Source organism: Anopheles coustani, chromosome 2, assembly GCF_943734705.1.
Source record: "Anopheles coustani chromosome 2, idAnoCousDA_361_x.2, whole genome shotgun sequence".
Classification (NCBI taxonomy): domain Eukaryota; kingdom Metazoa; phylum Arthropoda; class Insecta; order Diptera; family Culicidae; genus Anopheles; species Anopheles coustani.
Genome location: NC_071289.1, coordinates 11,096,646 through 11,168,734, shown reverse-complemented (window position 1 = coordinate 11,168,734; position 72,089 = coordinate 11,096,646). Strand labels below are relative to the sequence as shown.

Below are 72,089 nucleotides of genomic sequence, written 5' to 3'. Positions count from 1 at the left end.
TTGATGTTTTTCCAATATCCGTTACTTCGCCTTGTTTGACATGTCACCTACTGACTTTGAAGCTTTTTGATAGATCTCCAGCTCATCTGCTGGGTGGATTTTGTGCTGCCATCTCGACACGGAAAGGCGTACTGTGTTCGCTTTGTAGTTCTACCCAGGAATAATGCAGTCGCTATTATTCTGTGACAGCTAAAGACAAGAGAAAATGCACAGCCATCATGAGCTTGTTATTTTTTGTGCGGTTTTTCTTTTATTCGGAGAAGGAAAATATTAATATTTTTCGATAAATGAAAGCTCGCATTTCGGTAAAAATAGCTTGACAGAGGGCTTAGATAAAAGTGGAATGAAAAGAATCATGTCCTTTTCTTTGAAAATTAACAGTTATGAGAAGTCAATTATGCAAACATATTTACCCTTAAGAAACGTTGATTTCCCTTCCTCAAAAAAAAAAAAGAAGCTTAACAAATGTCTCTGTTTCATTGGATTGGAAAATGCTAATCTTATGCCACTAATTTGCATTCAAGATTCGCAAAAAAATCCCACCCACTGAAAAATACAAACCAAATCCAAAGAACAAAACTCATGCCCTTGGCTAATCCTAATCTGGAAACACAAAACTCGAGGAAATTTGCTGCCGAACGACAACACATCACCGAGCACGGCTTAAATAATCCCTCAAGAAGAACAACTCCTTTCCATGTCCGCTTTCCCGGAAAATTTGGTCACACATTGGGTGGAGGCAAGGTGCCCATTTATGCTCCTGAACAGGCATTACCAATTTCCTGCTTCCTCTCACGGTTGAAAAAATACGATCTACTACTCGACAGGCGCAGCAAGAAGTACGCCCTGACCCGGACCGATGCTCCTTACCGGTTTGCTGCAGGATGAACATAAGTTTCCCTCCTCCCGAACCGACACAAAAGTCTCAACAGAGCCTGCTGCTTCATCAAGAAAAGCAGTAGCACACAACAAATCTTATCTTCATCAAAGCAAATGCTCTTAATTCGATCGGACGATCTAATACGTTTTCAATCCGTTAGGTTTGATTTCTACATACGCGTGGCGAGTGCGATGGGAGCCAGCAAAGGGGTGTGAAGAAGGCAAAGGGTGTTTTGTACTTTCTTCCGTTTGCAGAGCTACCACAACATCGAGTCGGTTGTTCGAGACGGGAGTACGGATGGAGAGAGAGTTGCGAAACTCAAGGCCTTCAAGTATCAGATTCTGACAGGACAATTCAGAGGAGTGCAGAGTGTATGGTGCAGGAAACAGTAGCATGTCTCTGATGGATAATCTTTCCTACACTGGATGCCATCGTTGTGTCTCGACTCTAGCTGAAGTAGACGATATCCTTGAATAACGAATATTGGAAAACTTGTCATTTCTGTTTTATAGTGCATATACACTGGGCCCAAAGTTAATCCGGACGCTCAAAAAATGAGCATGCGTCCGACTTTGTGGTCGATTTTAGAGTACTTAGAATTGATAACAATGATTTTTGTTCATTGCATCTTCTTGGTGCACCTTCCTACGAAGTACGTGCAAAAAGAACGGTGAAAAAAATCGTACCCAAACGGCGCAATAAACAATAGAGTGGAAAAAGTCAGAATTTTGACGGCCAATCGCAAAGTCGGACAGTTATATTTCATCGTATTTTTGTTAGCTAAAGTGGTGTGTAAGTTAGTTTCGACACTTGATATGTGTTAATATCGATGCAGAAGACTCTTGGGCATCGTTAGAAGCACTCGGATAATTCGATTTATTATATTATTGAAGTTTTTATTGAAATATGCGTCACACTACTTTGTTGGAACGAAACGTCATCATTTATCCCTCATAACGATGGAAAAAGATTTCAAAGCATATGAAATTAGACTTACAATAACAAACTAACAGATTCAGACATCATTAAAAAGTATAACACTTCAAAAAGTATCCTAAAATCACCAAAGAACTGCTCTTTGCAGCACACAATTCGGGAAAGGGGAGGAAGAACCAATCGATTCATCCCTTTTACTACTTTACTACTTAAAAGAAACTTTACTAAAAGTGTTTGTTAAGTGCTCTAACTATTAGGAACTATTTACACTGGAATGGGCTGCATGCCAGAACCCCGGGAAAGAAATTATTAATATCGGAGAAAAATTGAAAACTACGATTCTGTTGCTAGAACTGATATCGATAAATATAATGATTTTAGGAACAAATTATATCATTCTACGTCGAAAAGATAGTTAAAGTTAAACAATCATGATATTTTGTGCATGTCCTGTTTACAGTTGACACAAAAATTCGCATTTTTTTCTCAGATAGAAGGCGATACATACGGTGCGTTCGAGGGAAAGGGTTTCACCAAAACTGTCCGAGTTTTTGAAGGTTCCTAAATAATTTGAGAGTGCATGTAAGCTAAAGGAGTTGGAAAATTACATAATATTAGGGGAGTAGTTGAGAGTTAGTAGACGGGCAATAGTAACTGGGTTACATCAAATGGTTTTTTGAATCATTCTACCTCCCTTTTCCCGAATTGTGTACTGCAAAGAGCATTTCTTTGGTGATTTTAGGATACTTTTTGAAGTGTAATACTTTTTAATGATGTCTGAATCTGTTAGTTTGCCAATGTAAGTCTAATTTCATATGTTTTGAAATCTTTTTCCATCGTTATGAGGGATAAATGATGACGTTTCGTTCCAACAAAGTAGTGTGACGCATATTTCAATAAAAACTTCAATAATATAATAAATCGAATTATCCGAGTGCTTCTAACGATGCCCAAGAGTCTTCTGCATCGATATTAACACATATCAAGTGTCGAAACTAACTTACACACCACTTTAGCTAACAAAAATACTATGAAATATAACTGTCCGACTTTGCGATTGGCCGTCAAAATTCTGACTTTTTCCACTCTATTGTTTATTGCGCCGTTTGGGTACGATTTTTTTCACCGTTCTTTTTGCACGTACTTCGTAGGAAGGTGCACCAAGAAGATGCAATGAACAAAAATCATTGTTATCAATTCTAAGTACTCTAAAATCGACCACAAAGTCGGACGCATGCTCATTTTTTGAGCGTCCGGATTAACTTTGGGCCCAGTGTAATTATGTTTATAAAAAAAATGTATTCAAACGAATGTATCCAAATTGCAAACAACAAAAGTTGAAACCATTTCGTAAATATAAACAAATACTTTTCTGAAATAAAAACTAATAAACATGTACCACTACTGTTATCAATTTCCATCTGACAAATAAAAACTAACATCAAATACCACAAGCACAACGGAGGCTCAGGTGAGTTGTAGAATTATTGCCAGATCAATAAACACGCAGTCGAGGGCGGGATGAACCAAGAAAGCCGGCCCAGCAAAATGTATCCATCCAGCCCAGGACATCACAACACATCCATACGCAAACCGATCGGAAGGATAATTTTCCGCTAGAACCGGTCGATGGGTGCGTGCGGTACGGCAACCTCCGGTGCACGTCTGCATGACGTTTGTTTGTTGTTGTTCATTTGTTTTGCAGGAAGCGCCGGCCCGATATGGATTGACCTGTCCGGTGTCCTTCCGCATAGAGAAAGTGCGAGGCCCCGCATCGTAATCTTCCTTCCTAGCTAGCAGACAATTATCTAGATGTGTTTGTTTATCTGTCGCAGTACGGAAGCATCGCTCTGCTGCAACGTTGGATTTAGTTCGGACATGAAGTTTCAGCAAACCGGGCGGAGGAGTGGGTGGTGGAAAAGTTGGAAAAGGTCGTCTCTGATGATTTTTCAATACAGCACTCTGCCCCATCCAATGGGTTGTCTGTTATCCTTTTACGGAGAAAAGTTTTCCAATCCATTCGTCGCTGCTTTATTCGTCGATCATTTGAGCAGAAAATTAACGCAAATCCAAACAGCTGCAATAATCAATAGTTTCGTTGTGCAGGAAAATATATTTTATTCTATTTGCCCCAAAACTTGAACATGCTTTTAGAAGTGATTACTGCCCGAGATAAAGTTTGATTTTATAAAAGACTTAATATTTTTTTTTCATAACATCAACAGAAAGAATCAACACTTTTTCTCGTTACAAACAATTTTAAATGATAAAATAATTACACTTGGATCATCAATTTCATTACTTTTTGTTTTTACTTACCTCAATTTAACATAATCGATCCTTGTCACCCCGAATACATCTGCAATAAAGAAAATATTAAAACAAAATTAATTTCTTGAAACCAGCCGTTTTAATCTATTTCGATTACTTCGCTACAAAGTAAAGGAAACATAATTCACATAGCGGCGCTCGATGCATTTGATTGTATCTAATTAGTTTGTACCCTATGAAATTAATAAATTCGCAACCATACGCCCGGAGCAGTTTCTAGCAGTTTCGAGCGACAGAAAGCAGGGACGAAAAAATCATAAAACTCCCCGGCGAAAGATAATCGAACTGATACGATTCGGAAGTGTTAACACTCATCTATCCAGCATTAAAAATTTTACTGCCGCAACATGAAGCGATAAAATCGAGCAACAAAAGAGGTAAAAAACCGCCCGATCCACGATCCTCGCATAAAACGCGATCGTATCCTATGACCCGCTGCCATCGGCACCGCCGCCACCACCACCGGACGGGCGACAAGTGGCACTCGGTCGAAGTCAACGGACGCGGGATATGCCCATTAGCATGCAAAGTGGAAAACATCGACATCGCCACCGACCATAAAAGCTGAAGCCTACCGGGTCCGCGAGCGGTACCTGGGCGCGTCGTAAAAGTTAGATTTGAAAAACAAAACAGAACTACCTAATGGACCTGATTGGAGGCATGCTGGGGCAGGTGAAGAAGAGGTGCCAAGACGTTTGATCGTAGGTCAAATGATGGGCTTTTTGAGTGGAAACAGTGACAGCATTCTTGTCTGATAGATTTAATAAATAAAGCCTGCTGCGATGTGGTGTTTTTCATATTGAATTCTTTGCTTTTCTGCCATCAAGTTAAGTTAAAAAAGAGTTATAAGCTAGAAGAAATTACAAATTTGTTTTGCAAAATCTTTAATCCAACAAAAAGAATAACAATAAAAATAGTTTTTGGCTTGAAAACCCTTGAAGTAAAGAAAATAATTCAATGAAGTATAAATTTAAAACGAAGAAATATCCAGGTTCTCTGCATTGGCGATAATTGGTTTAACAGAACGTCTTTTATTTATGGCGGCTAATAAAAAGCCAAGCAAAAATCCTGCATCATCCAAAAAACCATGCCCCACTCCCCTCTCTGTCAATCCCACTTCCCTCCTGCACCTGCACCTCACCAGCCGACAATCAACGAAGGAAGTTAATATTTTCCCACACTTTACGACGCCCGGGTTCAGCGTGCGGGACTAATATACACTTTTATGCACACATTTTTAATTGCACCCTGCCTTGCAGCGACGGGACTGGGCGCGTTCCGAACGCAAAACGACTTCGCACTCGCGGGCCAAGAAATCAATTGCTTGCCCAACCAAGAAAACCACCTTCAGGAGGATACTGTTTGCGAAGCATAGCGGGAAAAAACGGGGTGAAAATAAAAAATCCTGGTTGGTGTACATCAAAAAACGAATCCAGCTGCTGATCTGGCTATGGAAACGGAGAAAATTCTGAATCTCTCCTTCTCTCTGTCCTGTCCTCTTGTGTTTCCTGTCCGAACGATGGTCACATCAGGAGTTTATGTTTTTTAATGATAGTTTGATTGAAAAATTCATCCCAGCCAAGGCCGCGCGGCCAAGATGATGTTTCCGATCGGTTATCCCTCCCTTCCCCTGCGGCACTTTTCATCCCTTCCTTCCCTGCTCTACCCCTTTCGGCCAGTCGTAAAGCAGCACCGTCACAAAAGCACCGACAAAATGATAAAAATGATGTTTCTTAAGTCCACAATTTATGTCACCCGCCGCCCGCGGATCGGCGCGCCCCGGACTCATCACCTTTATCTCTCTTCCTCTCTTCTTTTCTCTCTCTTTCTCTCTACTCTGCGATCCAGTGGCATTAAAACCGGCGGCCCCGCTCGGATTCGCGGTGTACGCGGTGGACATTAATGTTAATCAACATTTCATTGACCCATGCCTCCACGTCGGCCGCGTCCACCTCCAGGTTGCAGGTTTACGATCACTGGACTCCACCCCCTCCTCCTGTCCTCCTGGCCGGTTTGATATGTCCCATCCATCGCCCAGCGTGGCATAAAGCGACCAAAGACCTACACACTCTCTCGGGAACCAATGGGAACAACACCTTTCCGTATGGCGGGACACGGGCCGGGTCCGGCGCCGGGTGCCGATTCGAAGGGATGCGTTTCCGATCGAAGCCGTGATCACAAATTAAGAGCCCATCTCATCTCGCGATCGTCGTCGATCGCCGTCGTTGGCGGGTTGATGGCGAACCAATCAGAACCGGACGGACGGAGCCTTGGATGTGGAAGGAAGGACCACGATGGGACGTCGCGAGGCCCCCGCGCTGGATTTATTGTTATTGAACCGGTGTCGTTCCCGATATCTTAGCCATTACCCTCGGGTGCTACCATCGGTCCGATGATCGAATGATCCGCGGTGAGATTGAACCGGCCTGGCCCCGGTTTGGCAGCTCGACCGGTTGGGGTTGGGAAAACAAAACCACGGCCACGTCGAGTCCTGGCCCGCGGGTGACCAACGATTTTCGTTTTGTTTTTCTTCGCGCCCTCGATGTAAATTATGTTCCGCGAAGTGTGAGAAGCTCAAACTTCTCGCTTCGGCGGCATCACTGTGGTTGTGTCTCCAGGTACCATCAATCTTAAATCTTCTTCGACGTATTCGATCCTCGAACCTTGCTCTAGACAACACACACACACACACACGCACGAAGGCCTTTTCCAAAGCGCAACGAATCGAAACGTTGATAACCGAATTTATGGACGTGTTCAACCAGAAACCCTTTTATCAATGCCGACCATCACCATCAACATCGTCGCCGGGATCTTCGAGTGACTTATTTGAAATTTCATCGAGACAGTTCCAACTCCACGCCAGCGACATTCCATCGGGTGTTTATTTCGGTGTTCCCACACACGAAAGTGCCCGGACGCTCCATCATATTTGATGCGGTTTGGAGTATATTTATATTTGCCGCTGGGAGGATTATTGTTGTATGCCTTGCATCAAACGGACCGCCGCTCGGAGTGGTGAGGTACTAAAAACCGTTTATTACAAGTGATCAAAAATCAATCAACGGTCATAAAGCCGAGCGGAATGGGATTAGTTTCGTCAGGTGCAGGTGGAGCTTGTTTGGTAAAAGAATTCGAATAAAGTTTTTCAAAGATAAACGAAACCATAAAACGTCACCGGAAATTTAAAATTTCACCAGCATCAAGCTTTAAAGTTATCTAAAGTGATGAATCACTTTTGAACAAAAGGTTCCAGGCAGCATTTCTACTAGTGGCGTCTTTCCGAGTCTTCGCCAGGCGCTCAAAATAATGCCGATGAGTTGCACTAATTTCTGAATATGTCATAAATTTCCCGATAACCAACGACGATGGAGGGAAAATTTGAATCCTTCCAATTGTCCTCGAGAGGGTGGAGGTGTGACATGTGATTTAAACCCACATCCGAACGCGCCATCGGACGGAGGGCTCAGACGAGCGGACGAAGATAAGGCGAGTGCAACCGGAACGTCACAAGGACACGGGGCACTGATTTATAGTTGACAGTAATGTCCTGCGAAACGTGACGTTCCATTGATTAAACGGTTTCGGTTCCATCGCCGTTTGGTGGTGGCAGTTCCGGAGGGGGAGGGGGGGAGGGTGGTCGGATTTCGGGTCGGCATTCACTCAAACTCATCATCCGCGCACGGTACCGTTTCATGGCCATTCGTCATTCGTTATCGGGATACTTTGCACGCCCACCCCATTTCCCGCCCACGTTATTCCCCCCTCCGGCGATTCCCAAAGTCTGGCGTAGATTAGTTGATGCATTAAAAATTGAAGACACATGAAACGTTTTCGTGTGTAAATTGGAACCATATGAAGGCACTTTGTCACAGGCGAATGAACGAGAGAGAGAGAGACCAAATTGAAACAATTTTATTTCAATCATCTCTGTAATCAGAAGAGAGTGAAAAAAACATTTATAATTGATACTATGCATGCATGCATTTTTATTGCAATCATAAAACTATAATTAATACTGCAACCCGGCCCAGATTGAAACGTAATGGAGGCGCACGGTGACCAATTGGAGAAACACAGTTAAAAGACGAAAAATAAAATCCGATACGAAACCTTTCGGTAAAATTGAGGAAAAAACTTCTTCGGACATATGTAAGCAAGGTTATGTGCGCACGGTTAAATGCTACAGTAAAATACCCACTGAACTGTCGAACAAATGAACAAAAGGGCACAAACAAATGAGAATACAAGTGGACAGAGTGTATCGTTCCGTTACTCACTGGTTACTTTTTTTTCGTTCACACTGGAGCATTCAAAACACGGAGAAAACAAACATGGATGCATAAATAGTAATTTAATTATCTTAAATATATTTTAATTGCAAAGTAAATTATTATTGCCTTCCCATTTCATTTCGAGCGCATTTTGGTGGACTGTCCGTTTTACACCGTTGTGTCCTGTTGCCGGCAATAACGACACGAACATCCTATCGTAGAGGACATTTAAGCAAACGTAAATGGAAGTGTGGGAATTTTTGTAACTGAATCAGAAAAAGTTGACATACATTGAGAGACTACAAAAATTTCTATCCATTTTCTATATACGTCCGAGCAATTTGTTGTTCATGAAGCCTGTAATTAATTCCTCACTATTGTGCACATATGGACTCCCTTTTTTCACACGTTTCCAGGTCATATCAGCTACAATTGAATCAAAGGTTTATGAAAGCGCATCCGAAAAAAAAGAAATCCGTTCAGTCTCGTTGCAGTTCCGTTGTGAACATATTAAGCAATCTGGAAACGGGGCATGATATAATTAAAATTTAATAATCTGATCCAGACCGAAATTGGTCCCCCAAGAGTCCTGAGCGCTGGACGCTGTTGGCTGCCCGGCTCGTTCTTTTCGTGGCCAAATCAATCCATATTTACTTCAGCCTGTCTGTGTGTATGTGTGCGAGTGGCACTAGTGGACGGCCCACTTGGAATAATTCCCGTGAACTGATTAACTCAGACACTTTTACTTCATTATGCAGCCATCATAATTACTGCCCCCAAAGGGGTCGCTTCTCCGGGACGCCGGACGCACGACACAGGGGGTCCGAATAATTCCGAGCGGAAGTACCCGGCCCGAAAGGACGCGGCCGAAACCCAGGGGTGGAAAAGTCTGGAGGTCGTTCATCCGGCCGGCTCGGAAACCATCACCCCACACCAAGGGCCAGGGGGAAGGGCACGACGGCACCCGGGGCAGGCCAGGAAACGTTTGGAGGGTGGTCGTATTTTTCAACACTTTACAGTCACTCACAGGCAAATACGCAGAAAAAGGGAAAAACCAACAAATGCCCGCCCGGACACCGGGGGCCACCGCCTCGTTTGGGGCCCGCAAATGGGAAATATTCGTGATCAGCGCGAATAAAGTGTGTTGATAAATTAATTTCGTCCGCTTTCGGACTTCGGCGAGTTTGCGTGCGTTGCCGACAGGAGAGAGTGGGCCACAGGAGAGCAGGGAAAGGGGAGTCCAAAAATTGTTACCTTCTCGGTGGCGTATCATCCACCACAAGGTGTCGAATTCGGTGCGGAATACCGTTGCGATACACCTTGAGAACTTCAATGCCCGGGAAGGAGCAGATCAGACGAAGCAGGCCCTCTGGTCGTTACTGTCAGTCACAATAGGATATATTCAGTTCAAGCCAGGACTCCCTTCGCCAGCAGTATAGTTGAATTTATTGCACTAATTAAAGCAATAAATGCGTGAAGTTTAAACTAACAGAATGCTGTATTTGATATCACATTCTATCGAGTGCAAAAGTTTTATTTTAAGTACTTTTAAGGGAGTTGAAACAAACAAGTTTTTATAAAAGTTGGAAGGCAGAAGTAAGCTCAATAGAAAATACAACTATATGATACATAAAACACATATCTAGCAAAAAAGAATCATTACAACATTTTTCCATTAAAATATAAGTCAAATTGAGTTCAGTTTTCCCCAAAAATATGATATGTGTTTAGTTTTTCTGAAAAACATATCAGGAGTGATCCAACGTGAAAGAACCAAGAAACAAAAAAAATTCGTAAATCCCTAAAATACTCCCTGTATTTATCTCTTTATCAAAATTTTGAAAGCTTTCGTCAATCAATCTGCTCCAAATAAACGTTCCCCAAACTCAGCGGAGTTCCCCAACGAACGAAACAATCGAAACGAACGGATCGAAATAGTTCTCCCCGTAACCTAAAGGCCACCCGGTCAGGCGCGGGCTGCGTGGGCTTGCTCCCATAAACTTGAGGCTCAAAATCTCCTCCCAGCGAAAAGTTGTTGCTCGAGAGCGATGATGGCCAAAGCGGAAGGGGGAGGCCAGCGGAAAAGCACATACATCGCGCACATGCAAGGCTCCTCCAATACGTTCGGTTCCGAGTCCAACTCCGACTCGTCGAAGGCCGATGCAAAAGGACATAAATTAGGAAAATCGTTGTAATAACTCCCCGGTTAATCTGGTTTTCCTCATTTGATTTCCTTTCTCGTTCTTCCCCTTGGATGTTCATTCTCGCTTTGGCAACGCGCCCTTTGCCCGTGTTCGCTGAAGGTTGCTTATGCTTCACTCAATCGGATTTATGCTTCCCTTTGTCCGCCTCCGCACGCCCCACGATCAGCTTCCTTCCCCTCCGTCTCCTGTCCTGCTCGTTTCTCTTCCGTTCTGGATGTTTGCTGAATGGCAGCTTTCTTTCTGACGCGCACCGTTTGCCCCGTGTTTCCGCATCATCCCCCGTCCCGCGAGCGGCGTCTCCCAAAGGCCAATCATGTCGTCAAGTTTGACCGCAAGAAATATTCATAAATTCATAACCGAAGTCGAAGTCTGGGCCGCCACCAATTTCCACCATCCGCTGCAACGCCCTTTGGTGGTGGTGTGGGCGGCGGAAAACGTGCGACCCTCCCGGGTTCGGCGTAACCGAGGAGAAGGAATCGCCACCGGCCGTGGAAAGCACGGAACATTCTTTCCAATCTCCTCCGACCCTTCGCGTTGGCCTGCAAAATCCACTCATTTCGACCCGAAAGGGGTTCCGAGTTTGATGCTCGTAAAGTTACGTAAAATTATGTGAACCGTCATTGACGAGCTTTCTGGAGCGGTCGCGCCCTCCACGTCGCCGACGCCGGTGAGTTGTGGCGGTAGAAAGCGCAGGTATTTCCTGAGCGCCAGAAATTCTTGCCCACGCCACCTTTCGAAGCCACCCCGGGCCGGTGTTGGGTTTAATGTTTGAAGGCCGTTTGAAGGCGACAGCTCGTGACTCGGTGGATGGGGGGTAAAGTATCGCACTGCGAAAACTGACACGTTTCGACAAAAGTATCACTAACATTTGTGACTGGTTGGGAAAGACGATGGCAAACGATGTGGCTAACTTGGAGTCAGTTTAAATCAACATGTTGGAAATGAATTGTAGTTCACCATTGACATTTTAAACAGCCCTTTTCGGGCCTCATTATTTTATTTTGAGTGAACAGTATTATAGTTTAAAAATAGTAGCTAATAGTTTTAAAGAAGCAGCACGTAGAATTGATGGCCCTTAACCTATGATAAACAAAACTAAAAATGTCCATACACAAACAACCTACATTTTCCCATTTTATTAAGATAGGAAAGTGGAAAACATAAGCAGTTAAATTACAATATTCATCGCCAGATTATAAAACTCGATTTAATCAATTCAATGAAACCATAGTTAATCAATTAATTATACTTTAAAACTCTTAACTTGAAACTATCCATCATTTCCTCTCAATTTCAATTTACATTGCGTTAGTACTCCTTCCCTGTGCTGCCATCTGTTGACCGGGATTGCAAACCTAACGCACGGTCCTAACGTATCCTTTCCACTTCCCTTGCAAAATGTTTTTTCCCCTTCCCTTCAAACGTAGGCCGCGTAGATTGATCCTTGCACTAGCACTAGCTATTATCCTGTCGCGGTTATAATCCCTTGCGTTATAAAAACCACCACCGGGGTAGGAATAAAAAGGATATCGGGGTTTACGCTTTCGTACCACAAACACCGCAAACAACAAACCGACCATTGATAAACGACACAGATGGGGAGAGGGAGAGAGAGAGTGTGAGAAGTGCGTAAAACAGGGGGATGAGGAGGGGCTGTCAGACACACACGCATGTGTGTGTCCTACGGACGACAACACACCGTCACAATACGCGTTTTTTGACCTGCCGGCATTTTTCCGCGTGCACCATGTGTTGTTCCGGGCAACGCAAGACGGGGGCAACATAAAAGAAAGAAAAAAAAAAACAAATCCGACGTAAACATAAATTCACGCGTACCGATCAACTGCAAGCCAACATTTTCCACCCATTTCCCGCGAATGAAGAAAAAAAAACTACAAGCACGAGAAGGAGGCTGTGGAGGTTGAATACTCACACACCACCGTGAACCGGCAAACGCACACCCCGTTGTCTGTTGCGTTGTTGTTGACGACGACGACGACGATGATGATGATGATGATGATGATGATGACGACTACGACAACGACCTTCCGCTCTTCACTTCGCTAATCCGCCTGCTGCGGCTTTGAACCACCGGCTAACTTGATGGTTTATTTTTTATACCGTGCATATTCTCCACCCTTCCTTCGTTTCCCTTTGCCTGTTCTCTTCCCCATCCAAGCAGGCATCCTCTTTCTTTCTCTTACCTTTTCTTTCCTAACGCGAAAAACGCGTCGAATTCGCGTTTTATTGCACGCTGCTGATTCGGTAAAGATGCTGTCGCTTTTCTCGTCCGCAACTCAAACTTCTTTCTCCTCCCCCCGAGGCGAGGACGAGGGCGAGGGTGAGGAGGAGGCAAATCAGACACTTTGTACCACCACCAACATGCCAGAACGGTATGATTTACTCCCGGGAGTTCGGTGGGAGGCTTGTACTGCCTATTAAAGATTCTTTTTTCTTCACCCTCTTGTTGCTTCTCGCACTCACTGTGGCGGATTTGTTTTCTTCCTGTTCACTTTTCTCTCGTACTTTCTCTCTCTTTCTCTCTCTATCTTTCTGTTGCTCACATCAAACGCACTTTGCAGATTTGAGTTTTCTTCGGCTTTCTTTCTATTTCCTCCTATTTCTCGCACATTCCATATGGATGGAAATAAAACGCAACCGGGGGCGGATGGGAGTCGCGGGGTGCCGGAATGGTTTAAAAACATGTGATTTTATGTTTTCATTTTACCGCACCGACCGGCCGGGGTAGAATTGCCGCCAAAGGAAACACCAACGGATTTAATGGTGGGTGCCAAATGTTGAAAAGAAAATTATTTGAAAAAAAAACAACGACCAAGTGTGTCTCTTGGATAGGGATAGTTTTTTTCAATTAGTCACTAATTTTCAGCAGAAATTATTTCATCAGCGCTTGCGAAACCTTAAACGATACGAAACCCGTGACAAGTGGTCCAAAATTAATTGCAGATGAACACACTTAGCCAGCACAATACAACGGCACCCTCGAACGGAAACTGAAAACTGTCGCTCCGAAAAAGGCAACTCACACCAACACAAACCACCCTCGGGAAAACTGCAAACACAAAAGGACACCGAATGACAACTGTCCATCATTTGTCCATCAAAATCATCAACCCCGAGGGAGGGGGACGCTAAATGGTCCGCCACCGGTGGGATGGGTCGGAAAATGAGTGAAAATGAGGGTAGAACGTTCGTCATTTACCATTCCTCGTGCTTCCTGTCCTCCTGTTGGCTGTTGGGGGGAAGTGGGAAATGGATCGATCCTTGGAGTTACCGGCGGAGGGTATGAACGGAGGCACGTACTGTTTCCCTTTTCCGCCCTCTCTCTCTTTCTCACACTCACACACAGACACACAGACACGAGCCGACAGAACACGCACTAAGGGCAGAGACGATGGGGTGCTTTCTTGGGCGAGGACGAAGACGTAACGGTACGACATAAATCATGTGTTTCTTTTTATGACTTTTCCTTCGTTCCTTCGACGCCCACCCTTCGGCCGGCGCGCGAGAAAATCCGAACCGGAGCAAACCACGCGAAAACTCCGAGTCCGCAACTAGCAGCAACTTTCCTTGCCGCGACACGGCACGGTCGAAAGCATAACCGCGCGAACACACATACGGAGATCGTGTCCGAAAACGACTGAATTCCGCCGGACAATGTGGGTTTGTTGTTTGTGCGAAATGGTCTTCGATGGCACCGTGCATTTTACAGTCATTTTGTGCTACCGCCAGCCCACCGTTTCGCGCGCCCCAAGCCAACCCCCTCTCCCACCCCCTTGCGCCCCAAGAGCTGGTTTGGTACGGTTGACCAGTTCGATCGGATTTGGAATTTGTCGGTTTTCGGCCTTCCGATGCGCGGCGGGAGCGAGAAAGCAAGCGCACCCAGACGGGAAGAAGATCGCTCGTATGGCACCGTCTTGGGAAAAGCGCGACGGCAGCGCAAAACATCGCGCCACGGTGGCCCCGACGGATAGATATGGCCACCTGTGTGCACGACGGCGTTGCATGCGGCAATGCGTGTGGTGCATCCTCGCGTTTCTTCGAAGATGGGGCACTCACTGAGCGACGGAGGGGAATCGAAACCAAACACCAACACCAAGGTACACCACCATTTCCCCTTCGACACGAACTTCACCCCTTTAGTTAGGGGAAGTTCGTTGGAAACGCTCTACTTCACGCACACCAAAGCGTTTGTTTCTCCTCTCCGAGGAGGGGAAGAAGCCGCAATCAAAACATACGAACGGATGGACGATGGACAGACGGATGGATGGATGATTTGGACCAAACATGGCGGTGGCGGACATGGATGGAGGCGCCTTGCGAGGTGGAATGTTCGCTGAGCACACAACAGCTTTCGTCCCGGTTTGGACGCGAGCAAAAGTGTCACCGACATCAATGACGATCGAAACATGTCGTCCGAAATGACACGAACAACGATCATAAAGCTACCGAAAAGCCTTGGTTCCTTGGTTTTTGGACACTTTTCGGTGAAAGGTGATATTTTCGAAGCACACAATTGTCGGACTCTGAAAAACCTTCCGAATCGGTTTGGAAAAAGGAATTTTACGTAACCATACACTGCCACTCCGGGAACATGGTCCATTCTAATTTCGAATTCGTATTTCATCCAAATCTTGATGAGCACACTCGCGTTGAAGTCTGACAGCAATCCCCTTCCGTTTTCCCTCTCCCTCCCCCTCGACCAGCGGACACAAACAAATATATCCGTGGCGGATTCCACATTATGTACCAACGCATACCACCGCACACCGTACGGTCCTCGGTGGTGTGCGAACCGAATCACACTTCTGTATTGGTCCGACGGCGGTGGGACTTCCTGCTTCCTAACGCGACTTCAAACACACTGGCAACGTCCCGGCATCGTATCCTTGGCACGCACATTAGCTCGCACGCTCACACCACGGTGTGGAAAAAAGTGGAGCGTGCGCTCTAAGTGACGGTTGTAAAAATGAATGAATTATGGTTACTCCACCCCGTCCGCCGTCCGGCAGGTCCGTTTTCCGCCCTTCCCTACCCCACCGCTCCCGGTCACTGTACCAACATTCAACCACCTGAAGGAAGAATTTCTTCTGTTTTGGTTGTTCTGGATGAGGTTCGCTCGGAAAAAAGAAAGCAAAATGTTTTTACGACCCGCACCATACCGATGGCGTCGAATAAATGTTGCAAATAAGGGTGCAAAGGACGACGGTGAAGTAAAGGTGGGGTGGTTTTTTCTATGCACCGAAAAAGTTTACTTTTTTATACAACTAGAAAGAGCGTAAAGTTCTTATTCGTTTGAAAAGTTCTCGAAATCAACAAAACGTATGAAACGGACCCGAAACGTTGGATGTGGAAAACCAAAACCGATTTGCCGACGGCATTTTGAAGTGAATATTTCGTTGGTGTACGTTTTATCTAGATAATATTCAAATGTTTTTAAAGGTTTTATAATGGAAAAAACCCCTTACGACGGACATCAGTAATATGTTTTTTACATTTTTTTAAATCATTTGGAAACATTTGTAACATTATTAGCATAGCTTCTTTAACTGAATTTTTCCTTTAATATTCTTTATCCTTAAGAGAAACTAATATATTAACGACCTGGAAAAGAAAAACTAATATTATGATAAAAGGTCAGGTAATTTTGGCAGACAGAAATACTAATGCTTTATTTGGAACAATAAACATTTTAAAGTTGACCGATGCGAATTAAAATTGTTCGTATATACTTTCTATGCGATTACCAATTATGTGCATTTACAGAATCTTCTTGAAATTTTATTTGCACAGTTAGTATTGACAATCAGTTGTTCTCTATTTCGGTTATTTCAAAATACTTTAGATTTTATTTGGATCGAATGCTTGATTTCTGCCATATTTCTAAAATATCTGTTACAATTCATTATTTCAATTCTATGAGATAAATTATAACATCGTATCTAATACACATTTCACCAGGTAGCGAGAACCTACTTGCTCGTCATCTCCTCATTAAATACTGCGGACATTATTTCATTTCTAATTGGTACTATCGAAGGATTTATGTTCTATATCCCCATTCAATTTTTCCACCAATTGACAAGCATGACCAATTATTCTGAATAAATTCGATACAAAATCATCCGCACGAAGTATAAAACGACCTTTGCGAGCCATTTTGTTTTGTTTTCCTCCTCATTATCCGTTTCCTGCGGAATCGGAAATAGAAATAAACGCAATCACGTAGTTGTTTGATAGCAAAGCAAGAGTGGGCGGGGAGGGAGGGAAAAAACGAGCCAGAAACAACTGTACTCGCAGTGTTTAGTCAATCAACTCGCGTCCACTCACCCGTGGCTTGTACCACCGGGGGCTTATCTCGTGGGGTCAATCTTTCTCCCGTAAACACGTCAATAAACACAACTGCATAAAACCGCGCGAAGCCCCGCGTACAATATCATAATCATCAGGTGTAGGTTTACGCGGGCCATAAATTCCACGGTGGTAGGTCGCACCACCCATCCACCTAGTTGATCATGCACGGGCTACACGAACTAATCGCGAACAGTCAACAATTAGGTGTCTTCTCTTCGCTACACTTCACACTATTAATATTCATGCCGGGTGGCGAAGGGGGTGGGTGGGCGTGTGGTGTGTGGGTAGAGATTTGGGTAGGGTCTTCTAGCCGGCGACCCACAAGCTTCCATCATCTTAAACCGGCCGTCACTAAGGAGCCCGGCGCTAATTAAGCCACTGGTACAGGTTGAGCGATGCTTATTAGATTTTATGATAAAATTATTACGACGTGCAGTGGTCAGCGAAGGGAATCCAATGGAGGTAAGACAAAAAAACCAAAACGAAATGGATCATTTACAGCGGAACGCACACCGGGAACACATAAAATGCGTCACCAGGGAAGCCACCGGCAGCACATTCCAACACGAACGGGGAACGGAAGGCCTATGTTTTAACGCGCGGGTGAAAAAGTGAACCTGGTGAGGGGTTTGGCCTCGTAATGGGCCGGGTGTGGTTACCCGGCAGGTAGACGGAAGGATGATTAAAGCTCTCACGGAAGGCCATCGATGAATTTACAACCTCTGTGAAGAAGTGTATTTGAAGGAAAAAAAAAGAGTATCACATGTGAGTGGGATGAACGATCATGGAACGGAATAGTAAAGTGATCTACTCTCAACGCCTTCGGTACGACGTTTCGGGTCGATTTCAGGGCCGGTTTCAATCGGGGGAACACTGGAAGCATCCAGTGGGGGTCATAAAAGTGCGGTAACTGCCACAAACGGGAAAAAATGGAAGGAAAACAAAACAGAAGGAAGGAAGGGCAAAAGGAAATGCAGAAACATAAAGCAACAGGAAGGGGAACGCACACAGAAAACACAAACGGGAAAGAAAACAAACGAACGGCAAGGAGATAGAAAACGGCAAAGGCAAAGCCGAGACACGACAAACTAGACTTACGAACAGGAATGCTAAAGAGCCGGAGGAGAAGAGTATGAAAACACAACGGCCATCCAGGAACATAGACGCGACGAGCTGAAAGGAGCGAAAACAGAAACACAAACAAAACGGTAGAGGGCGCAAACTTTGACGGTTTCATTCCGGGCAATTATGTTATTATTTTTATGACCAATTTGGACCTATTAGGCGGTTCTTTGGCTCGTCCGTCTCAGATGAAAACCTCCCCCCGGTCTCCACGACAGGTCCGATCGCAAGCTGATGCGTCTTGAGTCGATCTCCTCTCCCCGGACTTCAAACACTCGCCCTCGGGGAACGATTTGGGTGATGCGCCCATTTTCGCACCCATCACGCCATGGCCGGAACGCACCGGAGGGCATTTCGCCAGCGGGACTTTGGCACCTTTGGGGGCGCCGCGCATAAAAACGCCATCCAAGATGGACCCGCTTTCAACGCCACCACGGTGAAACTAGCCATCAGCGGATAAACGGTTAACGCTACCGGAGCCCGCGAATGGGCACCATGGTTTGGGGCAAAGGAGTGGATGGAAATTCAGAGAAAATGATGCCCGGAGGCCCCAGGTCGTTTATCGTGGCCCAAATCATCGAGAATGATCGTCCGAAAAAAATACACTCGGTGGTAGAGTGTAAATACCTCACAAATCCTGTGACCGCCGCCTTTGAGCCAATAAAAAGAAAATTCTAGAATTTCATAATTCTCACTCCCGTCGCACCAGAGAGACAATTTCGGCCGTTTTTTTGCTTTAGCCTTAAGCTAGAAAATTCACTTCATTGCGTCACGCCATCATGATTAGCTGCGCCCGCCGCCCGGGAACCATTCCCCTGGCCCACCATTTTCCATCAGCACGCAAAAACCAGACCCGTACCCGACTCCCAAAGACTCCCAGCGAAGCCCGCTGCTGATGGACGGCAGATTGATGGGGGACACGATTTTCCAGACATTTTCGGAGGTGATTTATGACAATGGAGCAAAGTATGCGGCATGCGACCGGACCGTATCCGTTTGCTGGTGCACGGTGGGTTGGGGGGGCTTTGGGAGTGCCCGGTGTTTTTTGATGGAGTTGGACGAAATTTATGGCATGGGTTGAGAAAACTCTATAAAATGGAGACGATGATTTACGGGATGGGGAAATCATCATATCGTAAAACAACACGGGGTACGATTATTCGAGCGGGAGGAAAGGGCAGGGAGGGTGATCGCCGCAGGTCTATTCGCTTTTCGGACCCGATATGAAATATTGGTGCAATAAAGCGACGCTAGTGATGAGTGTATCTAATGCTAGGGAAAATAACACTAATCGTTGTGAAACAAATATGAAGCATAGCGTTTTGATTCTTATTATAATTTCGTTTTTTCGGAAGATAATATTAAAGGCAATTGATGGCAAATGCTTGAGAAAAGAATAGAATACAAAAAGATGTTTAAAATACGTACAAAACCTCGGTTCACATTTCTAGAAATGATTAACTGCTAAAACTCCCTAAAAAAATGTAACTTTTAAAAATTTAAGTAGACAAATTGAACAAAGTTTTACATAAAATTAACTATTCTACGACCCGTTTTTCAAATGCTCAAACAATTTCCGCACAGATTTGCAATTAAATGTGCTACAATTATGGTACACTATTTAGAACCTCCAAAAATATGTTTATATAATTGTATTTATAAAACAAATTTGGGAGACTTCATCGTCTGTTTATCTTCAGTTGACTTGAAAATATCGGGTTTTGTTTTCATATTCATGCAAAGTATGAGCAAAAATGTTTAAAAATAACTGCATGTGAAATAAAACTAATTTGCAACGTAAAAATTGTTCAGTTCCACTCCCAACAATTGAGTTGTATATTATACCATGTTTATTTTTGCTTTCTTGGGTTATTATAGCTAATAGCTATTTTGAGACTTTTTTATTTTTCTACACCTTATTTCCTTCATTTGTATGTTCTATTGCTGAAATCTATTTATAGAGCTACACATCGATCCATCATCCGTTTAACCTATTACCGTCTCATAACGCAATTTTACTGCTTGTTTTATTTTCGTTGCATTAATTTACTGTCAAATTTGTTATGGAAAAATAACCATCTGCCATAAAACCCACACAAAACCATTGTCAACAAACGTTCATGGTTTCGTTCACCAAAACGATCATAACTTCGACGCAATTATGCTGTGGCCCTGCTGCTGCCCGGTGCACCATTTTTTAATTCACGGATGATGAACGAAGATCTTGAGACTAGTTTCTAGCTACAAAGTATCCCCCGCCCTGGCCGCACCAGCCCCACCACGGCGCCACTCAACCGCATCCACAAACAAATTAATCGCCCACAATTTATCACTTCCGCAAGTGGTTCCTTCCGTGCAGCGTGCGGAGTCGCATCTGCCGCTGAGAGCGGGACCTAATTTCACTTTTCCAACCTTGAAACCACCCTTCGGACCCGGTGCTCGTAGGTGTCCACTACGAAAGACACGTGAACAGTAGATGTGTGTGTGTCACCGTTTCGTGAAACGCGAACGATTTAGTCGAATCGCTCGAGATCGTAACTTAACGCAAAACGGATCCTCACACGATCGTCATTGGGGGATGGGGCATATTTTTCCAAAAACCCCCGTCTCCCAACGCGGGCGGGAACCCCCCGCCGGTCGCTCGCAACTCGGGAAAACGGTGCGCAGTTTCCGTGCGTCTGGTGCACTAATAATTTTGCGTTTGTTTGCCCACTGTCGATGCCGATGTATAAATATTTAACTCATCAACTAATTCAATTTCGCCCGTTCGCGCGGACTTTTGGCCCAAGCGTTGGGGGAGACCTTGCAGGGGGGGGGAAGGACGTACGGATCTGTTCGCTTCACAGGTACCATACACCGTGCAGCGCGAACCGAGACATGGGACGGTGTGTGTACTTAAAGATCGTTCTGCAGACGATTAAGACACGCGGATGATGCTTATTTTTGAGCCATAAATCAAACCGCTCTCCAAACGGGACGATGCTGCGCCACGGATGGTTTGTATCGTCTCATTCGATACCTTTCCTTCTCTATCACGCTGCGGATAGTGTTTTTTTTTTTCTCTTATTCTTACGACCACCTTTCCGCAAGATTAGCAGAAGGAATTAGCGTTCGTTCTATGAAGCGTCCGTTGGAGCGATCGAGAACGAACCAAGGGCAATTTCTTGATTGAACACACTTTGTGAATTGCACTCATTAACACCGGCAAACCTCCCTCCTCACATTTCCTTGTCTATTTTCCTACCAACGTCTGTTGGACGCAATCGTAACCGCTTGCGGGAGAGTAAACCTCATTGCATCATCATCGTCATCAGTCCACCCGTCGATGCAGGCAATCGCACCCACCCGTGAACGAGAGCATTCGGTTTTCCGCCGGGAAAATCGTTCGCCCGGGTCTGGACGAGTGTGTGTGTGTGCACGTGTAAATAATATTTTAATGAGTCCACCATTGCCGCGGCGGGCGACGCCACTTGCCTCGATCGAAACCACGCTGTGGCGTGTTTTATTTACGTCTGGCGCGACGACGAACGTTGGTGTGTCTCCGAGACGAAGACAGGTTTCGCTGCAATGCAGAACGGCGTCACCCGGGGGGGGGTGGGAGGAAAACTTTTCCCCACAAGAACACACTGCTGACCGATTGAACAGTGCTTGTGTGTGTGTCGAATGAACGGACGTGCGAAAGATGATGGCGAGATGGTGTCAAAACAAAACAATGCGATCGAATAGTTTTTGGGTGCCTTGGTGGGGGAGGAAGGAAGGTGGAAATATATTAAGTGGTGAGTAACATGGAACATCTTGGGGATGATGATAATGATGATGATACGTGTTTAGGTTGTTGGGCGTACGGAATTAAAGTGAAGTACTTCGAGCTCGTGGGAAATAATTTAAACACCTAAAGTACCTTTACCAGAGGAAATGCAAGGTCATTTTTAGTTATTTGCTTTACGCAAAGCTTGACATTGAGAGGTGATGATATTTTAATTTTTACATTCATTGACAGATACAATGAATAGATAGAAATTGTTTTAATACAACGTTTTCGAGTAAGAGAATATGAAGCAAGAATTCTTGATCAACCACGACAATTAATAATTCGATTGAAAGAATCTAACCAGCTTTTGTGTAAACTTCTGCTAAATTAAAACTGCCCAATTTTGCAAAAAAAAATCCGTATCACCGACCTCTTCTCTTATTGTAGATCGCTTACTCAACTGCTAGGTGTATATTAATTAACCCTCAACGCAAGCCAAAGCATGTTCGACAGATCGAAAAGATAAAGTATCATTTCCGTCACGGAGACAAAGGGGTGAAACACCCGGCCGGAGGGAGGGAGACAGGGTGTGTATGGAAGCAACAAATCCCCCAACGAATACACAAATGCTTCCACTAATCAACGGCTTGTTCACCGGGTGGTAGTACGAGCGGTTTGATACATCGCGCGATCCAGTGGCCTTCCTCCCGGAGGGAAATCCATCTTGACAAAACCACCGGCTCGAGTCCGAAGGGGTCCGAAGCCAAACGGGGTCATTTTTCACTGTCCAGCTTCCACCGGAAATCACCTTTCAACGGTAGCTCTGGTCAGGTCTGGTGCGGTTCGGACTACCGGGCGCCACCTCGTTCGTTGCGTCTAATTTGAATTTTATGCATAAACATCTAATTCCGTGAGGGACCCTCCGTGAGACCGCCGCGTCGTTCAGCATCGCCGTTGTTGTCGTCGTCGTCGTCGTCGTGAAGTGTAATGTCTTCACTTTGTGCCCCCTTGAGAGTCCATTTTCGTAGGTTTGGGTGAGAATGTAGAGCTATTCTTAGGCTCTTTTTGGTCCGCTTTTCTTCCGAATGGCTTACAAAACGTGCGGGCTTGAACTTGTACTGTATTTTGTCGCAATCGCTAAGGTTCACATAAGAAATGGTCATAAACAAATCACACCACCAACAACCAGCGTCAGACCAGTGGACGTAATAAATCGATTGAATTAGTCTCACCCGAGGTGCATTTTCCTAATCATTAAAATTATTAATGCACGATAAAGATGACAGGCGCGCTGGAAGCTGACGTTCACGGACGACGAAGACGAGATGCTATTGTGCCGCAGAACCGTATATCTCCGGGTAACAATCGTTCACTACCGGTTCGAGACGAACCGGGACGAGGCTGCGGATTGGCGGCGTGTCAAACTGTGGCGAAGGAAGGCAAAACGTGTGCAGCAAAACCGCAATACAGCGCCGCAGTTGCACCGAGTCGTTTGTGTGGGATGATGGGCACACGGAATGCAGACCTTGCCACCTCGAAACGAACGCACATAAATCAATCAAACTAATATGCGTACGGTTATTAATTGTACGTAATCGATGTGGCAAAGTATAAATATTGATTTAATGGTCGGCGGCAGGCGATGGAGCTCGTTTTGCCGCGGGAAACGCTAGTTGGCTTCTTCGGTTGGTTCGATTGATCGAAGCTGACATGCGATCGGACGCCGCTGCAGTTGTGCCTGATGAATATGATCGGCCCTGAAAGCAGGTTGAATTGAAGGAATTTCATGCGAAGGAATAGACACTTCTGAGAAACACTTATGAGGAATTGAAAATAATGTATGATTCGAGATAAGCAAAGATAAATCATAAAAAATGTTTATGAAATATGACCTATTCTGATAAACAAACTCCAAAGGTAAAAGACGGAACGAAACATGATAAAATTGTTAGAAAATAACCAAAACTTCTATTATCGCGATGTAATAAGTTTACAGTATGATATTATCCTTTTAATCCTGATTTAAAATACTTGCAAAACTGATAGTTTATCTTTTTCATCCAGCTCTACTCTTAAAGAACATTATTCACTTAAAGAGCAGTACAACGGTGTGAGATAAAATGGTAATATCAAACAAGAAAAGTCATTGCCCCAAAAATACTTTCAACTTCAGCCATCATAAAACAAAGCACAACGGAGAAAGTTTCTAGACTGTCGATACAGAAAAATGTTGATTCCGCGGAGCGAACCCAAAAAAGCAACCACCAGATCGTGGTAGAAAATGAAAATGAAAATGAAAATTTTCTTGAAAACCGTCCGCCACGGGCAAACGGCCGAAGATTCCTTAAAACGGAATCCCAGGTACCCGGTGGCATTTTATCTTATGTAAAACAAGGCAAGGAGGAAAAAATGAGCGAAAAAAATGTGAATAACAATTCCTGACAATCTTCCAAATCGTAACCATTCTGCCACTCATCCACGCTGCGCCGCCACTAATACGCTTTAACTGGCAAATGACAGCAAAGTGTGTGCGCCACCGAAGGATGATTTCCTTTCGGTTTTCTCTGGTGTATTTTTTTTTTTCATGGGTTCTTCTTCCTAGCCTGGAGCACTGCGGCGTGTGATCTTAAGTGGTTGTTGCCCCACCACCAGGACGAGGCATCAGAACGCTACCGAAGCCGATTCCCGTATCGCCAAGGTGTACGAAAACTTTTCGTGCCCCAAAAATGATTCCCCATTTTTCCGTTTGATCATCTCGAGTTCCATCGCGAACGTTCCTTGGCGGAGGCAGGTTTTCCGAGCGGCGCACATTTCCACTGAAATAATAATTTCTTTTCGCTACCGGCTGACGTCAGCTGCAGCGATTGTTTTATGGAAAACTTTTACACGAGTAATAGCGCGCGGGCGTTGCGTCTCGCTCCCGTTTGATGTCCCGCCGATTCGCGTTGCGTATGACAGGCGATGAACTAATTGTGGATTTTTGTAGGACGGTCCAAAAAGTTGATGATTCAATTAAAATGAAAGCAGGGAAAGAGGGAAGAAAAATGTCTATCTTATTAATGATTCTTCAGCAGAGTTTAGGTGGCGGAGTTCTACAAATTATTAGTTGAAAATTTATAATTTCTTAAAATTTTCAGAATCTCTTTAACAAATAGGAACAAATTTATTCACGATCAACTTGGTTCTCTTCAAAAATATTATAAGTTTGGTTTTATTGCAATTGAAAGTGGATTTCAATTTAACTTCTTCCTACAGATCATATCATTTGGTTGCAAAATGAAATAGTTCTAAATAACCCAAGTAAATAAATAACAAACAAAGTCTAAAATGTGACTTTTCCTTGTCGTTTGGATTGCACGAAAAGTGTCCTCGCACCCTGGGGACGTCCCGGTCCGCAAAAGGACACACTCAAATGCGCCTGTGGGACCGTTGAATGTATAAATATATTACAACCACATCGCCAACGGAATCGCGCCAGAGCATTCCGGCCGAGCGTTGGTGTTGAATGCCTCGTGCCGGAATTCTATTTCACTCGGGATCACACAAAAAACAAACTGTCCCAATCCGAGCGAAAACGCTGATGATGCTTCCTGAAATAAACTCCATCTCCGGTCGCAAAGCGGATCACATTCTAAGCGCCCCATGGTCCGGGGCCATCCTTCAGCCTCATCATGCCCGGTTCATGAAGCACCGAAGGCCGGGAAAGATGGAAAAATCACCAGCACCAACTGCCGGCAGAATCCTTCCCAAGGGGCAAGGGCGGCTGCAGGAATGACGCGGCAGCAAGGATGCAGAAAAAATGCACCACCGCTTTCAACGATGTCAATAAATCCTGAACCCATAGACAATCTCACACTCTTTCGCTGCGCATCTCTCTCTCTCTCTTTCTCTCTCTTTCCCTCGTTCTGCCGTCCTTCCTTTGCCTGGTTTCGCGTCTCACTCTCATTTCACAACACTTCCACCGACGGAAGGCAGTAAATGTCAGAAAATCCAAATATATTGTGTATATAAGAATTTCTTCTCCAGCATGTCCGGAGAATGTCCTGTTCTGTCGATCTGTGCCTTTCACATTCACCCCTGGTTTCCCTTTTGAACCCTCCTTCACGCTTTCTTTTAACGGCTTCGGTTCCCTTTCGACAGACACGCCAGCAGGACGAATGAGACAGTTTTCAAGAAAAAGGATACGCGTGCACCGGGCGAAGTTGTGGCCAGGCGCGAGCAAAGACACATTGCCAATCTGCGGGAAAACCCGTACTGGCGGAATGCTCGGTGCACTTTACAGTTTGCTATTTTCGCCTCCCCCTTTGGGACGGGTGGGAAACAGGAGCGAGGAGAAAACGAAATAAGAAATAAGAACAACAGTAGCGAAAACACATCATCAATGCAGTCTGCGGGAAGGCCAGATGGATGGACAGGACGGTACGTTTCGTGACTCCTCCCCATTCTGGCACGCTCGCATTGCACCAAATCGCTGCATGTCCTTCTCGAGACGTGTCCTTGCGTTGAAACTTCCGTCAGCTTTCGTTCTGCGAAGGAGTTTATCGGATTGCATTTTTCTTTTCTAATTTCGTCTTGGAAAATACTACTGAAGACACAATTTTCTCAACGCATAGGAAAACTTTTCAAGAGATTCAACTTATCAGCTTGAGATAATAATTAAAATAAACTATGATTAAACTTTTCAAATAATTAGAATTGTAGTGTGTCTTTCATTTGTTTTCAAAATTATTTTTCCTATTTCTATTTTTTTTTATATTTTCATACATTTACCTTAGATTATAAAAATGGCTTATGAAACCAATTTATTTCATTTCAAACAACTCTATTTCCATCGAGTGAAATTATTGCGCAAGCTGTCTCGAAAACGTATTTAAGCGACGAAGTTCTCTACGATGGAGCTGATCGGTGCTGAAGAAACCACTTCGGTAAACACGAAAAAATGCATCTCCAGAACGCGATTCATCGACAAAAAACATAGGATTTTCTTCTGCAACGAATGGTGATCCTCCTAGAATCCGTTGGCAGAGAATGGAGAAAACCGGCGCGAACTTAAATTAGCCCCTTTACAGTGATTAGTTTGGGAAAAGCCGTGGAACAAAAGTGCTCCCGCACCGGAAAACTGAAAGGAAGCTGTCCGGGAATGTGTCTACAAAATGAGACGCGAGATGGCAAAAACGTTACGTCGTTACAGAACCGAAGGGTGCGCGCGATGAAGACGTAAATCTTTGGATCCAAATTTTCTTCTCCTCCAAGCCTGCAGGCATCCAGGCTAGGTAATGGATGCGTTTTACCGGGAGCTAATTAGGAGGGAAAGCTCAGGAAGAGAGGGACAGGTTTTGTAATTTATTCGTCAATTTATGTTCGTTTTTGAGGTACATTTTCGCGGATAAATGTGCATCTCCTGTAGCACGCGCGATTTAAGATTGGCAATCATTTCAGTGTAAGAGTTTTCCAACAAATTAAATTAATTACGTTACTTTCAGTGTGGAAAAGAAATTTAAAAGCAATTGAAAAATTGTTCGAACATTTTCTAGCCTTAAAAAATATTGGTAAATATAATTTCATTTAATATAAGATTAGTTCCTTTGCGAAGTGGAGAAAGTATGCACAGTTTTCTCTTTATCAGGAAAGTTGTGTGATAAAAATATGACAAGCAACCAACTCAGCAAAGTTGTACGTCTCTTTTCATCGCGAGGATTAATGAAAGGTGTACAAATATTATCAGAAACTTGCTCGTATAATCCAACCCACTTCTCCCCTCAGACCTTCTTTTCCTTCCTTCATCCAATGACAACCTCCTTGTGCTCGTGTGTCAAACCTTGATTGAGTGATCGCAGTTGCAACGGAAAATAAAAACCGCATCAACCACTGCGCAAGGGAAAGGAACGACGTGGCCTCAGCGAGAAGCCTCCTACCAAATGGCTGGGGTAAAAATATTCACTCCAAACGCAGATGGACATTTGCATCCACACACACACATGGTGCATCGGCGTCGGTGCAGATTTTTAATTAGATTCCTCAACACCACAAACAGACAGGACTGGACGGATGCGGAGAAACGTGAAAACAAGGTCAGGCCGGAGCCCGGCGGAGGAGGGAACCCGAGGAACCCGCACTCGCCGTTGATGCTTCTTCACTCGGAAGGGAAACGTTTCAACTCCCGCAAATCACGGCTCCACGTCAGATCACTTTTAAACCGTCAACTGGACGAATGCAACAGGCTTGTGTTTTTTTACTCTCTCCTTCCCTCTGTTTTACTGCTGGTGATAAAAGGGCCGTAGAGACGTCCGTTTCGGAAAGGGGAAGACTTCGCGGACGGCTATCAAAACCACAACCGCACGACGTTGTCTACCTTTCCCGCGATGGCCTCAAAGTCAGTCACTTTTCGTTGCACTATAATAAGTCGGGATTTTTCCTCCGCGAAAACGGACACGTGAGTGACAAGAGTTAAAACTGTTTGAAAATATTTATTAACAAATCCTGCCGTGTTTGGTCTAACACGTTTGGACCCCTTTTTCATGGTTTTACTCGTTTGATTTGCGTTACCAAACCTTCTGACCGAGCGTTTTACGCCCGAGGCGTTTGTTTTGAGCCACGTTTGCGTTGGACGTAGGGACAAACTCGCCGTACCGGGGCGCGAACGATGATGGGGTTGATGATGGTCTGGGCATGATTTGAATGCAGAATCCGTTCGCCCCCAATCCGCCAACGGAAATAGCTGGCCCAAAGTGGGTTCGCCCGTGAAGAGGGAGCTCATAAAACTGCAATCGTAGACCTGCAGGACACAACGGTCGGCTCGGGCACCGCAAAACAGGAAGAGGGACAGCCCGAGATAGCAAAAGGGAGGAAATAAAACCGAGTGAATAGCACACTTTAAACCCCGTGCGGGGGGCGGGGTTGGGCTAAGGAAAGGGCGAAAATGGAAAATAAAAACTAGATAACTAGTTTACCGTGCCATCGGCATCATCGTCGTTCCCTCGAGGTCGAGTTGTGTGTGTGTGTGGTTTCGCGTTCCGTTCCGTTTGTTCCACTGAACCACTCCGAAAAGGGCAGCGAGCGGCGCATCTTGAACGGGTTTTTATCTTTCAAGGTCATGCGCGGCGGCGATTCCCGATAGTCCTCCCGTGGGGGAAAAGCGATGTGCGAGATCCGACCAGCCCAGCCCCGGCTTCCCAGCAGCACGGAAACGGGGCCTAAATGGATTAAGGTCCGGGACGCCCGGGGCCTTCTCTCGCACGCATCTCAGATCTCATCAGATCAACATCAAATCCGATTTGCATCACTTTGCGCAAAAGAAAACAAGCAATCCTTCCCCTCCCTTCGCGGTGCAACCGGATCGCCAAACTGGGTTGCGTCCGCCGGCCATCATCGGTGGAGGAGGAGGAAGAGGTGGAGGACTTCCTTCTTGTCATGTCTCTTCGGAGGTGGAACTTCGAGATGAGTGTTTCAAAACACATGACGAGTGACTTCATCCTTTCCGCTGGTTCAGCTTTTTTTTTTGTGGGGCAAGAAAACGGAAGGAAAACCCTCCACTCGGGAGGAAAAAATAAATAAATAAACCATCTCCGGCCGCAGACTTGATGGATTGAGTGACAGCGGTTGTGACGTGCTGGAATTCAGCAATCAAGGGCTAACGAACGATGCATGTATGTGCGCGAATGCGCTTCCCGCCACTTTGGCGAAGAAGTCACGCTCCGTCACAAATCCGCTTTTGTCTGTCTGTCTGGCCCCAGGCCCGTGCTGCATATGCTGCACCGGAATCCCCACCCGGAGTCATTAGTTTCATTAAGTGGTTAATTTTCTGTAGAATTTTTTAATTAAAATATTTGAAGTCTTATTTCCACCGACAGGCGTGCAACATCCCGGGGGAGGACGAGAGGACCCGGTATACCGCGGCGCTCGGGTACGACCCTTTTCCGGGCCACAGTTTTGTGCACCATATTATGCAGTTGCATTTGGGGTGGCGCAAAAGTATGCTCCGGAGTGGGTGGGGAACGAAGGGACGGAAAACAGTTTCTGCTTGTTTTTGACGTGTAGTATGTACGTGTGTGTGTGTGTGCAAATGAGAACTGTTTCCGCACCTCCTCCTCCTCGTCCGAACAGCGACCAGGACCTGACCTTATGGCCGTTTCGGAAGAACTCAACCATCAGGACATGGCTTGCATAAATTTATGCAATACACACTTGCAATTATCCTCGATCGTTTGCCCGCAGGACAAAGCGGCCGGTTCGACCGTTTCTCCCCTTCTTAGCGAGCGGTCCCGAAGGCAAAGAGAAAGAGAGAAGAAACACGACCCCCCATCATCATCAACTTCGTCACTGCCGCCACCCGCATCCCGTACTCTTTTTTCTGGCCGTTTGATGGTGGTGGCGATGGCACTGTTTTGGTGTTGGTGTTTCTGTCCGGAATTTATCGAGTGGAAGTAACAATCGGAAAATTTTTGCTGTAGATTAAAATATAGTGATAAACTTTCGGGGAAGCTGTAAATTTTCACCACGCCAAGTTTGCATCTTAATGATCATTAATGTAGTACCCAACTTTGTGCGAGATGTATTGCATTCGGGGCTGTTGCTGCTGTGCAATTCTTTTGTTTGGCCCGAATTTCTCCCCTTTGCTGTTTGCTGGAACAATGCAATGGGATTTACAACTCGGCGCGTTCGTTTTGTTTACTTGTAATACGCCTTTGCTTGATACTGGAGTATTTTTATATTCAAAAGAGATTTAATCAACACTCGTTTTCATAACCAGATAGTCAAATAGCACGTTATTGTAAGCAGATAAATATGAATCACTCATATTTTAAAGCTATCTGAATTGTTTATAAAAATGCGATATAAACGTTTTAAGTTTAAAAACCATTTGACAAGAAGATAAGTGTTGTCTAGTTTATCGACTTGAATTGATAAATAAGTGCTAATTTCACAAAATCAACCTACCAATATGAGATGTGATAAAACTTGTAAGCAATGTTTCTTTATAACTTCCCGTTTGAAACCTATTGAAAAATATTTTAATTGGTTTGCTGCAACGTTTTCACCCCTTAATGTGTGGTGAAATGATTTGTCAACAGTTGTTTATGATCGGTCATCAGGTTAGATTCAAAACGGGGTGATAATCATCTTTATTTAGCTTAATAGGTGGATAAAGCAAAAGCGATGATCCTTAAATAAGAGTTTCAGAGACAAGAAGTATGTTAATTATTATCAGAAAGAGTTCTCTTCCTAACGTATGCAGCTAATCTTTTCCTCCAAATCCCCTTGTTCATTACCTTTCCCTTCCTAAAACTCCGAGTCACTGAAGGCGGTGCGAAACTAATCAAAACCCATCAACGATCATTAGCTGCTTCACGGGGCGAATTAAGGGAGGAAAGTTTCCAGATGAATTAAAATAAATTCCATTCAAGCGGGAGACAAAAATCATACTTCCAAACTTGTCCCCATCAACGTATATCATGGATTTAAATTTATCACACACATTTGGTGGCTCATTAAACCATTCATCAGGCTTCCGAGTGTCCGCGGGACGCGTCGGGTCCCATCGCTAGAACGGCTGCATAATGGCAATATTCCTTCCTTGTTTTTTTTTTCGGGACAGGCTGCACTTCGCTGGCAACGGGAACGCGGCACGCACATCAACCAGACGCAACCGAAACAATAACAATTAAAACTAACGATCAATATTTTTCCACAAATCCCGCACATCAATTCGAACTGGAACCGATCGTGATGGGAGAAGGAGGTTAATGTCGGTCCATTTCTTACCCGCCAGATTGACCGAGCATGAGGAGCTCGGGTTTTTCGTAGGAGCGAAACCTCATAATTAGCCCGCGACCATTCGGTCCTTCCCTTGGCCTATGCATGCCCACAGGAGATATGGCACCTGTCAACATGTCTATTTGTCTCCCCCACGTCCCTAGGGGTTGGGGTGTGCAGATTTGTTGCGAAAAACAAAATGAAACCAAACTACACACTCACAGCAAAAGAGATAAAACATTCAACCGGGTTGGAAAGTAAATAAAAAGAATGGAAAACATAAAACGCAAACATCATCCGCGCCCGGTCCGGTCAACCATCCTCTCATCCGGCGCGCAAGTACGGGTAACGGGCATCAATCGTCGTAAATCAATCGCTATCTGAAATTAATTTCTTCATTAAATGCACTTCCCGCGCGGAACCGGCGAGAATCGAGGCAATCATAAACCTGTATGCAAACGCACTCCGCCTGTCGGTTGCGTTGATTCGTGCGGTTTCGCTCATAACGGCTTGCATATCGTTCGCAAACGGGTGGAATTGCCGGGCCGTGATTCAACGCCGGGAAAGTGTTTACGAGCACGCAATGAACGCGACCGGTTTAGACGATGATGAGCTGAGTGGCTGTAGGCTGCTGCTGCTTGAGAAGAATCAACTTGCTGGTGATCGCTTTTTAGCAGACGAGCTGAGGAAGTCATTTACGGGCGCGTTTATGGAAAAGATCCTGTGGGCAAGCGGGTCTTTCAAATGTCTTGGAAATAAAAGAAATAATTAAAATGTAAGAATAACAAATAAACTCTTTTCAATTATTGTATGTAAAACGCACTAAAATAAACGAGGATCCCTGTTTCTCATGTTTGCACAAATTGAATTGAACTTTACATATTTTACAACTTCCAAGATTTTTATGATGATCTTTACAATTTAAGCCACCAATTTAAATTAAAACGAATCTTTTGAACTAGACTCTAAATTCTTAAAAATATTTGGAATGCAGTTAAAGAGTATTACTGTCAGTAAGCGAGTGAAAAGGTATTGTTAGCTTAAGGACATTTAAATATTTTCATTCGAAGAAAACAAACATACCCAACTGAACGTGAGCTTCAAATAAATATATGAAGCAAACCAACCCGATGGATTCCAGGAGCAAAAGCCTCCAAAAAGGCGCGCCCAAATCCTACAAAGTAATCTGTGTGCATCCATCTGCTCGAGTTACCCGCTTCGTATACGAGCGCGTTCCAAAGTTCCCAGAATTTCCCCCAAACTCGTCGTCCGATCAAACGGCTACAGAAAATTAATTCTCCTGATGTGACTCGTGAGCGGTCGACTTCCTCCACGTTCGAAGACGTCCCCGCCGAAACGGCACAAACGGCGAAAGATAAGGACCCGTCGCTCCGACGGGTTTTTCCGACGAAAAAAGACACACACCGGCCCGGCGTTTTAACTTTACCGAATCCGCTTGACTTTTCGGTATTGTTTCATTTTCAATAAATTATCGATTGTTTCGCCGGTGCAGCGTATAATGGTAAATCTATGTCCGGAGGTTTGCGCTTGCGCCAGAGCCCAAGAAGGAACGCCTCGCGTTTGATCCGAAGAAAATTCCGCACGTCCTCGAGGGGAAAGGATGGCGGGCCCAGGTCGGTTCACGTGCTCGAGATGCACCGCTCGCAAAACCGGGCCCTACCGAGCTCACCTGTCGTGGCTCTTCACCATAAATCCTGCGCTCCTTGCAGCCGATCGAGCCGATCATGCATCCCGGTAGATCTCACGTCGTCGTCGTCGTCGTCGGCGTGTGTTCGATGCCATGTCGCCTTTGTTTGGTCTTCTCCCAACTGCCAAAACGGATCGCGGACAAGTTTCGTTCCCGGGGTACCGATCTTTTCAAACCCCACGCCCAAACGTGGAGCACAGGAGTATCGCATACCCACACACACACACACACACTTATTCCTTCCGCGAAGCTCAAATTGTTTCTGCCATTTACCGATACCGTCACGGATGCAGCAGCTCAAAGGAAACAAAAAACCAGGGCGCAAAGAACGTGTCCCGTGCGAAATGTCCGTGCACATGCAACCGAGGCTGCTGCCAATAACGTTGCCGCCTGCCGATGCATCCGAAATTGTTTCGTATCCAATCACCGGATTTTGTCAGGTTGGGGGAGAAGAAAAGGGGACGAAACCGGGCACGAACGCAAAAGCGAAAACGCTAAACAATGAGGGTAGCGCATAAATCTTGCCGAATTCGCGGGCGAGATAGCATCAAACATTTCTGACGTCACGTGTTCGGTTTGGGACTTTGGGTTGAGGGTTTTATTTCTTGCGAACGTCAGAATGTGTATTGTTTTATGGGTGTATTGAAATGTTGATTGAAATGCAAGTATAGGAAAGAAGTAGTTAAAGGTAAATGGTAAATGTTCTTCAACATGGGCACTTCAGAAAGATCATATTTAAAAGTGTCAAAGTAAATCCAAACTTACTTTTCCTTTTGAAAATTATTATCTCAGTGAACTTTACCTATCTTTGCACAGGAATTGTGAAAAGTTTTGGTTGCACAATCAACTCTCATAATCATCCCCTAGTAAAAACTAGAACGAATGTGAAATGAAGTAATAAAAGAAATGGTAATTCATGCAATGGGCGTTTTGATGATCGGTGTTTATACTTTGTCTGTCACTTTGAGTGACAGGATCGTCGCTTTTGTCACAACAGATTTTAGATAAACTCCTCTTAAAGCGAAAAAATGGTTTCAGATAACCTTGCTCATCATATTTCACGACCCAACAAAAGAAATGAGATTCATGTTCTGGAGAATACCCAAGTCCTGAAGCAACGAAGATCGTAATAAAGTTGTGATTCACCCCTTACCGGATGTTACTCATCTTGAAAGCAGTTAGTTTTTACAAAGAGGTCGCTAAAATATATTCAACAAGTATTAAAATAGACGCTCATCCTGTTGTTTCGAAACTCGAAAGAAGATTGGAATATGTTTCCGAATAAAATATGTGCAATAAATTCAAGGAATCGCTAGAAACATTTAGTTCGATACTTGAAACAGGACTCAAAATCATGCTGTTATCCTTCTCAATTTAATGTCATGGCAACCACATTTTCCCCTTTTCTACTCAAACATCTCCGTAGGAAGTCATTCTTGAAAGCCGAACTCCTTCCTCCAATTGTTGAGCCTATCGAAACGCACTGTAATTTGATAACGATTCCGTTTACATGGTTATAAATATCAACAACCCTCATCGATGGCATCGATCTGGTACGAATTACACGAACGGAAACCCTCCGTGCGGAGGCCCGAAAAGCTTCTAAAACTCGTCCACCAGATGGAAATGTAAACATTATCAAACATTCATTCACCAAAAACCCACCAGTGGCCAGTCGATGGGCTTGCTGCTGCTGGGAAAAATCGTCCAATGGGGCCCCTTCATGTAGTCCCAACGTTCCGGTTGAAAAGGAAAATCACACAAGTGCAACAAGTGTCCCCTCGCGCTCTCCCTACCGTTTTGCGGTTGAAACACCCGACCGGATGAGACCGGAAGAACCGACACCAAAGGGATTTCTACCCTCCAGCTACGCTGATCCTTGCACGATGGTGCATGTTTTACAGTTTAACTGCCTAAAACCCGGGAAGGCCTACGGAGATACCCGTTCCGATGCAAAACTATCGAAAGATTGCATTGCTATTTGAGAAAACAAAAAAGAAAACAAGCGAACCGAAAGTTCCAAACAGAACTCAAACGAGTGGCAGAACAGTAGGAGTAAGGTCATTCAAAGCACGGCCCAAAACACCCGGATGCGAATGGAACGTCATCGTCCCCGGATGGAACAAGTAAACAGTACTCCATTCGCATCAGGCCTCCTTTTGGGGAGTATGACTCGTTCCGGCTGCATTCTGGACGTCATGCTGCATTTTCTCCCTTCCCCAAACTCGATGGGACGACTCCGAGAGAACGAGAATTAACGACTTCACTTTCAATAATAGAAACCAATAAAAGGACGGCAAGTAATAGACGTCCTATTTAGGTTTATTATTTTGTTTCAACCCTCCACGGTGTCCTTTCCCCAAAAAATACGATGCACTTGGATGTGTAAAACGAATGAAAGTCTACGGGGGGTTCACCAATTCACCAGAGTCCAAAGTTTCCCAAGGACACGCATAACACACACGAGAAAAAAAGGAAAACAAGCTACGTAGACAAATGTCCGGCTAGGACTAGTCCAGAAGCATTCTCCATTCGTGTGCAAGTGAACGATGGATGGTGATCGCCTCAATTGCATCAACAGCGCTCTCGAAGAGGTTCAGCCCGTACGTTCCAGGACGTCCCCCGAATGTCGGTGCATAAGGCAAACATGATTCTTTCGTTCGTCGCTTCCGGCCGGTTCTGGTTCGTCAGAGGTGTTGGCAAAAACGCACGCAAACGATTTGTCCTCCCACGTGGTGTGGCGCTGGGATGAAGTGCAATCCATCGGCACACAAGGACCGATCGTGGGGATGCATCTTTCACACGGTGTTCATTTCGATGCAGGTCCGTGGTCCACTTCCCGCCCTTCACGGAGGGTGACTTTAAATCTCTGCCAATTTGGAGAAACTCTCATCATTTTCCACCACGAGAAAACGCGTCCAGTGCCCGGCACGCGACCAGCCCAAAGCTACCAGCCCTAGACTGACAGATGGAAAAGCATTATTATTCGCCCCATTCGTCCTTTGGCGTCCCTTTTTCGGGCGCGTCACACCACGGCAAGTCTTCATCGTCGTCCGGTTGAACGATGCGTTTCGGAAAATTCCGGTCGCCTATCGTCACGGAAAAGACTACCGGCAAACGGGGGCAACGACGGTTCTTTCGGGTTTGCATCCAACTTCGAAGGACATGGCAGGACACGGTGGACAGGCAAAGATAGATGACCACCCACACGCGTGTCCATCCAGCGCCGGAGTGTTCGGTTGCAGATTGAATGACTCGAATGCGTATGCACTTAGCGGTACAGCTCTCTAGATTGGCCTTTCTGTGCGAAGGGAACGAGGGAACGGGAGGGGTGGTTCGTTTATGCAAATACATAATTCCCGTTGATGCAGTTTAAACGCCATCCATCGTGTCCCCGGTGGATCCGTGTGTCGGTTGGGAGGGGTGGGAGGGGTGAGAACGATTGAAAGGCGTTCTTCTGTTTTCTCCAAGGGCTTGTCTACATCTGGGACTACCGAGAACGACGACGAAGATGTCAACCGCTTCCACAACGTACGACAATGTACGACACGATTCGGAAATGTGTTTAGAAACGATACACCGACGTCATAGAGGAGGACTAAACGGGTGTGAGGGCAGGAGGGGGAGTGGATGCAAAAAACGGAACACGCACATCCAACATCGGCAGCATAAAAGCATCACCGTGTCCTCCCCTCGGTCACTCGCACTCGCACGTCACTTTGTCGATGGCAAAACAATCATACACCGAAACAGAAACAATGAAATAATCATTGTGGTTTTTAGGGCCGAAAGATTGAATTGTTTTCGGTCCTCGTGCGCACGGAACGGACGGACGAACAGCCCGGGACCGGACCTCGACAAGACTGATGAATTTTAGGAAAGATTAAGCAGACACCGGACCAGGGCGGGGGTTGTGGTGTCCGTGCGGGTGGGTAAGATTTTATGAGTCTTCTCGCCCTCTGCTCAATGGGTTTCGATGATCGTCGTTTCGGATGTGAACTTCCGGCCTTTCGAGCAGGTTTCGAAAGTTGTTCATCATTGGGTGGGGGGACTGTTTTGGGGGCTGGAGTGATGGCATCCGCATGCATGTGCATGTGCATATGCAGGTGCGTTGTGCATCGGCAACGAACGATCCTCCGAGTGGCAGTAGATAATGGCACTAAATAGTTAAAGAGATCAATATTTATGATGCAATTTGATAGAGCTGGTAATACATTATGGTAATTTATGGAGTCAAATAAGAAGAGAAATAGTCCTTTTTGTTTTGAGGCTTCCGATTACTTATCGTAGGAAAACAAGACAAAATAATTTTACAGATGCATTTGAATAACTTTAACTACCCAGTATAAGTTATGTTACACAATATTTGTTAAACGAATGTTTTGATGTTTCAAATGTGCGGCCATTATTTGAATAGTTTCAATGTTTTACTTTATAATTCTAGTATTGTTTGAAAACTTTTAATAAGTGATGGTAAACTTTTTCATTTTCTTTTTTAATTTTTTCACTAGTACTTATCCAAGTACATCAATTTGACTTTTGGTGAAACACGTTTGTTACAAAATTATTTTTTTCATTGTTATAACTTTATTGGTTTTACGCAGTGAAACAGAAAGGTTGAATAAGAATAGTAACAATTACAACTATTGAACCTGTTGATCATTTTGCTTGCGTTAATTAATGATATCGCGAATCATCATTCTCGAGTAAGACATACCACGTAAGTCGTTTTTTAAATAGTACCACGTCATTAGACTATCACCTGTTGAGTTCTCATAACGCCCGTTCAAATTGGAAATGGTGCAACCCCAGTACCACCAGGCTCCGTGATGCTCCTCAGCACAATTAACGCTATTCGATTGATCATTGTCACGATCGAATGTGGTAAACTTTTGATTTTTTTGGTACTGCAACGGATCACCGGCTGTCCCTGAGTACGTGCCTAACTTCTTCAACTTGTACTCCTCCGATTCGCTACCGATCTCAAACTCGTCGTACTTAGCGTACCCGTAGTTTCCGTGGAAATCTTTCACTTCTACAAGTAGTTCGTGCGGGCGGTTTTTGGTCATTTGATGCACGTATTCTAGACCCAACAAGAATTCGCCATCAACATTCCCGAATCCATTGCGGTAATCCGTCCAGTTCCTATAAAAATCGACAGAACCGTCGAACCTTTGCTGGATGACCATCCAACCGCCTTCAAACTTAGTTTGTTCGCATAACACTTCAAATGGTTGCAAATTTTGCCCTACATGAATAACGTGTCGTCCGGATAGTTTCATTACTTGCCGACACGAGTGGGCAGGATATGGAAACTGGGCCTCGAGTATTTTCTTGCTTTTTTCCGACAAAGTATTTATATTTCGTACCGAATCTGTAAGTATATCAGGAGTTTTCTCGTTTTCTCCAAGTTTCAAAAGCGCAGTTTGCGTCTTTTCTTGGAAGGTTTTCGTTTCGGCCTTTTGTTGTAGGTGTATACTGTCCATTTTAGAAATTATCTGATTCTTCAAGTCTTCAATTTTTTCCCGTGTATTGTTTTCACCCGTCTTCATACTCTGCAATAGATACAAATACATATTTCTCAAAATTCAACCAGTTTTTCCTCCAAGATAGTATCATCTAACGGTTTTAATGTTTCCTTACCTCTTGTAAAGAGTTTTCCATTGCTTGGATTCTTGCATTGAATTTTGAGTCCACTTCACCAATCCTTTCCATCCCAACTTTCTCAAGTCTAATAAGCATTTCATTAATGCTTGTATGGCGGTCTTTTGAAGCTTGTTCAGTTTCCTGTGAAGAATTATCAATTCAAAAAGTAAAGATTCCAAATTCATCAAGTAAATTTGTTCTATTTTTTCATCAAAGCATAGTCAAACTCACCCTCATTGCCATTTCCAACAAGTTCATTCTTGTCTCAAACTTTTCTTGCAAACGAATTTCCATTTTCTGCAATAAACACGTGCTTTCATGTAGTCTTTTGATGTTCATTTAACACGTCTTTGTTGTTTAAATCTGTTACCTTCAGCAAATTCCCTATTTCACAGTCAGTCGTTTTCATAGTTTTCTCTACCTCTTGCAATTTGTCCTCCACAAACTCCATGGTAGTTATTAGGGGCTTCATCTCGAAATTTTCTAGAGCCATTGCCAGCCGGTCGGACACAATAACACCCAAGCACATCACCGTAAGATACACACGAGTAATCATGACTTTTAACTTACTCTCTTACACTTAAATGCACAATCCGAACGAATGATGAAATGACAACTGACGCTCGTACGATTTCGTTCGACTTAGAACATGTGTTCTAAGCGATAATGTGGAGTTATCAACAGCGGCCCAAATTAGCGGTGAACATAGTGTAACCGATGTGTTGCCAAACGTTATCTCGAACGGTTGTTCACGGCTGCACTTTCCTACTCGAGAAATGCTCTTGTGTTTGTGAAATTTTGAACATGCCATTTTAATGCTTTATTCTATTTTAGGTTAATCACACGCAAGGCATATGAATGACCGTCAAATTTGCCATCAGATGGTAGCAGAGAAAAGAACTTTCGAGAACCGGGGTTGTCGGTAGGTGAGTGAGTAAAATATGATTTTTTTCCCAAATATAAAATTAATTTCGCAGCCCTGTTTCCCATACAATAATTATTTATAACATCAATATGCTTCCATTTAAAACCTTCGCCTGTTTTCTATGAAATACGCCTGTAGAAGTTCAAATGTAACCATGTAAACCATGCACCTTTACTAAAAGAACGGTAAAATTGGAAATTAAAAGATGGCTCCGAAGTTGCAAATTAGTAACATATAAATATTCAATTTATTCGATCGCCTTCTCTTATGGTCCTTCTACCATAGACTTCCTAAATAGGGAAAATTACGACTAGAAAAAGTGGCCACCGTGCAAGCCACTATTAAATGCATACGTTCACGCATATCTACATAAGAATCGGAGTCCGCTAGCCCTCCCGGCGGAGAAAGAATTCTGACTTTCTTTCACCCAAACAACACCGCAACCATCACCACAAATATCGGCTCGCGGTTCCATGACTACTATTGTTAGTCCGATTCCGATTGCGAACCCCGATTTCCCAGCCAACCAACCAATCCCTTTGCGATGGTATGAGAAAAGGGTGTTTTTATGCTGCTTTATGTTGTTGTTTTTCTTCGCCACTGTTTCCCCACTGGTTAGTCCGTGTAATGTTGCACCTTCCGGTCGTACCGAGCCGGGACACTCGCTTGTTGTCTGGCAGAAGACAATCGTGTACTTTTAAATTAATTAAATATGTTAAACACAAATCTTGTTAAACGCTATCAATTTGTAGTATCACCCCAAGCCAGTGTGTGCAACCGCAAAGCCACCGTCGAGGGCCAACATTGCCAAACGGCAACTGGCCCTGCACCGTAACGCTTCCACCCGCCGGAACCCCCTAGATTCGCCCCCTCCTCACGCCATCGATTCGCTTTGGGGTGTTCGCTACTTTTGTTTTTCGCTTATCGCTTCGGCTTTCGGTCCGCGAGTGTCTCGCACGGACACGGCTCCATTTGGTTCGATTTGGGGAAAAAAAACGAGAACAGCACGATCACGAGGGCCCGATTCTACGATGGAGCTGCGTTGCAATTGGTGCGCCCAATTTCGAAACGGAAGCCAAACCACAAACCGAGGGGCAAGCAATATGCATCGATGAGGTCCTTGGCTTTCCCGCTTTAACATCGACACCGGTTTCTTCGGCGAAGGATTAAAAGATTGGCACACATTGCGAAAAAAAAAAACAATGTCACCGTCCTTGTCGTCGTCGTCGTCGCTGTTGTTGTCATTCCTTTGTGCTATGCTACAATTTGTGTTGTTCCGAGTCCCGGAATTCTTTCGATGTGGGTCAGTTTCGTACGCACTCGGAAGGAAAGCGACAAGGGCAGCAACATGCAAGCAGATTCCTAAGATAACAAACATATCCTTACTCCTGGTGCGAATCGAACCCGTAATGCGTAATATATGGTGGACCATAAATTAAAATTCCTTCCTTCGCAAATGACGATGCCCGAACGGAGGGCTTGTTTTGCATAAGGTTCTGCCGCCCGGTGTTGATGCATTTCAAGAGACCACCGAGACTTGCCCGCTTTCCCCGAGCATCGCCATCCGTAGTGTGCGTGTTTGGTGAAAACATGCCATTTTAAATTGTTTGAAAAACACAACACATCAAAGCTCAAGTAAAACGTGGAACACATTTGACCCGATACGCTCCCTAGCAGGTATCTCGCGTACATTGATGTCCCTTTTTTGGGCATCAGTCAAACGGTAGAAAGTTTGTGTCTTAGAAGCGTCAATCGACCCGAGCACGATTTACAACCGAACCGAAGCGGCGGGATTTCTTCCGACTCGCTGTCCAGATTGCTCCAGTTTTGCTCATTGATTTATGGCACCATGTTCGAACGTTAACGGGCTTAGGATATTTCGTAGAATTCGCAGAAGGAAGAAAAGAGAAAGTTAGGGAACAAAAGGGTATTCGAGAGGCAAATTTCGACTGCGTGTGACGAAAGATGTTGGGAAACATTGCGATTGTAGCGTGCTGTGAAAGTGAAGCAAAAATATGGAAAGCTTTCCCAAAGAAACAAAAGAATTGAGTGACAAATGCACCAAATCGAAATTTATTAATTTTACATGCAGAGCATTGAAAATGTGATCGAATTTATCCACTTTTGTTTTAACAAATAGAAGAAAATGGAATATGATTTTTAAGGTTTACATCCATTTATCATCGTGAGGACAATTTACTCAATAAAAAAATAGAAAACACAATCAGCAAATTAACTCAAATGCTGTATGAGTCATGCTAGTCTCATAGATAGTTCATAAAAATTAATATAATAGTGCAACATACATTTCAGCAGTCATGACTTAGAATTCTTCCAAACCTTATTAGCATAACAATCAATCTGTCCCAAGAAGAAATGAAACTCTTTTCTATGATAGAACAAAACAAGTTGCCAGAAATTGCTTTATTGACATACTAGTTATTTTAATGCTTTACAATAATTTAATTTATACTTTTAAGCATTTCTTCCAATTGTCCATCTACTTGACTTAATTACCCCGATTGTCCAGTTGTCAATGTTGACTGTTCATTCGAAAAGTAAAACAGAATGATGAATGTTCAACTGGCAAATGGCAAATTGATCTCGCTCAACGCTTAATCCATCAATGACGAACTGGATCAGTTGCAACCGAACTTGATTGAATCATTCCCTCTGTCCATTCGATTTGCCGGATGAAGATGGAAGAACTGTCCGCTCACGGTGGACACTGACAACACTTCGTTTAACGTCGAGAAAGTGATCGCGCCGGACAGGATACATCAGACGACAACAACCAGAAAAAATACGGAAATACCATCGGAGGTAAAGATTGAGAGCGAAAAAAAATGTGCATCGGACGAGTTTCAAATAGGAAAACAATCGGACGGTGGGAAATCGCAACGGCATCCACCCTGAGATGGTTCGAACTGGTTGCGAAGCGAACCAGAAGTGGTCCGATCCAAGCAATCGAACGACGACGAACGACAGAGATGATGATGATGATGACGATGATGATGCTGTCCGGTGGTAGACATTGTCAACGGAACTCCGGACGCTCTATCCCCCGGGCTTCTTCGGCGGTGGAGAAAGGAAGTGTGGCGTAACGTTGGCACACGGTTTGTCGCTCCGATCGGCCGATCAGGTGATTGACGGCGTGTACAACCGCAGTCATTATCTGTGGTCATTCTTCTCTCCGCGAAACGGTGCGAAACGGGCTTGCAACGTGCTGTCGCTCCGGGGCCGATCCGGATGCATTTTGCACCGGCGAAGGTGCCGGGCTTGAGTGATGGATTACCGTCGCCGTAGGTGAAGAAAAGAATGTCAAAACCAGCCACATTCACCGGCACCCCTTTTTGGGGACCGAAAGGCAACGGAGAGCCCGGGGGCGAGGGGGCGCGAATGTGTCAACCGGTGTGAGTTGAGCGATTTATTGCTGCGTTAAGATTAATGATAAATTGATATGAAATTTGTTGGTTTTTGTTTATATCAAATAATAAGGAAAGCGTTTCAGCATCCGACGGACACAACGGAACGGGAAAAAACAAAGGCATAAGGAGACATCGATATGCAGCACACCAACGCAAACCTCGGCGGTCATCGGCAGCCGTGCGTGGTAGGATTGATTGATTTATGATGGACAGCATAAATCATTGACAACATCAGCTTGAAACTCCGGGTGGAACGGGATGAAATTGCGAAATGCCGGATGAATGGACCGTTGTCACATTGTGGAGAGTTTTTCTCAAGGGGATTTTATTCAATGAATCAGCGTGTTCCACGGAACGGGGTTTATATTCTTGTTTGGTTTTGTTTTTTGGGTATTTTTGTTTCTTATTGTTGCCAATTTACGATAAAAGGAATCATCTAACAAAGGTTTAAAGAACGTCAGCTTATTTTAAGTTAATTATTATCAATGATCTGATATTAGAAGTAATTTTTATCATTACATTTTTTGTTTATTACACGAACATCAATTAACAACAATTGCCGTTCTGGCAACAAATTTACGCGCACCGCTCAAATTAATGCCTCATTTGAGCCACATTAAAACTCCCGCCATAAAATGAACCACAAAATGCATCCGCTTCTGATGTAGTGCTCTCGCAAAACCGGCGAACCTAATTTTACCACCATAAAACACAACGGCGTGTTCGATAGGGTAAGGGAAGATGAAAAACAAAATGTAAAATAACTGGTCGACAAAAAAATATTACACGATGACGGTTTGTAACAGCGGATGCACACCTCACACCGGAACAATATATCAGCGCGTGCTGCAATGCATGCAGTCGGGTGCATTTAGCTGCACTCCGATGTAAATCAACTCTCACGGTGGAGATCATAATCACCAGCGAGAAGGGGTGAGTGCGGAGTGGAGGAAATCATATTAGTGAAGCTTTCGAGGATAACGAACATTTTTGCAGCGAGAGAATGAAATAGGAAAAGGGGGAAAAAAGAATCTAACTCTAACTCTCCGATCAGCACACACATACACAAACAAACCTCACCCTAATGCATCCCTTGTTTGGGTGCCCATAAACCCCCTTTTTCGATTGCATACATTCAAAACAGCTCGCTCGCTCGAAATCAAAAACTAAACGAATTATCAAAACATTTCGATGACGATTGTTCTGGTTACGGTTGAGTTACAACCGGTTGGAAAATTGCACACCCCCTTTCCTTCCCGGGACCGGTACAACGTATTTCGGAATTGATTGCGCTTTTACGCAGCAGTCCCGCCCCTCCCTTCACCTGCGCACCCCCTCTAAGCCCACCCCTTTACCGGTGCATATCCGCTGCCGGACGCTATTGATATTTATGAGCGGCAGCGGTTTAGTCACACAAAACATACCGGAGGTTTAAAAATCGTCCTCCCGTCCCGTTTGCGCGACGGAGGATTTACTTTCAAATGCACATCGACAGCGTTATCGACCATGCAGCGATCACACATACAAACGGCCAGGCACACGACGGCAGATGCGGACAATCATTAGTTTAGCGTGTGCACGCGCTGCAGAAGCGTCGGATGCATGTTTAAGCTCGAGCCCGATGCACGGAAAACCCCGGGAAAAACATTCCCCCGGCCCAAAACCCCCCCCTCGTCGGACATGCCCTCTCAACCAGAGCCGGGCGCAATAAATCATCGAAATTTCATTTCTATTCACGCAATTTCGGTATTTATTGCAAACTAAATAATATTATTATAATATTGATAAATTATTGAATGTTCGATTTTAATCATCATTTATGCGGACAGTTTTCCATTGTAAATCTAAAATACAACTCCTCTCCTCCCCCCTTCCTTCACCCTGATTGTATTGCAGGTTGGCCCGAAACTGCATCCGTACCGTCCCGGTCCGATGCGTTCCTCCTCGGGTGCAATCGCTTCGGTTTGCTAAACTGGAACAGTCTTGCCAGATCGGTCGGGAATAATTTATCGCCAAATTTGGCTTACAGCCTCCCGCCTCACGGGTTGCGCTGTTGTTGACAACAACAACAACACATCCCCGATACCCGGGGAAGGTGGAATTTTTTCGTATCGATTAACGCCATTGCAGCAAATTTTGTTTTTAACTGCTCGAACACGAAATATCGAACAACAACTGTTGAAAGAAAGTTTTCGAAACTACAGAAGATGATGCCTCAAGATTCCAACCAGATTTAATTTAGTTTTCGCTTCCAGCCGCCAACCATTAACCGGTAAGATATGACCCGAATTCATATTTTAATTATGACATTACTTTACAGTGAGTCTTCCCCCGGCTCTATCAGAGGACATGTTCCGAATCTGGCCACGAAAACCCCAAAATTACATCATAATCCGCCTGAATCATGTTGCCCCGAATCGGTTCATTTACCTGGCGGCCCACGACGGAGCCCTCGCGGTCGGCCCACGGCGATTAAGTGATGGGCCGGCGAGGGGGGGAAAAAAATGAACCGGCCCGGATTGACTTGAAAGGTGGCTGGCGCTGGACCACTTTCCGGGTATGAAATAAAGCGTACCACTTCCCCGCACCCACCCCCGGAGGAGCCCCGTTGACACATTGATTAAAGTTATTGGAGCAATTTTTCAGCCCATTTTATTGCCTTAGACACAACACCGGCATTGCGATGAGAGGTGAGGGAGCGCAGACGAAACGTCATACCGTTTCACAAAATTTACGCACATTCACAAAAAAAAACGGCGAACCGGTCGCGAAAGTGCATCGCGATGCAGCGAGCGAGGGGGAGGGAACAAAAAACCGCCACCTTGTGGTGGTGGTGGTGTTGGATGACCGTTTGACTTTGTCTTAATTTTGGCACCGACATAAACTGATGATCGCATTCACAGGGTTCGGTTTTTTTTTTCGCGGCCGGTTCTGGTTTTGTTTGTCCTTCCCGATGTTGCCGTTCACCAGTTTGCGGCAAAGAAAATCGATATGGAAAACATATTTATGACGATAATGATTGTTAATCGATGGAATGGTTTGGTTTCTTTCTTCGTGCGGAATGAATTGCTTCATTCGGTCCATTTTTGATAAAGGACGCAACAAGAGCCCCGGTGTGATCATAGTAGGATCAATGAAGGTCAAATATAGTGTTCAAAATTTTAAAACTGGTTGTGGAACCAGGTTTATGAGATAAAATACTTTCATAGATATAAATAGTTTTAATGAATCGTGCAGCAACTTCTACTACGTAAAATTAAATTGATTCATTTCAAATGAGTATTAAATGAGTATTAAAGTTACAAAAATAAACTATTGGAAATAAAACAATTCTAAGTTAGTCTTTCTAATAACTTTAACTAATTATTATCCATTTTTATCACTTCTTATAATTCGTAAAATTCGTTAACACTCCTCACAAGCTTCTCCAGCATCCAATCTTCGTCGGATCAACCGGCAGACATAAAGTACAATTTGTATCGAAAATAATTTCTTAATAATCGCCTCGGCGCTGAAAGCCACTTCCACGGTATGCCGGCGTGTCCCGGTAAAAGCGTGGCGATGGGCCATCATTTCACGCAATTTACGATCCACGGTTTGATAATAGCATCGCCATCATCTTCCATCCGCTCGTTGGCGGATGCATCGCGGAAGGTGACAATTCTTCGCTAATCCACCACCGTCTCACCGTCGTGGCTGCCTTTCCCAGTGTGAGGGAACAAGAGGTCTTTGAACCACTCTTCCACCATCTTCTATCCTTCCGTAAGACAAACTTTGTCTGCTCCTAACGGTGGGTGACGAGGAACGTCGCGAATCGCACGGTTTTTGACGCGCACTAGAAGCCTTGACATTCGCAAGCGACACGTTGCGCTTCTCGTTGGGCGATCCACGCCGAACCTCCCTATCGGCGTGCAACGTACCGGTGAGGTCATAAATCAAATCGTTTATGTGCGACCGATCGAAGGCAGCAACAGGCACAAAAACAACCACGCGATCATTCGGTGGTTCAATATGCAAGCCTTCTATTTATGTTCGATCAAGTGCGCAAGAGCTATCCGCACGAGGTCATCAATCGCACTCGGAAAGAGGCTCTCCGATGGGCTCCTTGGGCAGGAATGTCAGTTCGAAAAAGCGCAACCGTTCGTGCGGACATCTGGCGAATCGTTCCGGTGGCGAGTGGGGGACAAAATATGCAAATGCACCGCCATCCCCAGATCCCGCGGGATGCCGTTTTTGCCAGATAAATTACCTACCCGCCTAATTAGCCATTATTTTACATTATTCGTTTTCATATTGGCGCAAAAGTTTATATTAAGCTAAGTTACGATCCGCCCCGGCCCGTTAAACGGTGCTTGAACTTCTCTTTCACTCCGGCTCCGGCTCGGATCGTCTCAGCTCGGAGCGGGCGGAGGTTGCGGTTGCCATTTGCACCCGCTTGAAACCTGCTTTTTTCCGTTCTCCAATAGTGGTTCTATTAATCAGCGCGCGGTTTTGCGTTGCGCCCTCTGGCCGCGTTGATTGAACTTCACTGTCGGTTTGGCTCATCAATTGTAAATGCACTCAAGCGCGGTGCCATATTGGATGCAACGCCTCCAGTGTGTCCAGGCAGCGATGCAGTGGTCCAGTCACAGGCCTAAGGTGTCAGCAGCGTGCTTGTGTCTTAAATCCTTCATATGTAAATATTTTGTAAAACATTGACTTGTACTTCTTTTGTTTGAATGGGAATATTTTAAATCATTGGGATGATTTGAATATACTGATTATATGTTTTCTTAAGCGTAGCATTTCGAAAGCACTATTTATAAAGTCTTTTTGATTTTCAATAGGAATAGAATCATCGATGACGCATTCAAAAATGCCCAAGACGTTTGATTGAAAATCACGATTTTGTCATATGCAAATTTCTATATTAATTTTGATCCAGTTTCAACCCAAAATTTAATGTTTGGTTAATCACCTTTGGTCATTACAACGGATGATTTACTTTAATGTTTAATGCGTTCTCTCCCTTTTATACAAAAAAGGTGCACTGCTCCCAGTGCAAGTTAACAAATCGGAAAGAAATATTTAACTTCTAGCTGATTAACCCGATTTCATCCGGGTAGAAAGACAATTTCAAACGAAAGACTGTTTTAATTCAGTATCTTGAGTTTTACAATATTAAGAATGTTGGACGTTTCACACTGGAAAGTTGGCTTTCTTATAATTTTGTTTGGTTTAAATTGATTAGATCGATTTTGTGTGATTGAGAATATTTGTAGGAGAAGATAAAAGAAGTCTGAGATGAAATATAGCACTCAAATTGTGACCATTCGATTTAGTGACCCCAAATACTACGAAAATGATACCCATATTGCATTTTAACCATTGTTGAGCTGTAGGGGTAAGATGGTAGCCCCTTTCATCCTTTCCTGTACATGGATGAAATTTTATTACATGATGGCTACATATTTAAGTAGTATGTGTATCAATTATTTTTAAAACCCATTCCAAAATTGTTGAATTATTATTATTTTTCATCATTTCAGGGGATAGGTGTTCGGAAGGGGGAAAGGGAAGGAAGTCATTCGACAGGATAAAAAAAAGCTACACTCCAGCCAAGTTTGGTACACATAGACTCAGTAGATTTTGCGTTGCATACATGTAATAAGAATTAAAGCTTTTTGTTTTCAGCATTGCTAATGTTTTACTGAAGAGGAGGAGGGTAAAGGAAGTCTGGGCTGAGATTGAACATTAAGAGCGAGGCTATTCGATTTAGAAACCACAAATACCACGAAATTGATACCCATATTGCATTTTTACCATTTTTGAGGTATGGGGTATCGTGAGAGCCCCTCTTTCCCCTACCCCTTTTTTTTATGTGGCACGACATCCCCTAATGGGACAAGGCCTCTCTCCGAAGAGAGTTTGTGTGACCGAAAGACGGTATATTATAGATCGGTGGTCAGCCGTTCGTAATACCGGAGGGTGCCAGACTCGAGATTCGATCCCACACCTATGGTGTGGTGTTTCCTCGTGCTACCGCTGCGCCATGGGCACCCCATCTACCCCTAGGAAGATAAAATTTTAAACCATGATATGTCCCTATGTGAGCGGTATGTGTTCCAATTTTTATGAAAATCCAATCAGTAGTGGTTGAGTTATAATTGTTTTTCATTAATTTTAGAGGGTAGGTGTTCGGGAGGGGTAGGGAGGATTGGAAATATCAACAAACGAAGTTCAGATCATTCAACCATGGAAAATTAGCTACCTTCCTGCCAAGTTTGGTGCAAATCGGCCCGGTGGATTTTGCGTGATGCGCTCACATACATACATATATTTATATATACAGACAACGGTGACTTTTATATATTAGAAGATACATTCACTATTGCTTTTATTGGATAAAGTAAGTGAAACAGTTCGCTTACGAATATTAAAGAGCTTTATCGTTAAGTCGATCGTTGAATGTTTATTCTAATTGATGCGATCACGAATCATCATTCTCGAGTAAGACATACCCCGAGAGTCTTTTTTAAAGCCCCTCCATTCCATCGCACTCTCATCATCTATTGTGTTCTGATAACGCCCGTTCAAGTTGGAATAGGTGCATCCATGATACCACCAGGCCCCGTGTCGCTCCTCAGTACACTTGTTTCCATTTCTGTTATTTCTACGATCGAATGTGCTAAACTTTTCATTTTTGTTGTACCCCATCGAGTCTCCTGCTGTCCCTGAATATGTCCCTAACTTCTTCAACTCATAACTCTCGTAGTCACTGCCGATCTCAAACTCGTCGTACTTAGCGTACCCATAGTTTCCGTGGAAATCTTTGATCTCCACCAACAGTTCGTGGGGTCGGTTTCTCGTCATTTGATGCACGTATTCTAGCCCGAGCCAGAATTCGCCATCCAAAGTACCAAATCCATTGCGGTACTCTTTCCAGTTCCTATAAAAATCGACCGAACCGTCGAACCTGTGCTGGATTACAGTCCAGCCGCCGTCAAACTTAGTTTGTTCACATAACACTTCAAATGGTTGCAAACATAGCCCTTCATGAATTACATATCGGCCGGATACTTTCATCACTTGTCGACACGAACGAACAGGCTTCGAAATGTGAACCTCGAGTATCTCATTGCTTTTTTCCGACAGTGTACTTATATTTCGTACCGAATAGGTAAGCATGTCAAGAGAGTTCTTATTTTCACTTATTTTCTTGAGCTCAGCTGCCGACGATTCCTGGATAGTTTTCATTTCTGCCTCTTGTTGCTGCAGAATATTGTCCATTTTAGAAATTATCTGGGTGCTTATATTTTCCAATTTTGCTCGTGTGTTATCCTCGCTGGTCTTCACACTCTGCAAAAAAAATAGTTAACATAAATGTAACACAAATCGATCAGCTTGTGATCCAAAATCGTATCTCATACCCTTATTGCCCACTACCTTACCTTCTTCATAGATTCTTCCATTGCGTGCATTTTTGTCTCGAATTTAGAGTCCATTTGCTGTAGACGTTGTTCCATTTTCTGCAAGAGAATATCATTGTTCTCACTCATCTTCCTGTGTTCAATAAATTTAGTCAAGCATTTAAAATCATCACCTCCATTTTTGTCTGCATGGCTTGCTCTACTGCTTGCAGTCTGTCTTGCAAGAAGTCCAGCTTGGTCATCAGCAATTCCATCTCAAATCCCCCAATAGCTGTTGTGGGGTGGGCTGACATGATCACCAAAAAACACAACACCGCGAGACACACGCGAGTATTCATGATTTAAAACGTTCACTTTTGCACTGGTACGTATGATCGAATCAAACCCATAAAGACGACTGAGGATCGTGTGGTTCCGTTTATTGCGAGTAGGCAAACAAGAACAGTAATGCAACATGGGTTCTTAGCGATAACGTAATTCCACCACCAATACCAATAGTCATGACCATATTGTGGCAAAAACGTATTCTTGCAGGGTGATTATGTGTTTCATTCGAGATTATGGGTTTCATTTAACAACAAATACTGTGTTTTCACTTGTCTTTGCTTTTAAATACATTATACACGGCACGATAGTATGATTCTCTATTCATTATGCCATAAAAAATGCCTTACTAAAAGCGTGTTAATAATTTTACTGTGATTGAAAATTACGATGTTGTCATATGCAAATTCCTATATTAATTTTGGTCCAGTTTCAACCCGAAATTTAATGTTTGTTTAATCACCTTAGGTCATTACTTTAATTTTCAATGCACTCTCTCCCTTTTATACAAAAAAAAAGGTGCACTGCTTCCGGTTAAAGAGTCCCAAATGATTGACTCGGTAAAAATGGCCGGAGGAACAAAAAAACCTGCGCACTACGATCTTAAAGCCAACCGTGCAAGGAACTGCCCGACCTCGGTGCGATCGCTGGATGGCGGCGTGCCAAAAGCGCGTCAAACTTTAGCACGTCCGTTTCAACAGATCGCTGTCTTATTTCTATCAGCCGGATATAAATCAGTGTCATTAAATCATAAAAATTTCATTAATTCAGCCACTCGGGCGGGCGACGGTGCGGGGCGGGATCTTGTACGAGGATCGAAAGACGACTTTCCCGAATGCCCCAACAACGCGCCCCCGAGTACTCCGTTCCGATCGCGGTCAGTGGCGTTTTTCGCTCACCACGCCGAGTGCATCTGATTGCGACGATGCGGTTGCTGCAATCCGGGTTTTGGAAAGCCCAAGTGTGAACAAATGCATCCACAGGACCAGCGGAACGGGCTACACACACTCGACGCCGTCGACGTGACAGACGTGGCCCGAAAGTGTCCTCCCGATTGTCAACTGTAAAATGAATTATGATCATTGATGGTGTTGATGACTGTGTCACTTACGTGACACTGCTAAGTGCCTATATATAATGTGCCACAGGCCTCCCCCCCCCCCCCCCCCCCCCACCCCGTCCGCCCTTTCTCCAGCTTGCGTGACGGTTTTTCCATGCTTTCACTCGCCGCCGAACGGGGAACAATATTTCGCGCCACGAAATTGTTGCCGCGTTTTTGGACGAAAATGATGTGTGATGGAATAATTTATGATACCCTTCAGCAGAACAGCACCCACGGGCAGACGGACGTGCTGTTGGGCAAGAGTTATTCGTTCGGGTGTTTTTGGCGCGCTTTTATTTATTTATTTTGCCTTGGTGCATCTGAAAATACAATTTCCAACCTCGCGATCTGTTTCAGATGGAGTGCTGTGTCAATGTTGATGCGATCCGCTCGTGTAGCAAACATTCCATAGCAGTTGAGAAAATCGCCTGACAGTCTGAGGATCATTTCATCAGAGACAGAAGGAATTCTATAATGGAAAAGTAGGCCATAACTCTCTAACAAAGTGTTCAAATAAAAAAGCGGCAATTTTAGAGCACAAGATAGTTTTGTACTGTAAAAAAACAAGGCGTAACGAAACAAGTTTTTGAAAGTTCCTCGTGTCATCTTCAAAACACAAATGCGCACAAATAGTGTGGCAAAAAATCTTCAAAAAATCAGTGCTTTCCAACACCAACAAATGATCGCATCGCATCATTAGGATTCGGAACCGGCCCGACCGACCATACATCGCCATATTTCAGCCAGTTAATTGAGGCTCCACGCTCGAAACGGTCACTAGAAACTGCCCGCCACTAAATCATCACCATCCCGATCGTGACGGTGAAATATGGATTATTTGTCAAACCACAGGAAATTTCGATGGACCCGGTTCGGCTAATTGACGCCGTCTGGCGAACCGGTCGAATCTTTGGCCACGGTTCCGGCCACGGATATCGCCGCCAGATCAAATTGTCATCCTGTCCGATAAGGTTTGGTTGATTGGTGGCCGATATGTCGGTTTGGTTTTTTTTGTTTGGTTACCTTTTCCATACCCCTCCTTGCTACAGGAGCACATATTTACATTACAAAAACACACTAAACCGGAGGCGGGTTGGGGGACGGTGGGATGAGGAGCGAAATAAATTTGTATCAAACCGAAAGACAAATATACAGCTTTGATTTCCTCCTCCTCGCCGAAGTGAAACCATGGTTGGTGAAGGCGAGGGGTTGACATTAAAATAAAGATGAAGATGATGACGACAGGATTTTAGGCAGACAACACTAATGAGTCTTGCTGATTGATTAATATCGCCCCGGGATGAGCCGATGTGTGACGCCGTGTGACGCCATTACGAACGAAAGAATCCGAGCGAGGCAACTCGAACCCTTGAAGATGATCATCAGGAAGTGGGAACGAGGAAAACACTTCTTTCAAAAACGTGATACACGTTTGAGTTTTAATTTTGTTTAACTGAAAACATGGGTAGATTTTTTTTTAAATAAGAACACATTGGAATTCTATTAAATATATTAATTAAATTATACAAGAGCTTCCGTCATTAAACACCATACAATTATTTTAAGAAAAGAAATTCAAATTTCTGGAAAATATTTATTTACTTTCTAAGTTTCCTTTTTTGTTTATTTTCTTACTACCCGCATTGCACAAAACCGTCAAGATCTCCCGCTAAACGCAGATATGTCATACGTATCAAAAGCTCAGCTTTATTAAACGGCTGCCTTTGCAAACCCGCGCTCAACACGAACAGTGACAGAAGCCTCCGAGGCATGACACACACACACACCAACACTCTCCACGCTTGATCGGCGAAAGGACGAATGGAAAGGTCATTCTGGAGAGCGGTCCAGACACGGAACCCAACAGCCTCGCGTAGGACACCCACTCATCATCGCGGTTGTTTGCCATTGACACCACGAGCCCTCGTGGCGCATTCCTTCCGCAACCACCCAACCCCACCACGATGCGCGATGGCACATCTTTTAAATCACAATTCGGACAGTTGAACGCGCTTTGATATGATATATAATGTGCCCTAACTGGGCCGCCGTCCGTGCTAATGCTCGTTCGGACAATTTTATAATGTCCCGATGCGACGCACCGCCACCCTGCCAACCCTGCATGCATTCATTCATTCATTCATTCCGCCGTCCGGGGCCGTTCATTATAAAATAACACCGCGGTCGGTGGACCGAAAAACATTATAATAGCATACGCCCCCCCCCCCCCCCCCCACCTCCCCTTTACCCGAGGCTTTCCTCCGTTTTTGGAGGCTCCCGAGCGATAGTTTCCCATTGTGGTCCGCGTGTCCGGAATATTTGAAATGAGAAAATTTAGCACCCGGACGCTGACCACCTCACCCCCTTAGGGTGAATGGCCGGAGGATGTGCGAGGACCCGCCGCCCACATCAGAGCCACTTGATGTGTTCACGGTTTCGCCAAATCAGCATAAACAGATAGCTGTTTAGCTGCGATGAAAGATGGCAACAGGATGGCGCACAAACACCCATCCGGAAGCGGTGGGGTAATGGGTGGGTGGGGGAGGGAACGGAAACTCCCAAAAACCCTCTCAAAACGGTATGTGTCGGTGCATTCCCGACCCGGGACCCAAAACGACAGGTTCCCATTCCGGAGTGTAGCTGTGTGTGTGTATGTGTGTGAAGCCTAAGCGTATCTAATTTTATTTCGCGAATTTCCCAACCCCCGGCTCGAAAACGGATCGCCTTTTCCGTGGCACAAACTTTCCACCGTTGCCCACAAAATGGGAGGGGGGGGGGGGGGGGCGCTCGGGACGGGTTTCGGAATGGCGTACTGATTGTATGTCATGTCCGTATAGATGTCGTTTTAATAATAATTAACTGTCATTGTCACATATAAACGCATATAAATAAAACTTATCGGGGTTCTCCGGGAGTCCGGCGTGGAAAATATCTCCGGTGGCGCCTGTTTTCGCGCTGGCGTAGTTTTCGGTAAAGCATCCAACCCGCGCCCGAAGCCCATCCTTCATCCGGGATGCCGGCCCACTCCGCGGTGTGAATAGTTCTGGGGGTGAAGAAGAAAAAAACCGTGGAACACGCCTTTGAGGACAAGGGAGCCGATCCGAGGACAACAAAAGCGCGGCACGGAGGAAGGAAGGATATGATGCATTTCGAACGCAGGTTTTCGGTTGCGTTCTGCAGTCGTGGTTGATGTTTTAACTCTTTCCTCTCGCCCTACGAGCGAATTGTAGTGCATGTGCATTCGATTGACACATACTCGGGACTCCACCGTTCCGCGCACCTCTCGCGTGAGCTCCTCTCTTTGAAAGCTCCGGAACCAGGACCACCGGAATCTGTAAATTATTTATGCAAAACACACGGATGCAAGCGCGAACCTAATGGACCAATCTAATTGCTGGTGATTATGAGGTGAAAATGTATTCTTTATTTCATTCAATGGTCATCATGTAATCTGATTGAGCGGGAATTAGACCGGAGAAGCGTGAATTTCTTTTAATGTATTTTCTTGATTTGAGGCGACTCGAAAAAGTTAAAAAATCGGAAAGAAATATTTTACTATACAACCACTATTGCTTTTATTGAATAATGTAAGTAAGGGAGGGGGGGGGGGGGGGGGGTCCGCAACAGCCGAGCGGTAGCGCCGGTTAGAAAATCGACCCATGAGCGCCGAGGCTCACCTCCTCGACGGCGTGGGTTCGAATCCCAACCGAGACCGGGCCCTCCCCTGTACGAGAGGACTGACTATTCACGTACAGGAAAAAGGGAAACAAGTCTCGTAAGCCCTTAACGGGCAGGCATGACCAACAAAACAAGGTCGTTACGCCAAGAAGGAGAAGAAGTAAAACAATTCGGTTACGAATTATAAAGAGCTTTACCGTTGATCGTTGTATGTTTATGCTAATTGATGCGATCACGAATCATCATTCTCGAGTAAGACATACCACGAAAGTCATTTTTAAAGTACCACCATTCTATCGCACTCCGATCATCTATTGTGTTCTGATAACGCCCGTTCAAGTTGGAATTGGTGCATCCATAATACCACCAGGCCCCGTGTCGCTCCTCAGCACACTTGTTTCCAAATCTGTCATTGTTACGATCGAATGTGCTAAACTTTTCATTTTTGTTGTACTGCATTGAGTTTCCTGCTGTCCCTGAGTATAACCCTAACTTCTTCAACACATACTTCTCCGATTCGTTACCTATCTCAAACTCTTCATACTTAGCGTATCCGTAATTTCCGTGAAAATCTTTCACTTCTACCATCAGTTCGTGGGGTCGGTTTGTCGTCATTTGATGCAAATATTCTAGTCCGAGCCAGAATTCGCCATCCAAAGCACCGAATCCATTACGGTACTCCGTCCAGTTCCTATAAAAGTCGACTGAACCGTCATACCTTTGCTGGATGACCGTCCAACCGCCATCGAATTTGTTTTGTTCACATAACACTTTTAATGGTTGTAAATTTTGCCCTACATGAATAACGTATCGTCCTGATAGTTTCATAACGTCTTGACAGGAAAGGACAGGATACACAAAGTGAGCCTCGAGTATCTTATTGCTTCCTTCCGTTAGTGTACTCATAATTCGTACCGTACCGGAAAGCATATCAAGAGCATTCTTGTTTTCACCTATTTTCTGAAGATGAGTTTTCGACGTTTCCTGGAAGGTTTTCGTTTCAGCCTCTTGTTGCTGCAGAATATTCTCCATTTTAAAAATCAACTGGTTGCTTATATTTTCGAATTTTGCTCGTATGTTATCCTCGCTGGTCTTGACACTCTACAAAAAGCGATTAACATAAATGAGCATAAACAGCTTGTAATACAAAATCGTATCTCCCACCCTTAATGCACCCTACCTTACCTTTTTCATAAATTCTTCCATTGCGTGCAATTTTGTCTCGAATTTAGAATCCATTTGCTCCATCTTTTCCTGTAGATGTTGTTCCATTTTCTGCAAGAGAATATCATTTTTCTCACTCATCTTCCTGTGTGAATTAATTTATTCAAGCATTTAAAACCATCACCTCCATGTTTGTCTGCATGGTTTGCTCTACTTCTTGCAGTTTGTCTTGCAAGAAGTCCAGCTTGGTCATCAGCAATTCCATCTCAAACCCCCCAATAGCCGTTGTGGGGTGGGCTGACATGATCACCAAAAAACACAACACCGTGAGACACACGCGAGTATTCATAATTTCAAATGTTCACTTTTGCACTGGTGAATGATCAAATCAAACCAATAAAGACGACTGAGGCTGGTGTGGTTCCGTTTATTGCGAGTAGGCAAGAAAAAATCAGGAATGGAGCGATAACGTAATGGCAACACCAATACCCGCAACCACATTTTTTTGCATTAAAATAGCCGCGACCACATTTTGCAAAAACATATTCTTGCAGGGTGATGAAACATCGTAAATTCACTTTTACTTGTCTTTGCTTTTAAATACATAATACACGGCACGATAGTATCATTCTAATTTCATTATGCTACTAGTAATAAAAATGCTTTACTAAAAGCATGTTAGTAATTTTACTTTAAATGAAATGACGATCGAACTGACATGACGTACAGTTTCTCCACCGTGAAGACGACCGCAAACAACAACGACACGGACAATATGGGAACAGGTAAGTGTTTGTTGTTTAACAAACAGATGGTGGATTGGTTTACTCAATTTTTTTAAATTTTTAACAACAATTTTTCAGTTATGATAACTGTTTCTGAGTACTGAGGATTTTTGTAATCAAGTGTTATGGTGTCTTTTGATGTGTTTGTTGTTATGTCCATCAATACAAATTATAAATCCTTCCCACAAACTGTTTACAACCTATCGAATGTTCGATTCTTAACATTTTTTGCATAAAATTTTCAAGCTTCAAGACTTCGTGTTCATTGGATCACCCTGTGGAACTTGCAATTCGATTTATGCCACAAACTCGCTCAAGGAATTGAGCTGAGTATGTCGAACGTTATCTCGAACGGTTACTCCACACATCGCGTTGCAACTTGTGTGTATATGTTTTGCTACTAGGTAATGTTCTTCCCATGTTCCCTTCATAACGCTGATGTTGATCAAAACAAGATGTTCATCAAACTCAATATTGAATCATTTGAAACACGCGATGGAAAAAAATATTGTTCAAACGAAATCGGCAGGAATGACGCTAGCAGAGGATGCTTATCATGAGCAACGCGTAGTCTGTATAGAAAACTATAATTATTGTATCGATATCCTGTCAAAAAACATTCAACAATGCATATGAAAATGTATATGCCGAAAAATTCTTATTTTCAACAAGTATGATTAAACTTTATGTAGCAGTATGAATTTCATTTTATTTTATTTTTGTTGTCATCTTTTCATACTGCAAAGGATCTAAATGAGATAATTCGAAAGTCAAACCGTTCGATCGCTTTTGGTAAAAATAAAGTTCTATAGACAATTAAATTTGGAGCATTAAACTAATATGACTCATATTTTAAATACACCTTCTCGTATTTATCATGCCTCGTTATCGGCTAATGAATGCACGCCGTCGGTTGATTAACGCTTCGAGCAAAAGCTCATCAACGCCAATATCTTTCCACGTCGAAAGACGAAACATTGTATCGCTTCCACCTTTGGCGTGCACCGGTGAATAAATATCTCTAGTGGCGAGGAACAACAATCATTGCATTATAAATAGTCACCCTGCGGGTTCAGTAAACGACATGCAGAATAACAACCACCGCTCCTTCGCCCAACCTAGCCCGTCAGCAGGAGCTCCGGAAGAAGTCCGGGGAAGACTAAATCATACCTTTCATCGAAACGATCAATTTGCGTCAAATTTGCACCAACGCAAAGTACCGCACCACCTTCCACCCGCCCTGGCACCCCATTGGATGCCCGTGCAAAAGTCAAATGCATGCCTCGATGCATCGAACTGCAATCGTCCAACGCGGGTAAGGATCGACAAACCGTTTGCTTAGGAGCGGAGGTTTCCCTCCTTCCGAAACCGAGGCGAAGCGTTTGATTCCATGGAAATTTATTACCATTGATACATCAGAAGCCAACGATTTATTCAACGCTTCTTATGATACGCCTCGGACGGAAAGATTTTCCCAGCGGCTCGAGGAAAACAAAGACTGAAAGGTCCGAACGTCGCTTTCGGGCGCACTTTTCGGACGGCACGATAGGGAGCCCGTCCTGATGGGAGCCAACTTTCGAGCCACACCGTGTACGATCCTGAGCCCGGGCCCGGCAAAGAGCTCACATGAATCATAATAATTTACTGGATACTTTGCGCTTATAATATAGTCATGCATGTATCGTGATAATGTACACCGCTCACGGCAATTTGTTTGCGCTCGGTGCGCTCTGCTTTGCGCTCCGGTTCATGCCCAGGACTCCCGGAACTCCTTTCCACGGTGCACCTTATGCTGTTACGGTGGGGGTGTGGTTCCGAACTTTCGGACCACACTCCGGATCGTCCGCCGCGTGTCTCGTCGATTGAAAAAGCCCTCAATGCGAAGGATCCGATGCCGAAAGTCGAACGCACCCTCGTTGCACCCGTCCGGTCGGTGTTCAATAAGTGTTTGCGGAATAATAATAATGCACGGTCCGTTTCTGCCACTTCGGTCCGGTTGAGTCACCGCCGCGGGGGGATGGTGGCGGGTAGGAGTGGCAGCCCGCAACCCATCATCATAAATATTAGACTAATGGAATCGGGCCGCCTTCGGTTGGGGCTTTTCGCTCCGAACAGAGGTGCAAGTTAGAGGTGGTTAGAGCGTTGTAATGAACACTAGCTATCACCGGACATTAAATGACCATTCCACAGTTTGTTCTCGCATAGTTGTAAGAAAAAGGTGTTGGGATTCATTTGGAACACCCTTTCGAAGAGTAAACACATGAGATCAAACAGTTTTTATTCTTTGATTCTTTTAGTTTTTCATAAACTGATACTTTCCGATTCATTCCATGCAATTAATGTTAGTATTTATAACACTTTTGAATTGTCATCCAGCAAGTTTACATTTAAAAACACTTGTTGCAAATGGGTTTCAAAGGTTATAATTTGGTCAATTGTGAACCGCGTCACAAATTTAGTATCTTTGACCGATTTACAACTCAAATGGAGCCCGCCTTTACAAATCGCCCCGTTTTAATATCCCTTTCTTGTGCATGCTGATCGAGGCTTGACAGATGTCGAATGTCATCTGTCACTGCAGCGGCTTTAGTGAAGATTCGTAATCTACTATGAATCTCCACAGCACTATTAAACAAATTGATTCTATATTTCAAGACTACTTTTCTTAATTGATATTTTTATTGTAATTAAAAGTAAGGTACGTAAACGTTTCACAAAACAGTTTATGATTTGACACCCTCACTTTAGAATTGGTAAGATAAAAAAATCATAAAGTCCAATCCAAAGGACAATTTATTGCCTGCATTGATCGTTAATAAAACTTTTGCTCTCTCGCGCAAACCATCATTACTTTCCACCTCTACTCAGTCCGCTTAGGCGTTACAGTGTGACGCTCTTAAAAGGCTCAATTTGGCATCCCATCAATCATCTCGCATCGCGGCGGCCTCGGGACACGTCCGAAGTTAATCACGGGTGCCTCCAACGGTAGGCGATCCACAGCTGCTGGTCAGCCGGCTTGATTTATTAGGGCTCCCGGGTCTGGGTTGGGGGTGCTAAAAGCTTGTCACTTCCGTAGAAGGTAGCCCGTGGTCCGCTAGGGTCCCATTTCTTCGGGATGCACTTTTGCTGCAACCGGGCGGGCAGCGCGAATCTTGCCTGGAAAAACTTGCCGTTCGCACCACCGTCCATTATTATTTATGGTGTCGATGGATAGAATAATTCACATGAAATGGCGAACGCTCGCCAAAGGAGGGACAACACTTCCCAAGCCCGGTTCCCAGGCGTTACACCCACGAACGGGGAACGCACGTTGCTTCAAAACCCGGTAGGAGGTACATTTTTAATCGACAATGTTTGAAGTCGACCCAGAAGCCCCGGCGGGGACAAAAACTGCACCGTTTTTAAAAGCCCTCCGCTGCCAGCAAGTGGCTGGACGAAACGCTGGGCAGAGCGGTAATGATTAGAGAAGGGTTAAATTTACGGTCCGTATAAATCATCGATTGTCAGTAATTAGTTTGTGGCTGTGACGTTTATGTTTGCGAACCGGTGGGAATGGGCCCTGATTGGGAGGGAGAGGGGACTGGCGTAGAATTTACGAGCAAAACCGAAGGACGAAGTAAGTACCCGCGTGCACGTGTCCACGTGAAGGAAAGTGTGCCTTCAGGGGTCATCTTTCCCGCGGGTGCTTTTCTTTGGGGCTTTTCGTTGGGAGTTTTCCTCGGCCGTTTGGACCGTTTGCGGTCAAGTTGAAAAGGAAAAACCGGACGCCGGGGCCGCTGGAACCGGAACTAAAGTGAACCACGCATCGCCACGGTGGGGATCTTATAAAATTGTCAATTAAAATGATTGATGGACTGACACGCGCATACCTACGGTACTTAAGTTTCTTCACCCCCACAGCCACCCGCTCCCCTTCGATCGACCCCGACCTCGGGTTGGTCGGCAAGAACTAGGACAAAAATGGCGACCGGTCGCAATAGGAGCCTCGAAGGGAACGGTAAAAGATGACGGGTTAAACCTTGCTCCCGGTGGCGGTGTCCGATTGCGGTGTCTCTGTATGCAAAAGCCCCCTTTTCTTAGAAACCGGTCGACGCCGTTCGAAACTCGTTTTGCCTCGCCTCGCCGACCAGATCGATGACGTCGAGCGCAGTCCGTCGCGTACGCTATGACGGTCTGACCTAATATATTGCCTCCAACCTTCCCGTGGCGTCCTCGTTGGACCGTTCCGTACGTCCAGTAGTCCGGGAGGTAAGCGCGCTGCTCGCCACGGTGATTATGCGGCGATAATTAAGAGTGTATCTTCTACGAAAGCGTTTGCGGCTCAATAATGTTTCGATATCATCACCTAATAGGCTCCTAATTGGGTGCCATTAGAGGACGCACACGGGAACTCAGCTGAAGCTTAGTCGCAGACAAAGCATAGTATACGTTCAACGTAGTACTCCATCGGCGCGGACGACAACGGGAATGCTGGGAAAATAACCTCAAAATGCAGCAGAATATATACAAGTTGGATGGGCCGAAGAGATCAAGTGGATCATCAGAATTTTTGGGGATTCGGTGTTAACTTTAGGGAATACTTTTGTGAATAACATCTTTGATAGGACTCGCCCTACCTAGCGCGTTCAAAACATAATTAAAAAAGGATTTATAAACTTCCTTTATTTATATTTTCTACCCGGAGGCGATGGTTGACCTCAGGGGTCATAGATCGGCAATCAGTCAGCTGATCGCTGAAGTTCCCCTTTTTAATGTTAGCGTTATCTGTCCGACTGTCTTTTCTGAGCCGAACTGACAGCTGGCGTTAGGAACGAAAAAGTCTTTCTAACATCTCATATCAAAGCGCTTCCTTTTACTACTCCAAAACAACGCAACACAACCGACCACTTGCAATTTGCATATGGGTGTTTTTGTGTGCAAAAATTACCAAACCAAATGTTTTCCCCCTTTCCCCATTCGGGGATCGTCCCGCTAATGGGCATAAGCCGGTGCTGCAAATTGGCCACAAACAATTTTCGACGAAATGTCGATTTATTTCTTTCGCTGAATCCTCCCCAACTTCCTCGCTGAGTGGAAGAAACCTCGCTTACGGTATGCCGAAATGGTTTCCCGCGATGACGACCATGAATGGACGGACGGACGGACGGACGGTTGGACGGGAATTTGTCATCTGATTTATGGCGAAACCGGGCCCGCGTAGGATGTAAACGTATGAGAAACAACTGTCAACCGCCGCATGTCGCAGCCGGTATCGAACACTGTCGTCGTCGTCGTCGTCAGTCGGTTGGCGTAATTCTCCGGCGCGGAAAAGAAGACACAAATCACTCGGCTTCCTCGTAATCGGCATCGGGAGAAACCCTCCCCGGTGCGGCCTCACAATGCTCTCGTTTTCGTTCACCCGAATCACCCTCGCCAAAACCGGACCGAACAAGACAGCAACACACAAACACACACACACCAGAGCGGAAGCGACCCCTCGCGCGGCGCTGTCGAACGCCGGGGAAATGCCAAGGGCGATATACTTGATGGAGTTTAATATTAGCTTCCACTGATTTATGATCGAGGGCCATAAATCTGTCCGTGTTTTCCAGCGTGCCCGGCCCGGGCATGATGGGCGTCTTTGGGACCCCCGCACACACCGCGATGAGCTCATTCCCGGCAGCAAGTCGAACCGAAACCGTCCCACACTCACCCCGTTTTCAGGTCGATCGAAACCGTGTCGATATCCCGGGAGGGAGAGGGAGGGAGAAGGGGGGGGGGGGGGGGTATCTTTCGCCCATCAAAGTCAACTGTCACGACGGAATGATCACAAGCCGGTGCACGCCGGCAAATCATTTCCTCACACTAAACAAACTAATTATGTGATAATAAAACTTCTCCAACCTGACACGCGCGTCTAGAGTTTTGATCGATAACGGATAGCTCCAGCGAGAGCCACGTGGTAGTAAATCATGGCGCTCCAACAGCCACTTTGGTTTGCAAGAAGTTATTTCGATTAAGCGTTCCAAATGGGAACTGCCAAACGCTGCATTGACGGACAGGGAATATCTACAGAATAGCGGGACCATTTTTGTCGGCGAAATGTGTGTCAAGAGGTGCCGCGGACATAAAACCGATCAGAAAACGGTCCCATTTCGGTTTTTCCAGGAACAACAAATAGGAAGAAGAAAACCCTGCGAAAACCTCTTCTGCAAACACACACACACCACATGGTTGGCCACAAATGACGAATTGGTCCATTTGGAAGTTTTCATCTGGTTCGAATGTGTGTGTCCGTGTGAGTCTCTTTCCTTTCCGTCTTTCAGCCCCTCTACCCTCTCCCGCTCCCCAGCGATTCCTTTCCATCTTCATTCGGAGCGCATTAACGGGTGCAAGATTTATAGAGCTCACTTCTAACGCCGTGCCGACCCAGACTGCGTTTTATGGACACTCGAGCTTGCACGAGAAACCCCGCTCGCACCCCGTTCCACCGCACGGCGATAGTCATCGATAAGGATTTTATTCAAATTAGAACACAGCAGAAACGCCGGGTCAATGGGCTTATAAATCAAATTCATAGTGCGGCCCTTCGGGGGTAGGGCGTTGTGGTGGTGGCTAAAGGTTTAAAAAAGTCGTTGGAAAAGGAATCACTCTTCAACAATGTTACATTTTTTGATGATAATGAGATCGATCATGTGAAAGTAAGCAGATCAGCAAAAGCATACAAAATTAGGGAGAGTTTGTTTGATTGTCTTCATAAAGCTATGCTCATTAACAAAACCAAAACAGAAAAGACTGAAATGAGATTCAGCCGTGTTCTGCAAAGAAATAAACGACCTAAACATACTCTTTTATATCATGAATGATGTTTTACCCAGATTAATGCTAAATTGGTTAAAATAACCTGTATTCTGGTCTGAGCTAAGGTAAGAAATTTGACATATTCAATTTGATCGTCAAGTTATCATTTTACAAAGCCCTAAGTACTTGAGAAGGTGATTATTGATTTGTGCTACTTTTCTACTTGATTTATTTATCTCTTTGATTATTTATTTCTTTTATATGAAAATCTTCAAGCTTTGCAAACAGACATAGAAGATTTGTCTTCAACTTTAACAATGTAACACTAATTTGCAGTTTTTTTGTTCAACTGGTCATGTTCCGTAATCAAATTTTGAAGAACATAAAAAACAACGTGAGAAAAGTGCAGTTCTGCGGAAAGGTTGCATTATTTTTAAATTAATTTAATTTTCGCAACCACCTTCAACACCATCCATCGCAAAGCTCAACCGAACAAAGTTACAAAGCACAAGCGCAAGTGTCTGCCCCGTCCCTTCGCAAAACTGCACCACTCAGCGCCTGAACGTCACTCCTCAGCTGGTGTAAATCATTCTACCGAAGCTCACCGAAGCGATGCCCTTGCGGCAGAATGCCATACATAAATCTCAAACGGTTACCAGCACGTGTACTCAATCCGCACGTAGAAGCACCGGCGGCCTAATGGGAAAGGTAAGCTACCTGTCACAGCATAAGCCACGGAGGGCCACCGCGAGGTCCTGTTTACGACCGCACCGGACCGCCGTGCAAGCGCTGCATAGTCATAAACAAACAGATCGCTGACGCCCGCGGTCCACGGTTGGCTCAAATGCCAACAGTATGGGAAGGCCTAGGAGTAAAGAAAAAAAAACGAACAAGCGGTTGGGAATGAGAAAATACTCCCCGAAACAGCTTTCATTATCTGCCACGACGCGGTTCCCAAGAAGAAGGGAAGGCCGCTGAAAAGTGAACGCTGGAACCGGCCAGAGAAGTAAATGAAACTCCCAGCTGACAAACTCGAATGTCGGAACACGATGGGCAGAGTGTGTGCAGGCGAGAATTTAAAAAAATAAAACTAACCGAAACGGGGCAGAACGGTAGTGCCACAGGGAACGAAGGGACGAGGGGGCGGAAAAAAAGAAACATTCTGCAACACGACTGACATACAAAGATCCTTGACGGCCTATAACTGTCGCTTGGCAGGTTGTTCATGTCACAACTCAACGCGACACCGCCACGTTAGCGCTTCCAGGCTCGCTTTACGCCACGCTTGTACCGCTTTTGTTCGACTTCTTGCTCGCGCCGCCTCGCCTATCAAACGCCACTTCCTGCTTCCTGGCGACAGGGAACGCCGGAAGCCGCGCCAAACGATGCCCGGACGATTCCCTTTGACCACCGCGAAGTGGCCGTATCGAATGACGGCGGGATGGGGAGCAACAAAAAAAGAGAACACCACCCTGCACCGACTGCACATCCCCACCCTGACGTACAGGTATCCATTCCATCCTGTCACTCCTATCCACTGTGGCTGTGGCACGCGTGCACACGGACGATAAACCCGCCCGGGATCAGTCCAACCGGTGTGGTCCGGCGCTAGAGACCCGATTCGCAAAAAACAAACGAAATGCGTGGAAGGGAATCAAACAGACCTCAGCTCACCGCGAAAGACAACGTTGACGAAACGACGAACGACAAGCACAAGCACAGGGGGGGGGAGAAAAATGCTCCCAAAAAATTGGCAAAACAGAGCAAAAATTTGACCACAGCCGCAAAGCCCGCCCAGCTTGTGCCCACAGCTGTCCCGGGAATGCTGCTGTCTTTCGATTGTCCGCACGCGTCCAGCACTGCTGGTGCAACGTCTAAGCAATCTATCTTTCTAAATGGATTGTAAACAACTGCCGGAATCCGGAACGTCAGGACTGTGTGTTTGCGTTGTGGCTCGTCCTGGAGGAAAACGGCAATTCGACAAGCCAGTCCAGAGTTCATCAGTTGGAAAACATGATCGTGATGGATGGACTCCGGTGCGTAACGACATCCACAACGATACTTTTCTCGCAAAGCATTGTTTGTGTTGCTGGAATTATCAGTAACCAGTTGAATGTTTTCGTTTCCTGTTAATTTATGAACAGTTTTCACTTATTTACTTAATTCATACCATGTAGTTTAGATAAATGCTTTTCAATTCGATTTTGTTATTTCCCAGAGCTATGTTTTTCAAATCAAATCAGTTTCCTAGTATTCTATGCAAAACGTATTTTTTTAAACTCATAAAATATTAAAAATAGTTAAATAGAAACCCATTGGGCACGGTATGAAAAAAGAAAAACTACAGTTTTTTTCTGTATGGTTTACATTGGTAATTATAAATTGGCTAAAGTATGAATACAATTTCTTGTTATCTAACAGATTTTAATAGAATTTCTATGTTATCTACTGTTTGTAATACCAATCACAATGTTCAATCTACATTTCAGCCAGTCACAACAAACAACAAATTTTTTATCAAAGTATTCAAAATATTGCAATTAAACTGGTTTCAAACATGTTTTCTAGTTTATGTTTTTCCATTTTGTTTCTTGTTTGGCAAATTGACTTGAACAAGTTTTGTTGTTCTGTTCCTATTCTACTGATGATTACTCAATTGAAATGTTATACTTCCTGCCCATAGATCTTGCAGCAACCTTCCTGATACACTGGGAAATCTATTTCCCGCTGCATCACGAGCAAGAAGCGCCCAGAAACTGCGCTGTTCCGAAGCCCTAAACTTCATTTGGAAAAGACCCTCGATGGTCGTAAATCTTCCCGCACGGGAAAGAAACGTGCCTACTCCTAGCTCATCGGCATAAGCTGCAACACAGGCGTATCAACATCAAACGCATTTGCCTGGCAAACGAGTGACTGATGCTCTGTCTCTCGGCCGACCAAACCAACTCCACTGCTGATGTGGAGATTTATGCGAATCCAATCGAATGCGCTCGTTCGGTATTTCGTCGTCGTCGTTCTGCCGGGAGTCTTCCGAATCGAAACCGACAGTGACGATGCGATGATGCTGCTGTCTGTTTCTTTTCCATCCCATTGCCAAATGTGTGTGTGTGTGTGTGTGTGATTGTGAAGAATTTATTGACAGCGCACGCGGTGAAGTAGATCGTTTCCGACCGATCGGGAACACCCATGCATGAGCATAAGTCTTGTTTTGGTTTCTGATGTCGGGGGGTTTTTGTTTTTTGTACTCACATTTCAAATCACGGAAACGACCGAACCGATGCTTGGGATTTGCGGTAAGGTTGTGATTAATTCCACTCGCGGTGGGAATCCCGAAACCGAATAGCGGAAACCAACAATCAACATGTGTTGAATCAAATTAAAATAATCAATCTCAAGAATGTGAAACTTTGAACGCATGGAAGAAAAAAAATATAATAACGACATCTGCGTTCATAAGCCAAGAAGAACGTTGATGGCACGGAACGGAACACGCTGGAGCCGAACTTTTTTCGATACAAATATTTCATCAAAATACTTCCGTAGCCATTTGGGCCAACGGCAGCTCATAATTCAAATATTGAAACAGCACTTCCACTTTGGACGGCGTTTTCCCAAATTCAAAACTCTTCTCCTCAGATCCCCCATCCCTCCACCTCTCTCCCTGCCCCATCATTGGGTTGTCGTTCTCGCCGATGCAAACAAATTGAAACACGTTTTCTAGTTTTCTTGGCACTCGATCGGTCGAAACCGGCGAGCGGGCCTGCGCCAATCGGAGTGTGTATCGCAAACGGTTGGTGGAACCTTTTCCCAGCCAGCAAACCCAGTCAGATGATAGGAATTATGGACGCCGGAGCATAAAATTCGTTCCAAATACCATTGTGTCACAGTCGTCGTTCCGGTTGCAATGTGCTTGTGCTTCCAGTATAAATCAAAAACCCATCGACCAGAGCGTCGGCATCGGGTCGGGAAAGAGGGATAACTGTCGGGAGTGTGTTGAGGTAAGGAATAGAATCGTTGTGGTGCACGAAAGAAAAAAAAACACGTACAGTGTACACTCCGTAACGAATCCCAAAACCAGCATAAATCCATCATGGCCGAAAGTGGAAATAGAGCGAGATGCGATCATAGGGGAAGAGGGTTGACGACGGGTGGGGGGGGGGGGGGAGAGGGTGAAAAAACAAACCCCCCCTGTACAATACAAGCCAACGCAAACACACACGGACAACGATCCATCACCAAACTGCAGAAGATGGTTGCCATGGCGCGTGGAAATGGGAACGACAATTGAGAGACGACTTGAGCCGGGGGAAAAAAAAGTGTTTCGGAAAAGAAGCATAACGTACACAATCAAACGCTGCGCACCCGGGTCGGGCCCGTACCCTCCCTAAGTCGACCAACTTCAAAAAACTAACGAATCCCACAAATTTTGCATCGAAATAGAGGCCATAAATTAAGATTCCTGTCGGATTTCCAGCCAACTCTTCCCGGGGCCGACGCTGACGAAGGCGAATCCGAAGGCGAGCGATGCAACCGCTGCATCGCTGCAACGGATTCGGGCTGTGTGCCACCGGGAGGATGTGTCATTTCGTCTAGTTTCCGGTGCAGCAGTGCGGCACGACATCCGCATCCACCCGGAGTCCCCGGGTCTGCAAAACATTGTCTCCGATTTATCGTCACGAGCGCAGGACGAACCACCCTTTTGGACGGTGCCTTTTTTCGACGCCGGGAAGATGGAAGGGACCGAGCACTTCCGATCGATTCTTTATGATCGTTTCCCGATTCTTTTCTGGTGCCGTTTCCCTTTCCCAGGTCCGGCCTTCAATCAGCTTTCAAATTTCGTCCCGATCCATCCCGGTTTGCCGAAGAGTGAAGGCGCACGTTTCGGAACGATTTCCTCTGCCAAAACATTGCCAAAGACTCGAGCGGGCGGGCGGGCGCGCGCGAGGAGTGGACGCGGGGTGTGCCATTAAAATCCATAAATAACCCATACACCAGTGCAATATTTTATGCGATATAATTTTTAAACCGAAGCCGAGACGTCGCGCTGCCAACGTGCGCAGCGGCGGCTCAAAGCTCGTCCCACTTGTTGTGGCGCACCGGATCCTTGCGGTAAAGTGCATTCGACAGGGTGGAGTGAAAATCATGCTAACAAAATAGACAATTACCAAGTCAAACATATCATAAAATTAGAAATGTTTTATAGCAAATTATTACGAAGAAGAAATCATCACATAAATAACGATTCCTCCAATTGGTTCAGAAATACCCTCACTTTGTCCTTTTTTTAATATAATTTAATCTAGTTTTGCTCTAGTATTGAGAAAATTTTCTGCATTTTCCAGCTTTATTTGTCTATAACTTGATGAAAATTTATTCATTTATTCTTTTTGCTTATTGAATGATCAAAATAAGAACAAATGTCCTATTTTTCTCTATTTACAAGTTGAGTGTAAGATAATCATTCAAAATGTATTCTAATCGTGAGTGCTGCAAAACTTCGTAACTATCAAATCTGAATAAATATGTTTATTTTTATCTTGATGATTTATTGTTTTTTTGTTGATTACTACTCTTTAAAATCAATTGTATATTTTGTACATCAGTATTATTGAAGCCATCTGATATTTGTACTGGTTTTGTTACATGACTATCAAATCTGAATGAATATGTTTATTTTTATCTTAATAATTTATTGATTTTGTTGATTACTATTCTTTCAAATCAACTGTATGTGTTGGACATCAGTCAAACCTTCTGATATTTGTACTGGTTTTATTACATGACTATAAAATCTGAATGAATATGTTTATTTTTATCTTAATAATTTATTGTTTTTGTTGATTACTATTCTTTAAAATCAACTGTATATTTTATACATCAGTATTAGTCAAACCTTCTGATATTTGTACAGGTTTTATTTCATGGTTTTTGTCAACTTCCTGGATGAGAAAACCAACGTCGGAAACACCCTGTCCTAAGCACAACCCATCCGGAACGCACGACGAACGTGGCCACGGGTCGGAGAAAATAAATATTGATATATTTCATTGCCAGGAAACATGTGATCGGCTCAAAAAAGCGTCCATGTCGATGTCTCGTGCCTTCCTCGTCATCGTCATCAACAACACTGTTTCGCGGTGCAGCAAAGTGCATGTGCAGCGCGCAGCCTCTTCACCCGACCGAGCGGTACGAAAATAAATGCATCATTGCCTCCAAAACGGCACGCACTTGTCACTTGCGTTGTGTGCAAAACTAGCACGCCGATTCCATCCCGATACATCATGTCACCGATCGTGGACCCCTCCATAACCCCCCTTATACTCCCGTACGAACAAACATGACAAGGCCCATAAAAGTGTATGATTTAAGTAAAAGTCGTAAAAATAATTGTTAAAACAACGCTACGAGCGAGCATAAAAATGCATTCACTGTCCCCATATATCATATCTTCGGTGCATTGTCATCTGGACGTCGTTGTTTGGGCCGTCGTTCGTCCACCGGATGTCGGATCGGATCGGATTTCGCTTGCAGACGGATAGTGCACTCCCCCCAACCCATCCGGCGGCCAACAATGGTGTGCGTTTTCTATGCAATTGTCAACCCCTCCCCCAACGTCACACACTTCCCTTTTCGTCCCTCCAACGAACGAGGTTGTCTTTCCGGTGCATCAATAAATCGAATGCAACTCGCGGACATACCTCGCCGGTTTCCCAAACCCCCTCCCGTCCATCCCATCGTCGAGTGCGATACATTTCACGTGTTCGTTCTCGTTTACAATTGAAGTATGTGTTCATATCACACAAATCATTTGAGTTCGGTTCTTTTTTTTTGTATGTGCTCGCTCCTCTTGCCTCGCTCGGATGCCGTTGTGGAGATGACCGAATGCAACACACCGAACCGCGAATCAAACCAATCCATCGAAACGGCGGTGCATCCACGGAACCGGTGCCCTGAACACCGATCCCGGGTTTTTGGAGACCTCCGAATCGTCGTTACTCAGGATATTTGAATTGCCACGTGAGTAATAAATAATTTACAATTATCGTGTCAAGGTTGGGTTTTCCTTTTTTTGCGGGCCAGTCCGTAGTGGAGTAGGTTTCCCGGAGGACACCGGAGCCCGCTCGGAACAAGGATTGGCTGAATGGGAAACTCTTTCAGTTTTTTACGCTGCCCATTTCTGTTGACTTGCTTCGGAATTCTTTCCGCGGCGCGGTGTTCCATCCGTTGCCATTTTCCACCAGTTGAGGGTTATGAATGACCGATTTTGGCTTCCCTACCTCCGCAACCACCGTGCACTCCTGGCCACGGATTTTTCGTGAGGATGGATGGATGTAAATGGCCATTTGACTCAGTTTCGGTTTTTTTTACTCTCTCTCTCCGGCGGCTCACATTTGGCCTTGTCTCGTCCGGTGCAATCGTACGTGGCCGAAGACACAACGAAAACACTGACCGGGCGCATATTCCGGACGATGGTACCGGTTCGTCCCACCGAGGCCATGTGGGAGATCGGCCAGATC

The 72,089-nt window shown here is 44.7% G+C and overlaps 1 protein-coding gene across 1 annotated transcript; it reads right to left on the bottom strand.

Moving 5' to 3' along the window:
* Positions 1-38,004: 38,004 nt before the first annotated feature.
* Positions 38,005-57,148, bottom strand: LOC131262192 (angiopoietin-related protein 7-like). Its single transcript, XM_058264140.1, has 3 exons — positions 57,029-57,148; positions 56,107-56,944; positions 38,005-38,366 (listed from the first exon to the last, which is right to left on the bottom strand). The coding sequence occupies exons 1-3, from the start codon at positions 57,146-57,148 to the stop codon at positions 38,005-38,007; spliced, it is 1,320 nt and encodes a 439-aa protein (XP_058120123.1).
* Between the last annotated feature and the right edge of the window lie 14,941 nt (positions 57,149-72,089).

Excerpts from the sequence above, each read along its gene's own strand:
- LOC131262192 (XM_058264140.1), bottom strand. The coding sequence starts at position 57,148 with ATGAGTGAGAAAAATGATATTCTCTTGCAGAAAATGGAACAACATCTA. Across the intron at positions 56,945-57,028 it reads TGGAAGAATTTATGAAAAAG|AGTGTCAAGACCAGCGAGGA; the intron begins GTAAGGTAGGGT and ends CGCTTTTTGTAG. Across the intron at positions 38,367-56,106 it reads CTTTAAAAATGACTTTCGTG|AAGTGAAAGATTTCCACGGA; the intron begins GTATGTCTTACT and ends AACTACTTGTAG.